The sequence below is a fragment of the Tasmannia lanceolata genome, unplaced genomic scaffold (assembly GCF_043159265.1).
Source record: "Tasmannia lanceolata isolate RefF3 unplaced genomic scaffold, GAP_Taslan_0.1 ptg000005l, whole genome shotgun sequence".
Taxonomy (NCBI): domain Eukaryota; kingdom Viridiplantae; phylum Streptophyta; class Magnoliopsida; order Canellales; family Winteraceae; genus Tasmannia; species Tasmannia lanceolata.
In genome coordinates this window covers 14426138-14478835 of record NW_027518682.1, presented here as the reverse complement: position 1 = coordinate 14478835, position 52698 = coordinate 14426138, and the positions used below count along the sequence as shown (strand labels likewise).

At 38.6% G+C, this 52698-nt stretch overlaps 2 protein-coding genes and 1 long non-coding RNA gene across 3 annotated transcripts in view; 2 read left to right on the top strand and 1 right to left on the bottom strand.

The window, feature by feature from the left end:
• Window positions 1–16587: 16587 nt before the first annotated feature.
• LOC143876687 (uncharacterized) lies at window positions 16588–19187 on the top strand. Its single transcript, XR_013250459.1, has 3 exons — window positions 16588–17220; window positions 17437–17634; window positions 18705–19187. It is a non-coding gene; the product is annotated as an uncharacterized LOC143876687 (long non-coding RNA).
• A 3401-nt stretch (window positions 19188–22588) lies between these two features.
• LOC143877613 (histone deacetylase HDT1-like) lies at window positions 22589–33610 on the bottom strand. The gene is made up of 10 exons (XM_077379761.1): window positions 33463–33610; window positions 28635–28705; window positions 28316–28529; window positions 28169–28186; window positions 28000–28047; window positions 27730–27902; window positions 23647–23724; window positions 23454–23550; window positions 23072–23204; window positions 22589–22918 (listed from the first exon to the last, which is right to left on the bottom strand). Exons 1-10 carry the CDS (start codon window positions 33473–33475, stop codon window positions 22855–22857), a joined length of 909 nt encoding a protein of 302 aa, XP_077235876.1. The 5' UTR covers window positions 33476–33610; the 3' UTR covers window positions 22589–22854.
• A 4835-nt stretch (window positions 33611–38445) lies between these two features.
• The window catches only part of LOC143877612 (26S proteasome regulatory subunit 6B homolog), a 16951-nt gene continuing 2698 nt past the window's right edge, over window positions 38446–52698 (top strand). Inside the window, exons 1-5 of the mRNA XM_077379760.1 lie at window positions 38446–38982; window positions 44645–44875; window positions 44991–45149; window positions 46037–46189; window positions 47288–47371. Coding sequence (XP_077235875.1) covers window positions 38485–38982; window positions 44645–44875; window positions 44991–45149; window positions 46037–46189; window positions 47288–47371 — 1125 coding nt within the window. The 5' untranslated portion in view covers window positions 38446–38484. The remainder of the gene's footprint in view (window positions 38983–44644; window positions 44876–44990; window positions 45150–46036; window positions 46190–47287; window positions 47372–52698) is intronic.

Below are 52698 nucleotides of genomic sequence, written 5' to 3'. Positions count from 1 at the left end.
AATTCTCGAAAAAATGACATAATATCTCCCTTCACACTCTCCCAACAAGCCTGGAAGAAAGCGAGGCAAAAAACATCCGGCCCCGGAGCTTTATCCTGATTCGTCGAAAAAACCTCTCTCTTCACCTCCCCCTCCGAAAAAGGCCTTTCCAACACCGAAATATAATTCTCATCAAGAGTTTTAAAAACCACCTCATCTAGCCTAGGCCTGACTAATTCTTCCAAAGAATGTAACGATCTGAAATAGTCCACAATTTCCTTGGAAATCACATCTTTGCTGAAAGATAAAGTTCCCTGAACCTCCAATGCCTCGATTCTATTGTTCCGCCTCCTAGCACTTGCAATGTTGTGAAAATAAGCAGTGTTTTTATCACCTTCTTTTAACCAATTTACTCTGGACTTCTGCCTCCAAGATATTTCTTCCTGTAATAGAAGAACTCTGTGTTCCTCCTTTACTTTTCCCAGATCTTTCAAATCCTCCTCTGAAGCTAACCTTTCCTCGTCAGCCAAAGAAATGTCCCTGATTCGATTTTGTAACCATAATTTTCACTCATAGATTGCCCCTAACCGAAGGGAATTCCACTCTTTGAGTCTCCTTTTCACAAATCTGAGTTTCTCCCCTATGATAAAATCCGCCGCCCCTTCAACCTTGGGAAAATATATTCTGCAATAAATATTTTTCCTGCAACCCAAATAGGGCATCGGCGGTTTTTGTATTACATTGATATAAATCGAGAGAGATGGATACAACTCGTTTGCACCCTTCATTGCATTTTTTTTTTCTTGAAAAATAAGAAAAAGACCCTAGGAGCGAATAAGATCTTATCTTTAGTAAGCAGATGAAAGGCCCAGATGCATCGAGTCATTGATTGATCGTAAACTGCTGATAGGGCAAACCCTTGTTGAATATTGAAATATAAATCTTCCTTGATAGTATCCAATTATTCGATATTTATATCAAAAGCTTCACTTAGGGGTGCAAGTTTGGCCCTGTCAGCCCGAACAGGGTCTAGGCTGGATTTTCCAACCCTGAGGGCGGGTCAGGGTTCATTTTCTAGGCCCTGAGTCAGGGTCGGGTTTAGGGTTAATACCTCGGGTCGGCCCGACCCTAAGTTTTCTATTATAGTATCGAACCATTTGTGCATGTTTCTTTTGCTAATGTTTTCTATTGTCTTGAATTGATGTTTCTTTAGATTATTATTATTAATTGATTGTCTCTGCTGCCCATCACGTTGATGAATTCATATTGTCTTATTTTGTTTCCTTTCTCATTTTGTTCTATATGATATGTAGTTGCTTTTTTTTTGGGCATTCTTAACAGGTATTTGCACTAGGGTCAATCAAGGCCAGCCTGGCCTGGCCTGGCCCGGCCCAATCAAGGCGGGCCAGGGCTACTCTGAGCCCTATAGGGCGGGCAATGGGTTGAGGTTTTTCGGCCTTGACTCAGGGTCAGGGCCGAGATAATGGGACCAGGGTTGGACTAGGGTTTGAAAAACTCAACCCTGTTGCAGCCCTACGCCTTCACTCAATAGATCGATATTTCCCTTTTGATATCATGAAATAATGATTGAAAGATCGTAATGACCACAAAAATGACTGTATGTTGGGGTATTTGTAGAGTATGATAATGCCTAATGAAAAGGAAGATACGCGGATTTTAGAATCTTGGATTTCCTCAAAATCGTAGGTGGGAGACGAGAGAAGCAGACCATTCGACGTTTGCGTGGCTTTGCTTTCGAATCTTGGATTTTAAGTAAGAAATCCAGAATAGCTGGGGATTCCTTCTCCCTCAAAGCCTATTCTGATTGACTTTTGCCCTCGGGATTCTTTTTGGCATCAAGCCTACCCTCACATGCAGGGGATTCGATAGCAGTAGCAGCCTAGCCTATTCATTCTAATGTCAGAAATCTCTCCCCCATCCAGAGATTTTTAAGACCTGGAAATATGGCATGATCTCCTACTCTCTTGCTCACGGAAAGAAGGGCAAGAAAATTAGAAAACGGTGGCTGGTCTCCTTCTCTCTTCTTCCACCTACAATTTTGAGGAAATCCAAGATTCTAAAATCTGTGTATCCAAACGGCCCCTAAAATTCTACATTATCCCAACATGTACGCCTAGAAAGCAAAGGAGATCAAAGAGAAATTACATCCTGGAAAAAGGTGGGAGGCTGATTTGTGAAGATAGCTCCTGAGCTTTTCTATTAATTGAATCAAGTTGGAACTTTTCTAAGAGAGCTCCACAGTTAAAGGTTTGGTTTCTCAACCTAAAGGTCGCAGGTTCAATCCCAAGTTCCCAACTTACCTATGAAAAAAATTGTATACTACATTGGGCTTACATTTGGCCACAACAGGCGGGTTGGGGTTGATAACTTCAATTTTAGTTTTCGGAGAATTCTATTTGAAAGCTAGGTTCTCTAGACTATTTTGTGGGTCATTTTGAAATGGATTTTATTTTGAAGATTAAGATAATTGCTTTGAAGGTGAGATGATTTCAAAGTCACAGTTACTCCTTTGACTTAATCTCTACTTTTGAGATAATTCTTGCAGAGGGCTGCTAACAAAATAGGATTTCCTTTGGAAAATAAAGGCGAAATTCTATGTTGTGATACAAGCGCAAGTAGATAAGGAAGTGAGTTTGAATCCAAACGAAATGCAAAAAATAACACAGGAAAATGACCAAATCGTTGGTCAATTTCACTTTTGTCTTTATTTTCCATACGAAATCCCGTTTTGAAAGTCTTTTCTATTCTTGTATTTAGAGATGCAAATTCATCATTGAAGCACCTGCTAATATCGGGACTGTCTGAAACAAAAGGTACCTACATTATATTAGAGAAACTTATATGGATTGAAGGGAGAAATTGAAAGGTTCAGATCTATTGTGTGGGAAAATTATAGTTAAGCATAGAAGAGAGAATAATATAATCCAAAGATTCATCCCTATTGTAGGCACTGAAAGATATTTTCATGTGGTTTCTAATTGGTTAAAGAAGCTATTATTGTGTGACAATCTGTTTGACCCAGCTCAAAACACTCATCCATACAGGACCCAACTTTAAACGTTTCTATTTTCGTCTCCCACTGCGAATGTCTCAAATATTATTACAAATATCAAATTACTTTTCTATAGACAAAGAGTTATAATGATTATTTTAAAACTTCGGTGGTGAGATGTTAGAGAAGATGAATATGATTGGATATTAGAATTGGATAAGTGAGATGTTGGAGAAAACTGAGGTAAATATTTTGAGATTAGTATAAATTTGTATGTATATACATGCTTGTGAATACTAAAATCGACTATATTTTAATAATTGCACAAACCCAGCTTGTCTTTTCTTTTTAAAGCAATTGTAAAATGCTATTACAGTTTCCAAAAGGTTGAGTTTGTGCAATTATTAAATGGTAACGCCAATAGCCTAACTTCGCATACTAATTCCATTAACTTGTCGTGAAATGTTTCAACTGTTGGGTGTGCTCAATTTATGTTTTGGGGAATTGAAATAGAAGTAACCTTTCTTTATTCGCAAAACATTCTTCTAGGATGGAAATTTACAAGAGTCTTCACATTTGAGCGAATTTTGCAAATCCTGTCATGCCATCAATTTAGGATCAAAATGTCCATGGGAGGATTTTTTTTAAATCATAAAAAGACAAAAATGCCCGTAAATGTGAAAAGATGAAAATTATCTTGTAAAAATGCCATAATACCCATGATGGTCAGTGATATGGTTTGGTAGTATTAGGGGTGCAAGTTTGGCCCTGTCAGCCCTGAGCCCGAACAGGGTCAGGGTTGGATTTTCCAACCCTGAGGGCAGGTCAGGGTTCATTTTTTTAGACCCTGACTTAGGTAGGGTCGGGTTCTGAGTTAATGCCTCGTGTACCGTGACCCAGCCCGACCCTAAGTTTTCTATTATAGAATTGAACCATCTGTGCATGTTTCTTTTGCTAATGTTTTCTATTATATTGGATTGATGTTTCTTTCGATTATTATTATTAATTGTCTCTGTTGCCCGTCATGTTGTTGAATTCATATTGTCTTATTTTGTTCCCTTTCTCTGTTTATTGATCATTTTGTTATATATGATAAGTGGTTGCTTTATTTTTGGCACTCTTAACAGGTATTTGCACTAAGGTCAATCAGGGCCAATCAGGGCCGGCCTGCCCAATCAGGGCCAATCAGGGCAAGCCAGGGCTAGCACTGAGTTGAGGTTTTTCGGCCCTGATAATGGGTTCCAGGGTTGGGCAAGGGTTTTGAAAAACCCGACCCTGTTGCAGCCCTAGGTAGTATACATCTCCCACCAACTCAAATCAAACCGGTGGGGCTCGCTAATTCACCTCATGTTTTGATGGGGCCATGGAAATAGATTCCCCTCCTTTTCAGCATCGATAAAGGCCTGCGCGCGTTCACATCCTGGAAAATTACTCGCCTTTGGAGAGAGGGCAATGTTGTTGCTGATCCTGTCCAAATGGTCCTGCCCCATCAAAGGTGAATGCCTCATCTGCGACGATCTCCTCTCTGACCTTGTCCATCTTATCGCTCTGGACTCGGCAGGGACGTTATACAATCGTCTTTAATGTACCAGGGAACTATTGTTCTCGGCATCCTCTTGAGGTAGTTTCTGTCTCGGCTCAGGATCGTGAGAGGAGCCCTCCCCGGTTATAGCATCTGCATCTTATTCAGATCTGGTCATAGGGCCCCCCTATTATAAAGGCCCCCGTTGTATTTTTCTCTTTTTGGCCATAGGCCCTTGTGTTGGCTGCTAACCTGTTGGGAGCTTGGTCCGCCTAACCCCAGCTTACCAATCAAAAAAAAAAAATTGTTTTGATGGGGGCTGGGGGCAGGTCCCAATGTCCCATGATCTCCACTCGAGCTAATGTGTAGAGTACGGCCCACACTATTTACGCATCATGTTTTATGGGTTGGCCCCATTTTATTACACCCATTCATACCATGGGCCAAGAATGCTAGTATACGAAGAAATGATATTCCCACACCCCTTGATTCAAAGCATATCAATGAGCGTCATGGGCATTTTGGACTTTTTACAAGGTAATTTTCGACTTTTCATTTCACATATAAGGATTTTTTGGTTTTTAATGAGTCAAAAAATCCAACATGGGCATTTTGGTCACAAATCTATGGCATGACATGATTTGCAAAATTCACTCAGACGTGATGACCGATGACTATTTGTAAAGTATCAAACTAGAATACTGGTTTTATAAAGGGATTAGGGATTTGCTAGGTCCATCGCTGCTTTTCAACAAATTTTGTCTTATTCATTTAATTCATCTGAGGTGGCCGTTCTCTATGCAACAGTTGTCTGCAAAATGCCTTCTGTGATGGACCCTAGCAAACCCCTTTTATAATTAAAGCGAGTAGAAGACTTCTTTTGCAGAATCCTTTTTGTTTTTTTGTTTTGAATGTGATTTTCATGCGGAGCCCACCAGAAGGATTGAATAGCGACTTTCATTTTGATTAAAGCTGTAAATAGTGGGGGAAGTAATGTCTAGTTAGACTTTTTAATGTGCTCTTTATTTCATAATACAAGATCGGATTGTGACCTCATGTTGGAAAATAATAATATTTAGAATATGGATCTGATCTATAGTTTATTCGAAGCCAAAAAATCTGCAATTTGAAATTAAAAAATATCTTTCTGTTTGGAAATCAGAAATAAAATAGAACTTATCTGTTTGATTGAAAAATCCTCTGGAAATCGGATTGAAAAGAATAAGGCCGAGTCGTGCCACTGGTCACTCTCCTTAAGAATCGTATCCGCCCCCTACCGGTGCAACCGGGATTTGCGAACCAACGCTTCAAGATAAAACAGCCGAAATTGGCCCCAGGCCACATGCACTCGCTGACTGGTCCACCCAAAATCACCAATGGAACTGTGAGGAGGAAGAAGAACAGAACAGAAAGTGCAAAAACGTCTGTTGGGGAGAGCCACCATTAAAACACACCCTCAAACCCAAACCCGGACCTCGGACCACAAGCCCATGTGTGTTTTTTACACATGGGCTTGTACTCTTCTAAAAGCCTAAGACTCAACAAATTCTAAAGCCCCTTGAAGGCTCAAGCCTTTCTCCAACTCTCCATCTTATATGGATGAGAAAAATTCTCTCAAGCTCCTATTTGGTACTATTTGTTTTGCCTTGGTTTAGAGAGCACAATGTTCACACACATCAAGGTCTTGGGTTCAAGTCCCCATTCATTCAATTGATTCTAGTTTTCAAAGAAAGAGGGGGAGAACTTTAATTTGAATCTTCCCTCTAAATTTTAAACACAAAACAAAAGCATCTTTGACTTTTCTATTTAAGTTATTTGAAATTGTCCAACACCTCATAATCGGACGGCGATGCAAAGAGAAATGGGTCGATTTTCTGGCGAATAGATTAATTAGCCATATTCATTCTCTGAAAGCGAAGTTGGCTTTGCTCTATAAATTATTCATCACATCAGATATGAGAGCAATAAGAGTTTATGAGGGATAGACAGGGATGGAATGATCTAAAGGGGTGTCTCTCTTTGATGAATGTGGTACAGAACCCGTCTCTCTTTGATGAATGTGGTATCGAGGTTCGGTTCACTTGGAACTTCATCGAAGTAAGTTTACGAAGGATAGAGCAATAAGAGTTTATGAGGGATGGTTACTTCATCGAGAATTAGTAATAGTTTCTTCCCTACTGTACTACACAAATTTGTTATCCGACCTTCAAATGGCTTGTGGGATTTCTATAAGAATGGTTAATGGTTTATACAAGAGATTAGGTTAAAATGGCTATTTAAAGTGGTGGGATTAAGAAAGTGATAATGAAGAACTTGACGAAAACAGGTGACAAAACATTTTCTTATAATCATTGGAATGTGGTTTTAAATTTCAGTTTCGGCCACCACTGAAATCGTGATGTGCAATATAAACTAGCATAAAGAAGTGCTGAAACATTTGAATTTTGGATTATTGAATTGAGTTCTTATGTTTATCTTGAGATTGCTTTTTGGTTTTTTTTTTACGTATAATAATTGGAATGCGCAATGCATCTTGGTTGGAGTCTGTGACAAACTTGCATAAAGGGACAGGATGAAATGCTTCCCACACTTGTCTCCAAGCCCGATCTTTACCAATAAGTAATCAAGGAATCCTCAATAGCACACTAATAAGCTTTCTCCATGTTGATCTTACAAAAATACTTTCTTTACCCCTGTCTTGAACCTTAACACTCATTGCCTATTAGAATGCCATCCAAAATTTGTCAATAAGACAGAAGAGCACCTTGAAACAGGGAATAACCATCTCAAATGCACTTCCAAGTCTTAACTAAGCTCGTCTTGGCAATAATCCTCTAGAAACAGTGAATGAGGCTAATGGGTTGGAAATCCTTGGTCTATCAATCACTCCATCTTTCTTGGGGATTAAGGTAATTAAGCTGATGTTAGTTTCTTTATTAAGTCACCCTCTTTCAAATAACTCATTCATCACATGCAAAACATCATCTTTACTTTAACCACGGCCTCAAATCTTGATAGAACACCATGGAAAATTAGTCCGGACCCATTGCCCTATCTATTTCCATACCGAAGAGGACTTCTTTAAATTCATCTCCGTATATTCTTTTTCTAACCATGTCTTTTGTGCGGCTGTGAGGAGTCAATTTCAAGGATTATTTATACTCCCCTGAGTCGAGTGCCTTGTAGAAGTTTAAAATGGAAGTCTCAACTCTCAACTTTTCCTTTTCTTCCCAAGTTCTCTCAATCATTAACCCCTTGAGTTAATTTTTTCTTCTTTTTTGCATTTGCGATTCAATTGAAGAAATCCATGCTTTTGTACCCTCTTTTAGACAATGAGCTCCTTCAAAATTCTTTTTGAGAGTGTCCATCCTTTCTTTGCATTAAAAAACCTTGGTATTTCTTCTACTTCCGTAAGCCATTTAATTCCCTTATTGTTAATTTCTTTTTCAAATCTAGAGAGACCAGACATTTTTTTCTCCTTCAGATGATCCTTTTCTTCATCTCTTTAAGATTTTCATAAACTTGGAGCCCTCCTACCCAACACGTATAATTTCCTTCCACCACGCCTCCAACTGCTTGGTGCTTGAAAACTCCCATCTAAAACTTTTCAAATTTAAACGAGGATGGGCCAATGTCACCAGCTATGAATTGTTTACAACTGCAAAGCGATTCAACGTATTTACTGACAACTCCTTGATCATATTGATGGAAACCACCTCTAATTTTGATTGATGAATCAGCACGATGTCAACTTAATTTCCTCCTAATTTGGTCCTTGTCAATGTCTACTTTCCCTAGACCCCTTGTGCTAATGTGATCTTCGTGTTGGAGTCCCCACTACTCCACCCCCCGACCCCGCTACCCCCACTCTTCCCTCCCCTTTCTGTCATGGTTCACTAAAGATGACAAATTTTTTGCTTCCCTTGCTAGTTTATTTTTTGTGGTTTCTATTGATTAGTTCCCCGTGCCATTCATCTCCCACACATCCAATTGAAAAGCAACTTTAGGGATGCCTGTTCACATTCATCTCCCAGAAATTCCCCTTGCCATCTGCAGTGAAAATGTCTTCCCTACCAATGTTACATCTTTTTGCCTTTTCATTAGAAAACGCAAAATTGGTTGAAAAATGGGAGCTGTGCTTCCTTTGTGACAGATATATAATGAAAAGGGAAAACATATTTACACGAATATGAACTGTTAAGAAAGGAGATGTTATATGCTGTGCTTCCAAATATATTGAAGGGTTAGGATCATCCTATGCTGAAGATTTTTAGATCAGGTTCAATCTACGGCTGGGACAAAAGAATGTATGGTTAAGATTTTCCAAAATGGGCAGTACAGACTGCTTTTTATTGTACATGAGCCTGTTTTTCTGTTCAAGTACTTGAGCGGGCAAAGGTACAGCCGTACAGGAGGGCGTGTTGATTTGAACGGTCCAAATCATTCATATTGATTTGTTTGATACTGTGTTGATGAATGTGGACCATTGCTTTATGCCCATCTAGAGGGTGCAAATTGAAGGGTTAGGATCATTCTCAGGGCGAGGTCTCTTATCTTCTGTAACCGGATCCAAAAGGCTAGATTTGAGTTATTATATGGGTGCGAAGATAGTGGCTGGCCTTCTGAGTCGTTACTGTCGAAATCCACCGAAAGCGTTTGGTAATCGAAGCTTGATAGGACTTCAAATCTTATTCCACCTCACTTGGTGCTTTTTAGTATGGGATACTATTAGACCTGGCAAAGGGGTGGGTCGGGCTGGGTCAACCCGCGGGTGATGCGGGTGCGGGTCCACGGGTCAGGTGAGAAAATGACCCGCATTTTGGCGGGTCAAAATTTAGCAATATTTGGATGCTCGCATCTTTGCATGCACAAAGGCCACTTGCCGAGAAATTGCCAAAGGAGAAGCTTGATAGCAAATTCTAATAAAATAAAAACCACATTTAAATGTTATCAACACTACTGGGCACTCTCACTTTATGTATGGCCCACACCATAGGATGATCCAAACCGTCCATTAGTTGGGCCATAGCCTAAATAGGTTATGCTCCAAAAATCATTTCCATAGGATGATCCTATCCCTCCAATCTGAATGTTAGAGGGTTGATCCTAACCCTCTATAAATCGGAGGGTTAGAATCAACCGATGGAAATAATTTTGGGGCATAACCTATTTAGGGTATGGCCCATCTAATGGACGGTTTGGAACTTTGGATAATCCTACGGTGCAGGACATACCGTACTTTTTATAAAGTGAGGAGTTACTCATAAAAAACAAACAGCAGTGATGATAACATTCTCAAAAAGATTAAAAATACTGTAAAAATGCGGGTGTCCCGCGGGTTGACCCGACCCGACCCGTGTTTTTGCTGGTTGGGTCACCCGCGGGTTGGTTTTTGACGGGTCACGGAAACTTAGACCCGTGCCCGCAAATTTGCGGGTGGGCCGGGTCAACCCGCGGGCACGGGTCACTTTTGCCAGGTCTAGATACTATGATGAACCATACAGATTCTTCTTGAACCATACAGCTATTGTTAGAAGTTCAATCTTCTTCATCTGCGAGATTCTCTTAGTTTAGAAGAAATTCTTCAAATGGAAGTTATGATCTAGGCTTCTACACTCATTCCTTTTTCTATCAGATATTAGAGAAATGTTGGCCCTTGTATGTTTCTTTGGTTTTTTCTTTATTCCATGGGTGGAACATGGGTGGTTGAGCTTTTGCGAAATAATGAGTAGGAATCAACCCAAACCTGACCCGATTTTAAGGTAAAAGCTCAACCCGAATTCCCAAAAAATCAGCCCGAGTTGCACCCTTATTTCCTTCAGGCCCTGTTCTTTTCAGATTTTGAGAATTGATTTGAGTCCAAAACTAATCATTGGGTTGTGAACTCAAAATCAATTCTCAAAATCCAAAATAAACAGGGCCTTAAATCATCTTGCGGACAGTGGTTGCACAGGAAGAAGACATAGGACCAAAACTACCGTTAGGCCCTCTCTGTTGCACTTTCTTTATCTTTTAATTTGTTTCTTCGACTTGGCATAAGTTCTTTCATCACTTTTGAGTCAAAAACTCATTATGCTACACGAGAACAAGCCAGCCACTTGTCATAATCTCGGAAAGTGATGATATTGATGGATTGGGATGACAAAGCATATCTAGATATATCCATCGATACCTAACATCACCGTCATGTCACCCATCGTACAAGCTCTAGTGCTTGGGGTAACTCAACAATGGCTAGTTTTCGTTTTTAAATTCACCGGTCGTTCATGAAGGGTCGTCAATTGTGATTGCATTTGATGTAGAATTCAAACCCATACTTTATTTTTAGTGTATATGAAACTTTCATCAATTAGTGCGTGATTTTTGTCTTTAGCAGTCTTCCAGAGTGTGATTGATCATCCTATGGTATGAACAATACTTAGGACTATCAGTTTTGTTTGTTTCTACTGGCCTCTTAGACTCTCGAAGTTAAAAGTGCCCCATATCTAAAAATTCTCAAAAAATAAAATAAAAAGTGTGATGCAATACTTTCAATTTAAGTCGTATCTTTGAGCCTTCTGATCCTTGAACACCAGAATTCAAAAGTTTGATGTCGATTGAACCATTAATCTATTTTCTTTTCTCCTACTCTTTGAAGGCGTCGTGATTTTTGCTGGGATGTTACTTGTAATTGTGTATGGAGTGGTTACAACCATCTTTTCTTCTTTCCACTTAATTGAAGCACTGAAATTTGCTGTATATCCTAAGTTTGATCAACAGTTTCCTAACTCATAGCAGGGGTGGAGGCACATATAGCAGGGTTGTTTATCCATTCCAAATTTGCAATGGAGTAGGATGGTAGCTTGTTGTACCATGCAATGCATTTGTGCCACTAGACTGGTCATGCTCTTGGTAATTGGCATTGTGGTAACAAATGGCTTAAAATCTGTAGAATTATATCACTTCAATTCATCCTTTCACTCTTAATCCTTGAAATACAAAAAATTTCTTGGGAAAATATATTCTGCAACTAATATTTTTCCTGCAATCCAAATAGGGCCTCAGGGGTTTTTGTATTTCAATGGGGTTTTTATATTACATTGATATAAATCGAGAGAGATGTGTACAACTTGTTTGCACCCTTCATTACATTTTTTTTTTTTTTGAAAAGAAAGAAAAGACCCTAGGAGCGAATAAGATCATATCTTTAGTAAAGAGGTGAAAGACCGGGCACATCGGCTGGCGTCGTGCGTTTGCTCACCATAGACACGAGTTTGAATCCCCCCGGGCTTACCTGATGCATGTGGTTTACGGGTGATTGTGTGCATCCGTAGGGATTAGTCCTGCCTTAAATGCGTGGGGATACCCTATGACTATGTCATAAAAAAAAACGAAAGAAAGAGAGAGAAAGAAATAGAAGGAGGTGGAAGACCCAGATGCATTGATCTTAAACTGCTGATAGGGGCGGACCCATGTTAAATATTGAAAGGATACAAATTTTCCTCGATAGTATCCAATTATTTGATATTTATATCAAACCACGGTAATCACCACAAAAACGACTGTATATGGGGGTATTTGTAGAGTATGAGAATGCATGATGAAAAAGAAGACATTTCTTTCAAAAAAATTATTTTCTACACTCAGAATTTTGAAGATTTTATTTATAATTTGAAATCAAAAGGGACTTAAATGAGCAACTAGATCAACCATTCAAAAACAAGAATGAGCAACTAGATCTACATGAGCAGATCTATAAACGAGTACAGAATTGTATTGAACTACTAAATCTACATTTCTATTGATTTAAAAACTATCTTAGGAAGTGTCAAAAGCAAGAAAACTCCTGCAAAAAGGAAGGAGGCTGATTTTTGAAGATGGGTCCTCAGCTTTTCTTTTCCAAAGCTTAGTAATTGAATCAAGTTGAACATTTCTTGGACTTTGGACTCTAAAATTTCTCAATTTTGGGAATTCCCAAGAGTTCTCTCAACGGGTAGCTCATTGGTTGATGCTTTGTTTCTCAACCTAGAGGTCGTAGGTTCGATCCCAAAATTGTGTACTATTGAATGCTTGAGATGATCACCTTACATTGGGGTTACATACCACCCAAAAAAAAGATGTTTCTGATCGATATGGACTATAAATGCAAGAAAACCACTTGAAACTTCAATCCAATTTTTTTTTTAAAAAATGAGATTTGATTTGAAAGTCAGACTATAATACTCAAGTTCCCTACTACTGAGCTTGACTTTTCATAGATAACGTCAATTTTAGTTTTCTAGAGGATTCTATTTGAAAGCCAGGTTCTATAATATAGCCTAGGAAAAATTATTAAAAAAATGCAAAGGTTTGTCTAAATTGTGAATAAAGGGTAGTGATTTGAAAATTATAAAAAATGTGTTGTCAGGTGAGAAAAGATGGTTTTTAGGACAAATATACCCCTCCTACCTCTTATACCCCTCCTGCCTCTTTTTTCCCTCCACCTTTTTCACCTATCTCTATACACTTATTACCTTCTCACCTACCACATTCTTCCTCAAGGCTTTTCTAACGTGGAAAACTCCATGAGAGGGTTTTGAAGGTTGCCATTTACCTACCACCTTCTTCTTCCTCAAGGCTTCATGGAAAGTTTTTGAAGCTTGCCATTGCCATTGTAGTTTTGGAAAAAAACTCCATTGCCAACGTTTCCAAGCTCCATTGCCAACGTTTCCAAGCTCCATTACCATTGTAGTGTTGAAAAAAAAAAATCCATTTGCAACGTGATAAAGCTCCATTGCCATTGTAGTTTGGAAAAAAATCTCCATTGCATATTTGGGTGATAAACATAGCTTCGGTTAGGTTTAACATCTTATCTTCATGTTTTCATGTTTTTTGTGCTTTAGTTTTTTCACCCTATTTATGAGACTCTTTGTTTGGTTGCCATGTTTATCTTGACCTCTCTTTAACTCTCTCTATATATACAATCATGTTTGGTTACATGTTAGAACCTAGTTGTTCCGGGGTATAAAATGTGGTTCCGTAGTGGTTCCGGGGTAGAAATGTGGTTCCCTAGTGGTTCTGAGGTATAAAATGTGGTTCCGTAGTGGTTCCGGGGTATAAAATGTGGTTCTGTAGTGGTTCCAGGGTATAAAATGTGGTTCCTTAGTGGATCCGGGGTAGAAAATGTGGTTCCCTAGTGGTTCTGAGGTATAAAATGTGGTTCCATAGTGGTTTCATGGTATAAAATGTGGTTCCCTGGTTGTTCTGAGGTATAAAATGTGGTTCCCTAATGGTTCCGGCGTATAAAATGTGGTTCGGTAGTGGTTCTGGGGTATAAAATGTGGTTCCCTAGTAGTTCCGGCGTATAAAAATGTGGTTCCATAATGGTTCTGAGGTATAAAATGTGGTTCCCAACTGGTTCCGGCGTATAAAATGTGGTTCCCTACTGGTTCCGGGGTATAAAATGTGGTTCCCTAGTTGTTCCGTGGTATAAAATGTGGTTCCCTAGTGGTTCCAGGGTATAGAATGTGGTTCCCTAGTTGTTTCGGGGCATAAGATGTGGTTCCCTAGTGGTTCCGGGGTATAAAATGTGGTTCCCTAGTAGTTCCGGGGTATAAAATGTGGTTCCTTAGTGGTTCCGGGGAATAAAATGTGGTTCGGTGGTGGTTTCGAGGTATAAAATGTGGTTTCCTAGTGGTTCCGGCGTATAAAATGTGGTTCAGTAGTGGTTCCGGGGTATAAAATGTGGTTCCCTAGTGATTCTGAGGTATAAAATGTGGTTCCCTAATGGTTTCGAGGTATAAAATGTTGTTCCATAATGGTTCCGGAGTATAAAATGTGGTTCCCTAGTGGTTCTGGCATATAAAATGTGGTTCAGTAGTGGTTCCGGGGTATAAAATGTGGTTCCCTAGTGGTTCCGAGGTATAAAATGTCGTTCCCTAGTGGTTCCGGGGTATAAAATGTTGTTCCCTAGTGGTTCCGGGGTATAAAATGTTGTTCCCTAGTGGTTCCGGGGTATAAAATATGGTTCAGTAGTTGTTCTGGGGTATAAAATGTGGTTCCCTAGTAATTCTGAGGTATAAACTGTGGTTCCCTAGTGGTTCTGAGGTATAAAATGTTGTTCTCTAGTGGTTCCGGAGTATAAAATGTGGTTCCCTAGTGGTTCCGGCGTATAAAATGTGGTTCGGTAGTGGTTCCGGGGTATAAAATGTGGTTCGGTAGTGGTTCCGGGGTATAAAATGTCGTTCCCTTGTGGTTCCGGGGTATAAAATGTGGTTCCCTAGTGGTTCCGGAGTATAGAATGTGGTTCCCTAGTGGTTCCGAGGTAGAAAATGTGGTTCCATAGTGGTTCCGAGGTATAAAATGTGGTTCCGTAATGGTTCTGGGGTATAAAATGTGGTTCCGTAGTGTTTACGAGGTATAAAATGTGGTTCCCTAGTGGTTCTGACGTATAAAATGTGGTTCCCTACTGGTTCCGGGGTATAAAATGTGGTTCCCTAGTGGTTCCGGGGTAGAAAATGTGGTTCCCTAGCGGTTCCAAGGTATAAAATGTGGTTACCTAGTGATTCCGGGGTAGAAAATGTGGTTCCCAGGTCGGGTCGACCCGCGGGTCACCCGGATTTTTGCCGTATTTTTTAAGATTGTTTTGGGAAATGTTATACGCACTACCGTATTTTGATGAGGACACTCTCACTTTATTAAAAGTACGGTATGGCCCGCACCATAGGATGATCCAAAGCGTCCATTAGATGGGCCACAGCCTAAATAGGTTGTGCCCCAAAAAGCATTTCCGTAGGTTGATCCTAACCCTCCGATCAGAATGTTAGAGGGTTGGTCCTAACCCTCTATAGATCGGAGGGTTAGGACCAACTTAGAGGGTTGGTCCTAATCCATATATTAGGGAAACTTATATGGATTGAAGGGAGGATTTGAAAGGCTCGGATCTATTGTGTGGGAAAATTAAATTTAAGCATAGAGAAGAATAATGTGATCCAAAGAGTCATCCCTATTGTGAGGCACGGAGAGATATTTTCATGTGGTTTCTAATTAGTTGTGAAACTGTTATTGTGTGACAATCTGTTAGACAAAAGCTCAGCCCTAATGAGGAAAAAATATATTTTGTGTGACTAATAGTATTACAAATATTAAACCACTGTTCTATACAGGACCCAACTTAGACGAATGGTATTACAAATAGTCTTTCCGGGTTAAAAAAAATAGTATTACAAATATCAAATTAATTTTCTATAGTCGAAAGGTTATAATGATTTTTCAATCATATTTTTAGACTTTGGTGGTGAGATGTTAGATAAGATAAATATGATTGGAGATTACAATTCAATAACTGAGATGTTGGAGAAAACTGAGGTAAATACTTTTGAGATTACCATAAATTTGTATGTATATACAGTAACTTGAGGTTACTAATGTTTGAACGACTATATTTTAATAATTGCACAAACCATGATGGTCGGTGATATGGCTTGGTAGTATGCATCTCTCACCGACTCAAATCACCCATGCATCAGGTCGGGCCCACCAATTCACCTCATGTTTTGATGGGTAGGTCCCATAATCTCCACCGAGCTCATGCATAGGGTAAGGCCCACACTATTTACACCTCATGTTTTATGGCGTGGGTACCATTTTTTTACACCCATGCATTATGCATACCATGGGCTAAGAATGCTAGTATATAAAGAAATGATATTCCACACCCTTGATTCAAAACACATCATTGGGTGTCAGTGTAATTTGGTCTTTTTACAAGGTAATTTTCGTCTTTTCACTTCGTATAGAAGGATATTTTGGTTTCTTTATGAGTCAAAAAAAAAAACCCTAACATAGGCATATTGGGTCACAAATCGATGGCATGACCTAATTTGTAAAATTCACTTAGATGTGATGACGCTATTTGTAAAATATCAAACTAGCTGTTTTTATAAAGGGATTTGCTAGCGTCTATCAAAGAAGGCATTTGGCAGATGGGCTGTTGGATGTGAGAGCAGCCACATCATATAATATATATGTAAAACGGAATCCTGGACGACGTGAGAGCGCCATGTGTCACCTCTTCTATTCCTTGAGATTTTTCCAAGGCCAATAAAATAATTCTATCTATATTTCAGCAGAAAATATGTGAGAAAAATATCTCTTCTTTATCAAATCTTTTCAAGCAATATCTCTCAAACTTCCCACAACAGTTTGGCAACTTCCTTTTATATTAAAATATCTTTTCCGTTATAATGTTTCTATTTTCCTTCCACCTCTCTCCATTAGCGGAGGAATTTCTTCCAAATTTTTGGGCATCTCTCTCCTTTTAGCCTAGGGACCAAAAATCTAGGCAAAAAATAGAGGGCAGATTAAAGGAGTATGCCAAAACAAATCAAATTTCCATAAGAATAGGAAAAGATTTGCTTAAACTAACAATTTGCTTTAATTAATGGCAGATTCTCCCTGCGTAAAGGGAAGCCCAAATATTGTGGTTATCAAAAACATTTGCTCCTTCTAATTCCCTATTTACAGTTTACCTCTAGAACCACAATAAACCATCGTCTCCCTAATATAGACAAAAAACCGCCCAAATATTGTGGTTATCAAAAACATTATCCCCTTCTAATTCCCTATTTACAGTTTCCCTCTAGAGCCACAATAAACCATCGTCTCTCTAATATAGACAAAAAACCTCTACTCATAAACTCACTCATCTACTCACTCCCACCCATCACAACCGTCTTTCTCATTGCAGGTATTACCACTCTTTCTTTTTCAGTTTTTTTATTTTTTTTCTTTCTATTTTTGTTCTCAACCAAAGCCATACCCTCTGATTTTTTATTAAATTTTAAAAAAATCAGATTTCTTCTCTATCATCAAATTTACAACACTTTTTACATTTGTGTAATTCCAATTTAAAAAATTGGTTAGTCTAAGGAAATCTGACAAGTCCGTGGATTATGCTCGCCAGTTATCAGATCAATTCTCTTAGGAATGAATGTTGAATGATTGCCACAAGGACACTGCCAGCAACCGTTGCTTTAAAGGAGGGGCTGGTAGTTCTAATCTTCGAAAAGATTACAAAAAATCGCCATATTTTAAGGAGAAAAATCGAGTGATCTACAGAGAAGTTCCCGTGAAAGAAACAACATGCCTTAGGGAGAGACAGGTAAAACACATTGGACACATTGCTACATAATTTCATGTTTTGAACTCATTTTGTGTGTTATAATATTGTTCAATAAGAAGGAATTGTGCACTTCTTTTAGAATTCCGCATATAAATATTGACAATTTTTGTCAGTATTATTTGTTGGGGGAAGGTTATGTCTTTTAGTAATTTGAATTGTTGTCAATATAATGGATCTATAAATTTAATATTTTTGCTCTACTTTGACGCTGCTGACTATTATGGCATTCATCTTCATGTAATGTTTATGTCAATGAGTGATACCTGGATGTTTTCTTTTTCAAAGCATGCTAATGTGAAGAAGATGATCAATGAATTTGTTCGGGAATGTAAGATAGGTTGTGGAAGCTACGGAAAAGTGGAAAGGATTCAATATGATATTCACTTATGGTACACTTCCTTGAAAGTAAGAAAGGCATTAGATCTGCTTAGGCTCCATGAAAATCTTAACTTGGTTTCCAAACATAGTTGACTTCAAAAAAATGAATTCAAACCTTATGTCCATTTTATGAATGCATTTTATTTCATTTTTGAAGATTTCATCTCATCTTTCCGTTAATCATAAAGCCATGTGGCACCCCTTCTATTCTCCGTTTCCTTTCCTCTTAGGATTCTTGAATAGAAATCTTTCAAGTAAAATGGAATCCTACACAACGTGAGTGTGCCAAAATTTCTCTCATCTCTATGAAAAACGAATGTCCAGTGTTCTCTTTCTAAATGCATCCCATATATTTTTCTATCTTAACATCAAAAAGGAACGTGCAGTATTCTTTCTAGACGCATCCCATGTATTTCTCTCTATTAAAAACCAGTGGAATGAGGACTCTGGAATCCTTTCCATATAGAAAAAAATATTAGCTTTGACCGTCTCTTTATCTTCTTCTGTTCTTCGCCTTTAATACCACCTTATCATATCATCTTAGGTTTTTGATCAATCAAGTCCCTTCTAGCACTCTGCTTAGCTAAGCCGTTGATTTTTTATATTTATTTATGGAATGCCTGTTTGACATGAGACCAAGACCATGTGGGTCACCGCATAATGTTTTACAGGATAACCGTTCTTGATTGCATCGATTAAATGGGTCCTACCCACAACGGATGGCCCACGGTCCAACAATGTTGATCATTTGTTTGCTGGGAGGAAGCAATCGGATGGTTGGGATCACACGATCAATGCGGCTTTGTACCCCCTCTAATCACGCTGACGGGCCCATCTAGCTCAAGGGCTATTATTTTCTTCATTTCAAGATTTCCTGATAACACGTATATCCAAACTATTGGAATACTTGAATATATCCAACTCTGAATGGTGTGAGAGGGCAGAGGGACTAAACTATTTTATTGCCCCGTGCACCGCACGGGTGTGCCACTAGTCATGAATGAAGACAAAATCTGCTGAAAAGTGAGCCCATGTGGCTGCTCTCACATGCAAGAGCCCATCAGTGAAATGCCTTCTGCAATGGACATTAGCAAAGCAAAGTAGAAGACTTCTAATGCGAAATCCCTCTTTTCTGTTTTGAATGTAATTTTCATGCCGAGCCCACCAGAAGAATTGTATAGTGACTTTTATTCTGTCTAACAATTACTGGTTTGCAAACTAGAAATAGCTTTATTTAATTTACTTTTAACATTTTTCTAGTCTAACAATTACTGCCGTGTTATTTGAAGCGGCCGCCGGCAGTTTTGGTCCTTCGATGTACCATTGCAAATCGGGGAGCCGGCTCACCCAAAACAATTGGGGAGATGGCTCCAAGGAAGGCGAAGCAATGGGGAGCCGTCTCACCCAAAACAACTGCGGAGAGGGCTTCCAAGGAAGGCGAAGCAGCAGCAACTGAACTGGGGTTCACTTGCCATAATATGCAGCTTCTCTTAGATTGAAATTTTTTTTTAAACATGGGTGGGCCTACCTTGCCCAACGATTTAAATAATTAAATTATTAGGCCACAAACCGTTCAGGTTGGAGTGAGAGGTTTGATTTATGGTAAAAGTGAATTTTTCATGCTGACCATGGATGGCTTGGATCATCCTATGGTGTACCGTACACTTCATTTTGAAAAATATGGGTGGGGCATACAATTAGCCCTTAAATGTTACAAGCGCCCAGAATCAGCTCCATTGGATAATCCTAACCCTTTGATCTAGAGATAAACTACACCATATAGAAGCTTGGATCATGCTATGGTGTGTACCCATTTTGAAAAATATGCGTGGGGCATACAATTGGCCCTTAATGTTACAAGCGCCCAAAATCAGCTCCATTGGATAATCCTAACCCTTTGATCTAGAGATAAACTAAACCATATAGAAATCTCTATAGATTGAAGAGTGAATGGAGATGATTTAAACAATTGTTGGGCCCACCAACTGTTAAGATTGGAGAGAGGGAGAGTTTGTATAGTGTTGTGCCGGCTTCACAACCGGTAGAAGGGGATTTATCCTAGAATGGGTGAAGAAGTTAACGGGATCCGGCCATATTCATTTACATCTTCTTTCTAGAAATTGTGGGGTATTGCATGGTGTCCTAGAATGGGTGAAGAAGTTGGAAGGGGTGGTTTTCTTTCTGGGAATTGTGGGGTATTGCATGGGTGTCCTAGAATGGGTGAAGAAGTTGGAAGGGGTGGTTGTTATCCGAGGTAGGTAAGCTTAGTGACTAAATCCAGGATTATGGAGAATTATGCATTTCATTGTTTAGAAGTGCTTATGACAACTGTGGAATTATGGTAGAATTAGAAAATTTCAGAACCACTACCATACTAATGAAATGTTTGCCAACCATAAAAGTTTTTCCATGGAATATTAGCTTACCCAGAGAGAGGGGAAGGGAGCGGGTGAGGAGAGAATACTACCATACTAATGAAATGTTTGCCAACCATAAAAGTTTTTCCATGGAATATTAGTTTACCCAGAGAGAGGGGAAGGGAGCGGGTGAGGAGACAATTGAGAGGGCATGGATTTTGTTTTGATTGATTTTTATACTTATATTTGTTTTGATGGCAGTGAATTCATTGGTTTTCTATAAAAATGTGATGAAATGAACTGATTTAGGTGCATTTAAATTTATTAATCGGTTCTGCAGATCGGAATGGAGATGCCAGGTCCCCAATGAGAATACATGGTGATTGTAGAAGTGTGTTGGTAGAGCGTAATTCCTTTGCACCGCCGGTGAAGGATCGTCTACTGTCTTTTAACAGTCTCAAATCAAAGTTACCACGCCCCTTGCAGTCAGCTTTTGCAAGGTAATGACGTTCAAAAAAAAAAAAAAAGTGGCAAAGGTAACCATCAGGTTCAATTCACGCTGTCTAAAATAAGTCATATCAGAACTTGTTACGAGAAAACCATTCCCACGATCACATCCCACACGACGTAGAAGTTGCATTTATCTTTTAATATTCTAGAATAGAGGTAAGGTACTGAATCAAGTGTTTCAAAAGTCAAATTCAATCAAGAACTTGCCTAAGAAAAACCTGGGTCAAGCCGTGCAAGTTAAAAATTGATCCAAGAGGTTTTTTACTGACTCAAGTGAGTCAAATGAGTTCTTGATTGACGTAGTAAGACCAGAAATCGGCCGATTCGGATGAAACAATGATTGATCCTGAGAATTTTTGAATCAATGTTTCAGTTGCAGCCCAAACCGGCCAAACCCGGCAGGAGGAGAGGAAACATGCGCTGAGACAGGAATTCGTGTTTTCTACATCACAGAAGTCTTTTGTCCTAACCTTTTTACTTGAGGTTTGGTCTGCGAAGTAGCTGAAAAATAAGGAAAACAAAAACTCTATTTTTGAGTCTTTTCCCTGCTTTACAGCCATTTCTCACCCGCTCGCTCCTCACTCTATCCTCTCAATTCTCTCTTATCCCTTCCATGGAAAAAACTTTCACGGCTGCCAAACATGGCCTAAGGAGAGTGCATATTATGGAAAAAAAATAAGAAGCAAATATGTAGCAGAAAGGAAGATGGGGTTTGAGGGATTCGTAATCTAGCTTCTATGAACCAAGCTTTCTTAACTATGCTAGGTTGGATCCTTCTCGATAACCCTCTTTATCACTCTTTTCACTTTGTTCACAGTTCATGAAAGCAACTGCAGCATTCTTCTTCTTCTGATTCATTTGCGTGAAAGGCAGTTCAAGAAATCTTATTCATTTGCTTGAAAGGCGGTTCATAACTGTTTAGACTAGTAGGTAATGGGCAGAAAACTAATTTGTAGGTGGATACATGGGTTGGTTGCAATTCCCACAGGGGATAGTTTGTAGTTATTATTCATCCCATTATAACAACTGGAATGAGCCCAATGAGGGAAATGCATCTTTAAATTGGAATCTATAAACCGGAAGCAGATTTGGGCCGCCTCATCTTATGGCAGGTTTTGCATGGTAAGATTATAGCAAGGACTACGATTTCATAGCTAGATGAGAACCGATGCAGCCCTATCTCTTAGAAATTAACTCGGGCTCAAGTTATATTTAAAGCTAATATTTCCAAAAAACATAGCTAACCTTTTGTACTTCCTAGAGGGAGTGTCAAAGCCTCAAGTTGAAACTTAATTTTAATGGCAACTCGGTGCAGATCATATGATCCGAGACCATCATGGGAATCTTAAAACTCGTTATAAGATTTTTATTCACAGCCACACTAGTTATAATATGAAATCAATTGCTTTAAAAGAAAGGCTGGTTTTACATGATCTTTATAAGCAGATTAGAGTGAATGGCAATTCAGAAAGAGCAAGAACGAATATCAACCACAAGGGCAACACAACCACCCATCCTTTTAGCATCTGTGGGATGGTATTACCTTTTGTTGCTCCCAGTCTTTTGTTGTTACCTTTTGTTGTTCCCAGTCTCAAAATCTTATAAGAGGCCACAGCCACATTCTAACGATAGCTTTCCCAGCAGCATAGTAGAGAGAGAGAGAGAGAGAGAGACCATATATTAACATCTTAGCAGAAAAGGCAGAAATTCACTATATTATCAGAGAAAAATCTGACAAAAAACCTCCCTCTCAACCCCGATATTAAGGTGCCATATGTTTTTCAACAAACATCACAACTTTACCAAAATAACACTTGAGCAAACATCAAATAGTCACTGTAAACAGAATAAGTCCACAGGACCTAGCGGGACGAACTACTTCTTATAAGGAGCCACTTACTAATCCATAACTTCAAAGAACAGCCTGCAAAACTTGAAAGAAACGAAAATTCCATCACTTGCCAGCACTGTGCTTAGCCTTGTTATGGGATTGTAAGGCACCATCAGAGTTGAAACTCCTGTATGACAAATATAACCGTATTTGGAGGTTTTAGAAACTTGAACAACAACACCTATCTCTATTGTTAATGTGGATACACTAATCATAACAAGGTACAAAACGAAACAAAGTACAAAAACAAGTGCAAAAGGAATAGAACACGAGAACGTACTTGTTACAAGGCTTGCAAGAGAATTGGCCACCAGATTTTGGGGTTTGGGGCTTAGACTTGTCGCTATTTGGAGGTGTCTTAGCAGCCGGCTTCGAAGGGTAAGGAGTAGCTGTGTGCCCACCTTTCTTGCCACCTACAGTTTACTAGACCATTAATAACATGTATGTAGTATTCGAACTCAAATTATAGAAACCCAATATCAGATCTCTACGTGAGATCTCAAAATTTAATACCCAGAGATTGCGAGGACCAAAGATGCTCTAACATTCACATACATAGATTTCAGAGTTGCACTCCTCGCATAGAGGAATTTGACATTTTTTCACATTGTTTAAAATAAATAGCTTGTTAAATAGTCACATACAAGGTAATGTAGCCATACCTGTCTTCTGGCCTGCGGGGGTAACCAGTTTGGCCTTCTTGTCAGGAACAGGAGTCTTAGCAGATGGCTCTGCAGGTCTCTTCTTGCTTGGTCCGGCCTTCACAAAATGGAAAACAGGCATATGGCAAAAGAAGGTTTAACCATATCCACAAATTCAATAAGGAGCTTAACTAGGGAGGCATTGTCAACATACCTTCTTAGGTGTAGCTTCATCTTCCTCCTCGGAGCTTTCATCCTCATCATCACTTGGGTCTTCTACTCCAAGAATGTCCTGTAACAGAATCCATCATAAAAATGAGGGTTGTCAGCACATGATGAAAAAATGAGGGTTGTCAGCACATACACCACTAAAGTTCTACAAAATAGCAACTAGAAACATTAAAAAAAGGCATTTTAATAAGACAAAAAGGGTGTTTGAGAAATTAAAATAGCAGAGTGATATCGGCACAAACATGTTTTGACAAAGGGGATAAGAACTTCCATATCCATGCAATATTTTACAGCGCTGGTGAATGGGGCCGGTATGTTTCTATGAGAGTTTAAGAAAGCAGAAGACAAGGAGATCCTCTTTCTCCTTTTTTATTCATTTTAATTATGGCAGCTCTAAGTCTACTAATTTCTAAAACAGAAGGGGCTATATCAAGCCATTCAAAAAAAAAAAGGAAGGGGGATTTATCAAAGGTCTAGAACCTTGTAAAAATCCCAGGCCAATGTCTCACCTTCAGTTTGCCGACAACTATTATATTTCTGGAAAAGAGTAGTAACGGAGAAAATGTTTGAAAAGACTTTTCAGATGGTTTGAGATGCTATCAGGGTTAAGGATTATCCTCTCAAGCATATATCCACACCATGTTTTTCAATGATAGTGAATTGGGCCCGGGTGGGTTTCTTTGGGAGTTTGAGAGCATAAGAAAGGGTGATCCTCTTTCAACTTATTTATTCGTTTTAATAGTGGACGCTCTAAGTCTACTTATTTCCAAGGCAAAAGAATGGGTTTAATCAGGACTAAGGATTAACTTCACAGAAAGCTTGATAGTATGCAGAATTAAGTGTTGGAACACATTTTGGTGTCAGGCCGTAGGAAAGAATAATTGCCCATCACCAACCTTGGACTGCCCTATGATATGGAGTATCTCAAGCAGCATTTTGGCATTCAACAGTGGAAAGAATCAAAAGAAACTAGCCTCTTGGAAAAAGCACTTATCAAATAGGGGCAATATCACTCATTAAGGCGGGCATTGGCAAACCCTCTAGTATACTTTTTGTCCTTATATAAAACCCCTTCATAGTGGCAAAGCAAATAAAGAAGTTACGAAGAGATTTCTTGTGGCAAGGAAAGGGAGGCCAACAAGAAGTTTAAAACACCTTATGAATGGGAAGAAAATCTGCAGATTAAAGAAACAAGGTGGCACTGGAATTGGAAGGATAAGATGCCTTATTGCACAAAATTATAGGGGAAACAAGGTGGCACTGGAATTGGAAGGATAAGATGCCTTATTGCACAAAATTATAGGGGAAACAAGGTGGCATTGGAATTCGAAGGATAAGATGCCTTATTGCACAAAATTATTGGGGATAAATACGGGTGGGGGTGGGGATTGGGAGAGAAGGAAACAATCATTGGGAAAAGGTTCGGGCGTATAGAAATCCAATGGTAGCTTTAGATCTTTGTTTAGTCCTTCATTAGATTTAGAGTGGAGAGGAGATAGGGGGGAAGGTTCTTGGTAGATCTGTGGCTAGGCGAGTATCCAATATGCCACACATTTCCGAAGGGTTTGAAAATTATCTGAAGGATCCTCTAGTCATAAAAGGCGACTAGGCAAACGTCATAGCTTTGGCCAAGAGCAAAGCAGCGGGTCCTTAGAAATTAGCAAGTATATATATGTGAAATTAGAGACTTATGCTTAAAAATATCTCCAGAAATTCATTATGAGTTGAGGCCAGTGACAAAACAAGATAAATTGAATAAAAAGGAGCGAAGCAGAATGTGAGGGTGATTGTCAACTCAATTATATCAGACGAAGTGAGGTTAGTCATAGTGGGAGGGAGTTTGGGGAAGTCGACCCCCCTTGGGGACGCCTTGTGCCTTTTGTGTTTTATGTAGAAACATTTTTCTTTTAAAAAATTGTTATTTTTGAAAAAAATAAAATAAAAGGGATGAATCACCTTGTATTCCACCATTTAACCAGCTGCCAAAAGCTTTTTTTTAAAAAAAAACACTCAGCAACCAATTAGAAAAGTGTAAAACAAGAAGACTCATCCCATCATCAAAAGATGGTCGGGCATATATCAGGACCCTGAAAAACATAATCTGTTAACCACATAATGAAAAATGAAAATACAATTATTCAAAAAATGCCAAGATGATGTCCCACAAGGCACATCCAAATAAAATCAAAACATTTTGTAGACGAACACTTGATATTTTCAACCTGTAACCTGGACACTTGAGATTTGACACAGGTGTCCAAGGTGTCCATTATAGGAACCTCAAAAAATCCTAATATGGGAGCACTTCTGTCCGTACAAAGAATTAAAATATGAAAAAAGTAAACAAATTTAAAAATAAAATATTAAAGAAATTTTTAAAATGCATATGAAAAATGCATATGAACTATTGAGTAATGACTTTGGAATTGTCAAACAATTTCAGCTTATAATTCGATGATTGGAATGTTTGAGTAATTTCTAAAATAAAAAACTAAACTAACTAAGTACCAAGGAGTAACTATTTATTAACAATTATTCTAAGCAACTAAATTACTAAACAGTCAACAGTCAGAACTCAATGGTGTTGGTAATACTAATACCTGCGCATTCACAGTTCAATATATTAGATAAAATCAATAATTTATAACATATAATAACGATCAAGAAAAGAGATTGCGCTATTGCAGCCTGTATAGTGCATTCATTGGCATTCATTGAATAAATTCGACAATCAACATTTGAATTTTGATTAATATGTAAATACAATACAAATTGCTTGAAATTAAAAGTTTTAAAGCCAACAAGGAAGGAATAGTAAGAGTCATACCCTAAGGTTCCGTTCAGTTGTGTTCCTCGGATCAGGAAACCCGAGGAAACAATGGCAAGAAAAGAAAAGAAACAAACAAGAAAATATGTTGTTCGGTTAAAAGGAAACAGGAAAGGTGATGGCTGCAGACGGCGATATGAGAGAGAGAGAGAGAGAGAGAGAGAGAGAGAGAGAGTGTGTGTGAGTAAGAGAGACGAGTGGCAAAGAGCAGTGGTGGGTAAGGGGCAGATGGCAGAGACAGAGAAACAGAGAACCCATTGCCCACTTGCGGAAAATGGAAATGGAAACAACGCCACGATGGATTTTTTGGAAAGTCAGCGGAAAATAGTGAAAATCCACATTGGCACTCGGACTACAACTGAACGCGTGGTCAATGGATTATGATGGAAAATAAACATATTTTCAGCAAAAAACAAGTCAATTAAACGGTGACTAAATGCACATAGCATGGTAACACTAAACAGTCATGAGCTAAGTAAGACAGACTCTTTTCTTAATTAACTTGAAACCCTCTTCTTAAAGAAAAGTATATGTTATTAAGCTTAGAACATATTAACTTGAAGATAAGTAAGCTAAAACCATATGAATTTACAATTTCGTGTTAAACACCTCACTAAGAGTCCGTTTGGATACCCAGAAGAATTGGATTTCTCGCATTTGGTAGCCCTTTTTGCGTTGAGATTTGGATCTGGATCAAATCCTTAGATTTCCAAATCAGCTACAACAGTGGAAAAAAATTGATTTCCAAATATGTTGTGCAAAACAGTATTTGAAAATCCGTTTATGGGAGAATTTCTTTCACCCTCTCTGCTCCTCGACCTCTCCCCTCCATTAGCAACATGTGCATGAGGATGATCGATTTATTTTGTATCCAAAAGCCAAATTCAAATACAAATACAAAAAATGACGTATCCAAACAGGCCCTAAAGGTGTTGTATACGTGGACTTTGAATTTCAAGTGTCAGAAGTGGGACACCTTTAAATGGAGTGTTAAGTGTCTGATGCTTTTGATTATGTCATCCCGACACTCATCCAGTGTGTTTAAGTAGAAAATTTCAACTGGCATTATAATAAATTAATAAACCAGTTAAGTTTCTTTTCGTATGATATCAACTCATGATTAAAGAAACTATCAATCATTTACAAGAGGATGATTGGTGATTAGATGATTAAACTAATAAGAAGAAGTTTGTGAGCAGATAGGTTTCCTTTCTTCTTTAGAGGAAAAAAGTAGTATACCTCATCATCTGATTCATCTTCCTCAGATTCTTCTTCTTCTTCTTCAACCTCATCATCCTCGTCAGCTTTTTTCGGTTCCACAAGTTTCACCTTCTTAGCAGCTGATGATTCGGGTTTTGCAGCATTAGCTTTATCCATGGTAGGTTTAGCCTGCTCCTTGGCCTCGGGCTTGCCTAAATGGTGAAAGAGAAACCAGATGTGTTTATCACAAAAAAGTAGTGCTGATATACGTTTTAATGAATTTAATGGATACAGGAAGCAATTGGATACCATTTTCCTTAGCCATAATCGGAATATCCTCCTCTTCAGAATCAGATTCTGGAATTTGAAATTGAATCAGAAATTATATGTTGGTATCGTGAAAAGTAGTACTTGGACAGGATCCATAATTTTAAAACTATAACAGAAAACGGAAAGCTATTTAAACTTCAAGACTTACCGGTGAAGGCATCAGACTTGACGAAGAGAAGAAACCACGGTCAAGGAAACCAATCAACTAAGAAAAATTTATGCAATATCCAAGTGAAACAGAAGTACTTAATACACCTAAAACTAGCAACTGGAAGTAAACAATGTAAAGGATATTCTTCCTGAATTATAGTTTTGTAACCACAGAAATGGACACTCCCATTCTTCCAACTGTGAGATAGTTCAAAGTCTTTCTCAAAGACCAGATCAAATGAAATTTGAGCACAGGTTTCTGATGAAAGCGTTCCAAGAACCAATTTCTGATCCCCAACCTTCACATAAAGGCGAATAGGCTCACTTGTTCTCTCCTTTTTGGAGTCCCCTAGTGATGCCTACATAATGGCAGTATAACATTTAATTGGAGATCAGATATTTAGTGAAGGCAATGAAAACTGAGTTACAGAATCAAAGAAAAAAATGTTGGACTTGATAACTACCTGTGAGAGATGCAGATATTTATCAAAACCAGGCTCGCACTTAAGGGGCTCCCCGGCTTTAACTTCAACACCTAGAAATCATAACAAGATTATCAGATAAATAGCTTCACCAACAAAACCCGTATCATAGACGACAAATTTTAAAAAAAAATCAAAACATTAATATGTTCCTGCGTATAACATCAATTCATAAAATTATACAGCACGGGACATCAGTACATTAAGCCCTCTAGTTTCTTCTTTTCATTTAAAAAAAATCATACAGCAGAGTTTAAAAAAACTCAAACTCAACGGGACAGCTTTGGTACCCATACACATAGATACATGTAGGGTATTCCTGAAGACCATACACATGTAGCTGAGCATCAGGGGTTAAAGCAACTCAGACAAGTAGGGAAACATATATAATTATCTATGGATATACTTAGAATAGGCATCAACTTTTCTTGACTGCTCAGAAAAAAGATTGAAAGAGTAAGAATATTATTATATAATCTCAAACCACTACAGTTTGAAAGAGAGTGTCACTATGTGATCTCCTAGCAGTTTTAGGTATAAACTGTTTAAAAAAGTTTGATTAAAAAAGTGTGAACCAAGACAAGAGCACAGCTAATGTAAAACCAATTTGGCTGGCAAGTCAATGACTGACACATCAAGTTAATGAAACTACAAGAGCACAGCTAAGGTAAAACCAATTTGGCTGGCAAGTCAATGACTGACACATCAAGTTAATGAAACTCAGGCCATTCAAAGGTTTGTTTATTGATTCAAATGGCAAAAGTTTGACTTGGATGAGAATCCAGACAAGGTAAATCTGAGTCCGCTTGAGAAAGTCAATGACTGACTAAGACTCTAAGAGAGTTTTTAAACAATGGTACAACTTAGAGTACAATAGTGACAAGGATTCACAAAGTGAAAGCCACTTAGCATAAGAACCTCAATGTCAACGAAAAGAGCAAGATTATAGGAATCCATGTCATGTTACCACGTCATTCTTCCGAAGTATAGGCAACGTCTTACCACATGAACTATATATAAAGCAGAAAAAATCCTAATCTAGATGCACATATTTTTCCCATTTAAAAACCAAAAGAATCGCAAGGTAAACAAAATATCTTGCAAGGCCGAAGGAAGAGTATATGGATCATTTGTTTGTTGATAGCAATATGGCGAGTGATCTTTAGAGTTATTTCGCCGCCTACTTAGAGGTTCCTTTGATTGAGAACTAGTCCATCACTGCCAGGCTAGTTTAATGGTTTTAATAGTTTGATCTGTCAAGGAGAAAAAGAAAAAACATGTTTTGGCTTTGCTTTGAAACTTGTCCCTTTTCTCATTAAATGGGAGATACGGAAGGAGAGATGCACTTGGCGCACGAAGATAAGTTTAATACTCTAGTTGTATTATTGGAGTATTAATGATGTGATGTAAGGTCATTTAAAAAAAATGATGTGAGGTAAGGTGCTCTCTAGCTCCTTCACTCCTGCATCTAATTGCACACTCTATAAAGACTGGGCTCTTCGTGAAATCGACATTAGTACTAATCCGATGAATAGGCAGCATGCTTTCCAAGTGAAACGGATCAGGAGAGATGAAGGCAAGATGAATACAAATGTCGCTTCCAAGGGCAATCCTGGTATTTCTAGCAGGGCGGAGTCATTAGAAACCACAAAAGTAAGTTAATGTTTGCTTTTTCCCATTACTATAATGTTGACACTAACTTGCAGGCAGAGACTAGAAGCATGTTAGGTCTTGCGTACTGCACAGCCATTGGACTTTCTAAATTTGGTTGAAATCATATAAAAAAATTTTGGCTTATGTGATTATGGATAAGAAGGAACCTCCTAGTCTATAAAATACCATCAGTAGAAACTTCACTCTCTTATTTCAGAGCTAAAACAGAGATCGTCTCACCAAATTAGAGAGGCTGACCAGGTAGCCAATTCTCTTGCTAATTTCGTCCGTAAGGACATAGATAATCATACATACTTGCACTGGAAAGATCTACCTAGAATAGGTGAATAACTAGGGGTGCTATAACATGTGATTTTTTGGGTATTCCTAGCATACATTGTAAATAATTGCCTTATTGCATTGGGTTTGAGGTGAGGTGGTATTCCTCCCTCTTGTAATTCTTTTTTCCAATTAATGGAACTTCTAGAGCCGTCTCGGGTCCCTAGATAAATTACTTAAGTTAAAAAATATCTTGTTTCATGCATTTTGGCAAAAAAAACGAATACGATATTCCGATTCATATTCAAGTAGCCAGTTCAATGTTTATAACTCCAATAAAAGAGAAGCATTTCTACCGATGTTTCAAAAGACAGATGTAGGTCAAAACACGGCTCAACCAAATCCTAGTCAACTCGGAGTTTTGATTGACTTTGTTGGGCAAAATGCGGACTTGGACAATGACGCGGCCAAGGTAAAAAGGAATCGACTCAGTCGAGTCAACGATGATACCGGGGGGGGGGGGGGAGTTTTGAAACTATGATTTCTACAACTGAAATACATGGAATCCAATTTTCATTTTCACAGTGATTTGAGAAGGAAAATCATTTATCACATCTGAAATAAATAATGGCCCAAAAAATCACATCAGAAGCATATGATGTTGGATAGTCACTTGACTCAAATATACAACTTAACCCTTTGAGAGGCTAGATAATATGTAAAACACCAAATGAAGTAGTGAAATGAATAACAATGAAAACTTCTACCAGTGCTTGAGGCCTAAGTTTGAGAAATGAACAACAACATTATCACAAGTATGCACAAAATGAAGCTAAACAACAAAGTGGCATCTAGTCGAGCCAAGTTCAAAAATGCATACTCCTAGGGATGAGGCTCAAGTGACGACAAACAAAAGCCTGATCACAGAACTACATAAACTACCAAAATAGTGGATAGCTTACAAAGAATATATACTTCATTGCACGGATTCAAGAGGAACAATGACCAAAACAAAGATCAAAGAGTAACATAAACAATGTCAACAGAGAATACCATATGAAAGTGAAATAAGGTAAAAGTAAAAAAGAACCCCTATGAAAGATGGGAAAACAATGCTCCTGCGTATGTTCAGTGTGAAAAATAATCACAAGTAGAGCCTGGCCCATAAAGGAGAATAGGAGCAAAAAATGATACATAGGGTATCGGTTGGAAGTGTACGATGATCCAAGAATCTTCTTTGAGGAAAGGCAGAAAATTAAATAAAAAAATCCAAATTTTAAGTCTACAATAAGGGAAGTAACAGACCAGAAAATAGGGGGGAAATGCCAACAATGGACGCTGGATGAAGTGAAAGTGATAAAATAGTTCAAAACAAAATGTTAGAAATGCTAACAAAATCAAAATCCAGATAAAATATTTGTAGAAACTGCAAATAAAGCAAAGAGGAAAAACCAAACCCCCGTTACAAAAACACAATAAAAATCCATGGCTCATTAATCAAGCTTATATGCACCAAGATAGGAAAGAGACACCAAAAAAGAACCACTACCACGGAGAAACAATGGGAGTTCCATAACAAGCAGTACGCAACGCGCGCGTACACATTTAAGTATATAAATCTCAGCTCAGATTGAGTATCAGTGACAAAAATTTGCATCAGTCGCACACAGGCATAGAGGCAAGCAGGCAAACTACAAATAAATGAAGCATATGAAGTGAAAGTCGCAATTAACATGGCACAAAGCCATTTGTGTGAGGAAGGGCAAAAACCAGGTAAGAATGAGAGAAGAGCATAGAGTGCAAGTCGATGAAAGGCTTAAATGTACCTAGGATGTTTAAAGTTAAAACAATTGCCCAAAGGATACAAGATTGAAATGACATAAAGAAAAAAGCTAAATTTTCTAGAAATAAAGCATATCCAATACTTGTATCCTTCAGGCAATTGTTTTAACTTTAAATAATGGTGAAACCAATAAAGAAAGAAATAGGTGAAACCAATACAGAAAGAAATAGGCTAAACCAATACAGAAAGAAATACAATTATAATATATACAAATGCCTGCCCGAAGTACCGGATGTAAGAAGAAAGACACAGACTGCCCAAAAAGCTATTAGGTAATAAAAATGCCTACAAACTGGATAAAAGCTCAGTTCCGTAAAATCCAGATTTTCTAAGAGAAGGTCCTGATGATCAGTGTAAACTACACATAGAACATAGAATAACGCAAACGCCTAAAAGTTATATGACATAAAGTAAAACCCAATTAAAAAACCACATTCCCGTCAGTTGACACACAGTATAACCAGGTTGAAGAAATACAGTAGCAACCAAAAAGGAATTGCAACATAGAATAAGCAATAAACTAGAAGCAACAAGCATCCATCAACTACTATAAAGGCATAAACACTCTCAAACAACAACAGGAGCAATGAAGGAAACACAAGGCATGAAAATACCATACGCAATAAACTAAACAAGTAGTCATATTATTAATAATTATCAAGCATAAGTAAGAAAATGGAGTCAAAGGAGAAAAGGAACAATCGAACAATCAAAGAACAAAATCATCCGATAGAACTAGATTGAAAACCATACTGACAATATATAGACAGATAATAGAGGATAAAAGAAGAAAATAAGGAAGGTAAAACAAATCCCCTGACGGAAATAAATAACAAAAATAGCCCAGCCCTGTCAAATACAAAAGAAACAGCATGTAAATACTCTGAGGAACGAAGATAAACCCATAAAGTCCACTGATCTGGAAAAAATGGGCATAAGTGAACTAGTTTAGAGATTGAAACCACGATGATTAAGAAAAAAATCGATAAGGAATACGTTCAGGGGAAAAATGCGATGGATTGATGAGATGATTACCCCAAAACTCCATCGATTGAAACTAAGAAGAGAGGAGAGAGGGTTAGGGTTTCCTGAGAGAGAAGGGTTTTGAAATGCCGCAGCTAGTGAGGAAATGTGCTAGGGTTTAGACGAGCCTTTTAAAGCCCCTCTCTCTCTCTCTCTCTCTCTCTCTCACACACACACACACACACAAAAGAGCGGGTCGAGGAACAAGTGGGGACCACTTTTTGTACGATCTAAACCATTCATTTGTTAATCACTGGTATAAAATAGCTTCGACCATTCAAATTCTATTTAAAATGAAGGCTTTTGAAAGTAGAAAAGTCGTACAAATCGGACTTTCGAATTGTCTGATGCGTGAGATTTACGATCTATGGCCCAAACATTGTACGGCCTGACAGATGAATGGTTTTGGATCATCAAAGTGATGGGGCCCAGTTGTACATTTTTTCTAACAATGTGCCTAGACCTGACAAAAACGACCCGTGCCCGCGGGTCGACCCGACCCACCCGCAAATTTGCGGGCACGGATCTGAGTTTTAGTGACCCGTCAAAACTAACCCGCGGGTGACCCAACCCGCAAAAACACGGGTCGGGTCAGGTCAACCCGCGGGCACCTGCAAGTCACTTGGCTTTTTAAAGGGTGGTGATTTTGTTATGCTAATCTAGTTAGATGGCTTTTTAAAGGGTGGTGATTTTGTCATGCTAATCTATTTTTTAAGGGTTTGATGCCTAAATAGGTTATGGCTGGCACCATAGAATATAAATAGGTTGTGGCTAGCACCATAGGTTGATCCCAACCCTCCGATTTGAATGTTAGAGGGTTGATCACTTGATCCTAACCCTCTATAGATCGGAGGGTTAGGATCAACCTATTGAAATGATTTTTGGGGCACAACCTATTTAGGCTGTGGGCCATCTAATGGACGGTTTGGATCATCCCACGGTGCCGGCCATACCCCCCTCATCAAAATCCAGTGATAATATTTTCCAAAATAAACTACTGTTTGAATTTGCGGGTTGACCCGGCCCACCCGCGGGCCGCGTGGATCACCAAAATTCTGACCAGCAAAAATGCGGGTCATCTCCTGACCTGACCCGTGTGACCCGCACCCACATCACCAGCGGATTGACCCGGCCTGACCCACCCGTTTGCCAGGTCTAAATGTGCCTACTTGGAAAAATGTGTGTGAATACCTCATTATTTGGTGGGCAACACTTCAAAAAACAAGTCTTCTCGATGAGACGATCCCAACCAATATTATAATTGAAGGGTTGGGATTATTCGATGAATGAGATTTGGGAAATGAGATCTTCACACCCCCCCCCCCCCCCCCCACCCTCTGGTGGATTTATGACCACGGGTGACTCAAAGGAGAAATGAGGGTTATAGTATCATTTCCCATTAGAATTTTCGCATGTGACCCCTATTATTGTACGGCCCAATCCAATCGACTAGTATTTTCCGGACAGTTTTTCTGTACTCGAAAATAGCTAAGGATTTGTTCGTTTTGGATTTTGACAACTGATTCCATTTCCAAACCTGATTATTGGACTCAAAATATTTTTTTATGACTCAGGGTGCCCCCACTCCCTTCGAGAGTAGGACTATAATTTTGAGTCCAATAACCAGTTTTGGATTCACAATCCAGGGCCTCAGACATCATAGAAACAACTCAATTATCCGATGCGAGCATGGTATGACTAAAGATGAAAGTCTAGTAGCCTGCCCTAATCTTGGCCTTATGTCGTATATCGGAACTTGTGTCTTGACCAATGAGGCATTCTTTTGTATGGCCCACAGTGATCCATTTTCAAGAGAGCTGGTGTTCAAAACCGATATATAAATACTCGTCCATCGAGTCTTGAGTCACTTCTAGCCCATTGAGGCTATGATCTATTGTGATCCGTCGGATTTGAAGTCATCCTCGCGATACATCAACAAGCAGTGTCTTCTTCATCAATAAGTATCAGCCACAAGCATCATTTTTCAGCATCGGTGGGCATTTGTCATTAGCCTTCAATGGTGTGCATCAATTGGCGGATTCAAGTTACGTTTCTTAATTGGGATATCTGTGAAACTACCAGTTTACTCCAAAAGCTTCAGCTGTTAGAGAAAGGCGTTTTTAATCTTTTACACTTTAACACTCCCCCTCAAGTGTGGCCCTCTTTCTTGGGTTGGCCTACATGTGGCACATGTGGCCCTCTTTTTTTGGGTTTGGCCACTGCATGTGGAATTTTCCTTTCTAGGAGGTTTGAAATCAGGACCTTTGCTCTAATGCCATGTGAAACTACCAGTTTACTCCAAAAGCTTAGAGAAAGGCGTTTTTAATCTTTTACAATTTAACAATATCTTAATTGAGGATACTTCTATTGTAATCAAACACATGTCGATTTTAAATCCGTGTTTGCGAGGCATATTAGAGAATAAAACCATGTCCCACATAATGTTAGATTGATTAGTCCTAGTTTAAGCAACCCGTTTTGATTAGGTAACCAAGATGATAAGAAGGAAATTGATATCGAGAGTAAAACCAATGGGAGTGCCCAATGATGAGAATGCACCATGTGTAAAAAAAATCTACTTTTTACTAAATTACTTAAACCTAAGGGCTGACTCAGTCTCTTTGATGTTGTGGCTAGAACCCATTTGTTCGATTCCATGCCTGGTCTTGTTCTCCGTCCCCCTAGAATTATTCTAAGATGAATATCATCCGCGATAAAGCTAATAAGAACAACTTCCAATTTTTCTTTCCCCAAACTTTTTTTATAGGTAAGCTGGGGTTTGGCTGGGACCCCTACCGGTCTATTAGAAAGTGAAAGATAATACAATCAGCATACAAAACATTAATCCTATCATAGGAGTGGGGATATATACAAGAGAACAAACATAGGACCTATCCTTAGAAGAAATATCTAAGGAAAAGTCAAAGCACACGGTATCTTAAGAACCACTAACAATCATGGTCGTCTATCATCCTCTGACTTGACTTCCCTGCTCTTCCGCAACTTCTTGTAGTTCTTTCTACTCACCTCCTACCTCGCTTCATTTCCATGAGGTTGGTGAGTTTGATGTTCCTTTCCACAAGATAACGTTATCTGAGATGGGTTTCCTTAATTGATATAATGTCTTTTTTTTGAGAGGTTGAGGTTTATGGGTTCTGGTCTCTTCTTGCTTAAATTCACATGTTTCCCCTGTTTCGGACCATTACTGTCCTGGCTCTTCTATATCGCAATCTTCTGTCGCGGACCTATACTATCCCCAAACACGAGGCACAATAACATAGACATATTAGCTAAAAAACCTGTTGTTCTTCAGTTTAGGAAAGCTCATGCGCAACATCATCTCAACTTCCTCCATCTCTGACATAAACCATTCTCTCCTCAAATTATACAAGTCAGGAATCAAACTTCTCCATTTCTCCACGCCACTCGCATGTTAGAGTGTGATTTTCTGTCGGGTCTGGTTAAGCTTTTACCCTAAAAACTAACCTGATTTTATGGTAAAAGCTCAACCCGAATTCCCAAAGAAAGATCCAAGTTGCACCCCTACTCTCATGTATGAGATTAGTGGCCAAAGATGCTCGTTCCACTTTCAAAATCATATGATCTTGAGATATGCTTGGAATACATGGCCGTGTCAAAATCCGGGCCTTGATTCCGAGTCCAATAATCGGTTTTGGACTCAACATCAGTTATAAAAATCCAAAACAAATTGGGCCTCAATATTTTCCCAATATCTCCCCCGAGGGATTGGATACGCAGGGTGACTTCTCCGACTTAATTTTAATCAAAGGTTATTCTTTGTATCTCTCAATCCTGCCAATGAGATCTCCGAGTAATTGGTAGATCTCTCTCTAAAGAGGGGAATTCTAACTCCTACATTGATTGATCTGAACCGTCCACTTAACATAATTTTCTATTATTTTACAATAGGGAAAATTACAATTACGCCCCCTCTAGTTTCTGACACATCCACTTCTACCCCTATAGTTTAAAACGTGACAACTACACCCCTTGTAGTTTCAATTTGTATAAGGTAGGCCCCCTCGGTTGACAGTTCGTCCACAGATTGAAGTGTTAGGATGATCTGATGGAGCTGATTTTTTGGGCACACCCTATCTATGTTAGGGCCCATCAAATGAACTCTTTGGATCATCCAAACAATGTGGGCCCATACTCGAATCCAACACTACCAAAAACACAGTGGGCCCACATTGTTTGGATGATCCAAAGCGTTCATTTGATGGACCCTAACATAGATAGGGTGTGCCCAAAAAAATCAGCTCCATCGGATCATCCTAACCCTTCATTATGTGGATAAACCATTAACTGAGGGGGCCTACCTTGTACAAATTGAAACTACAGGGGGTGTAGTTGTCACGTTTTAAACTATAGGGCTAGAAGTGGATGTGTCAGAAACTAGAGGGGGTGTAAATGTAATTTTTCCTTTACAATATGCATGGAAGACATGGCCGTGTCAAAATCCAAGCTTGATTCTGAGTCCAATAATCGGTTTTGGACTCAACATCAATTATAAAAATCCAAAACAAATAGGGCCTTAATATTTTCCCAATATCTCTCCCGGGGAATTGGATAGGCAGGGTGACTTCTCCTACTTAAGTTTGATCAAAGGTTATTCTTTGTATCTCTCAATCCCGCCGATGAGATCTCCAAGTAATTGGTAGATCTCTCTCTAAAGAGGGGAATTCTAACTCCCACCTTGATTGATCTGAACCGTCCACTTAATATAGTTATTTTTTATTATTGAACTTGTATGGTCAAAAATTACACATAGATCGTTGGCGTGATTTTTGAGCGATTAAGACCCAAGCAAAAGGCCCTCAAAACGACGGTTCAGATCAAGCAAATGTGGGGCCCAAGTTGTAAAATAAGATCGCACCCTACGAAACCGTTCCTATTTCTATATATAAAAAGGAATTTGTTAGTGTCCATCGCAGAAGGCATTTCGCGGCTGGTCTAGCAATTTCCATTTAAAAAACCACCTCTCTCTTTCTGCGAAAGGGAAAAGAAGAAAAAATGGCAGCGGCCATGGTTATGGACCCAAACCCTTCATCGGACCCACGGCCGTTCTTCCCATCTACCCGGCCGGACCAAAACCCTGCTGCCGACCACTCTCCGGCTGGCGATGAAGATGATCTATACGGCCGCCTAAAATCTCTCCAGAGGCAGATCGAATTGATCGATCTTCAGGAAGAGTACGTGAAGGACGAACAGAAAAACCTAAAGCGGGAGCTCCTCCGTGCTCAGGAAGAAGTAAAGCGGATCCAATCCGTACCGCTCGTTATCGGCCAATTCATGGAGATGGTTGATCAGAACAATGGCATTGTCGGATCTACCACCGGATCCAATTACTATGTCCGAATTTTGAGCACTATAAACCGAGAACTGTTGAAACCCTCGGCGTCTGTTGCGCTTCACCGGCACTCCAATGCCCTAGTTGATGTGCTGCCGCCAGAGGCGGATTCGAGTATTTCGCTTCTTAGCCAGTCTGAGAAGCCCGATGTTACCTACAATGTAAGAGGAATTTTCTCTTTGTTGGTATTAGGGTTTATGGTGTGTGTTTTTGGGGAGCATTTGAAAGATGGAAATTAGGGTTTTGGATTTGTTTCTTTTTGTGCGTGTGGATGTAATGGGATTTTGTGTCTAAGATTTAGTTAGGTTTAGGAAAGTTTTTTCTTTCTTTAAATATTTTATGATCTTTCACTCTTTTTTAGGTTTGCTGAGTTAGGGGTTTTGTTCTAGGTTGGCTGGTTTTGGGGAAATGGAATTAGGTCTGATGATTGCAGTTATGGATTTTTGTTTGTTTGTAAAATTTGAGAGAATTATATTAATCTTGGATGATTTACATTAAGCACAAGGAGTGTTTTTATAGAACACTCAAATGATAAACATAGCAAGAGAATAAGATAATTATGGAAAGACACCGTGCTAATCTAATTCACTTGCCTAATCTAACCCAACCAACCCATATAGCCTAATTAAATCAAATCTTCTAATCTCAGAATATTTGATCTCGATTTGATTTCATTTTCTAATATGCCCCCTCAAACGTATATGGATTGAAAATTGATATACGTTTGATTACAATAGATATCTCCAAAAAGAAATTCCGTTTGATGTATGTCGCCGATATTGACGAAGATGATTGTCGCATGTTGTTGAAAAATGTGCCGCATGAAAGATGAGCCGCGAAGAGCTTCAATGAACTGGATTTGACTCAAGCCTGAATGAGTGAGTCATATTTAGGCCGATTTTGAATACCGAACCTTCTGGAAACGGGTCACTATGGACCAATGCTGGAATGGGCAAGAAAAGGGTCACTATGGACCAATGCCGGAATGGGCAAGAAATGGGTCCCTATGGACTAATGCCGGAATGGGCAATAAATGTGTCACAATGGCCTAATGCCGGAATAGGCAACAAAGAAGAAAAAAAAGCAAAGAGATGGGAGACAATGATAGGCCGAGCAAAATAATTATTGACGAACATCAAGATCATAAGAAACACTGGATAGTGTAAAAAGGAGCGGTGTAAATATTAATAGTGGGGGACAAAAATACTTGTTTCGAGGAGAATGATAAGATCTGAATATAAGAGGAAACACATGAAAATCATAATGTATCGCTGCCTTTATCAAATCTTGGGGTGGGGCTAGACTTATGGTTTAACAAGTAGAGCTATTAAGAGAGAGCGGAAGAAGGCGAAGAGATTTGGGTTGGGCGGACGGCTACATCGGCCATCCGCCAGAGGAAGACAATACTCTTTGTTGTTCTCAGGGCAGATGATCGTTATGCTCTGATACCATGTAAAATTTGAGAGAATTATATTAATCTTGGATGATTTACATTAAGCACAAGGAGTGTTTTTATAGAACACTCAAATGATAAACATAGCAAGAGAATAAGATAATTATGGAAAGACACCGTGCTAATCTAATTCACTTGCCTAATCTAACCCAACCAACCCATATAGCCTAATCAAATCAAATCTTCTAATCTCAGAATATTTGATCTCGATTTGATTTCATTTTCTAATATGCCCCCTCAAACGTATATGGATTGAAAATTGATATACGTTTGATTACAATAGATATCCCCAAAAAGAAATTCCGTTTGATGTATGTCGCCGATATTGACGAAGATGATTGTCGCATGTTGTTGAAAAATGTGCCGCATGAAAGATGAGCCGCGAAGAGCTTCAATGAACTGGATTTGACTCAAGCCTGAATGAGTGAGTCATATTTAGGCCGATTTTGAATACCGAACCTTCTGGAAACGGGTCACTATGGACCAATGCTGGAATGGGCAAGAAAAGGGTCACTATGGACCAATGCCGGAATGTGCAAGAAATGGGTCCCTATGGACTAATGCCGGAATGGGCAATAAATGGGTCACAATGGACCAATGCCGGAATAGGCAACAAAGAAGAAAAAAAAAGCAAAGAGATGGGAGACGATGATAGGCCGAGCAAAATAATTATTGACGAACATCAAGATCATAAGAAACACTGGATAGTGTAAAAAGGAGCGGTGTAAATATTAATAGTGGGGGACAAAAATACTTGTTTCGAGGAGAATGATAAGATCTGAATATAAGAGGAAACACATGAAAATCATAATGTATCGCTGCCTTTATCAAATCTTGGGGTGGGGCTAGACTTATGGTTTAACAAGTAGAGCTATTAAGAGAGAGCGGAAGAAGGCGCAGAGATTTGGGCTGGGCGGACGGCTACATCGGCCATCCGCCAGAGGAAGACAATACTCTTTGTTGTGCTCAGGGCTAAGGGTGTCAATTTTGGCTCGGGCTCGGCTCGAATCCTTAACGAGCCAAGCCGAGCCGACTCGTTAAGCTTAACGAGCTGAGCCCGAGTTAGGCCAGGCTCGGCTCGGCTCGGCTCGTTAAGGCTTGTCATGTCAACATCATGTGCAAAAACGTAACGAGGGTGCGTATGTCATGTCAACATCATATGCAAAAACGTACTTGTATCAAACGGTTGTGAAAAATCGGATTAATTTTTTCCCGTAATTGTTATAACTTTGAACCTTTTTTGGTATTTTTTTCTTAATTGTCATAACTTACTGCCTTTTCTTGGTAATTTTTCATTTTAAACTTTATAAATTCAGCTAATTTACTTTTTTGTTTGTAATGATTACTTTTTTTCCTTATTTGCTTTTGCTAGCAACCTTTGCTGTGCGAAACTTTATAACCCAAGCTTGATAAGCCCAAGCTCGATAAAGCTCGCGAGCGGCTCGCGAGCCTGGCCGAGCCCGACCGAGCCGAGCCCGAGCCTGGTTCGAGCCCGAGCCGAGCCGAGCCTGGCCAAGCTCGGCTCGGCTCGGCTCGTTTACACCCCTACTCAGGGCAGATGATCGTTATGCTCTGATACCATGTAAAATTTGAGAGAATTATATTAATCTTGGATGATTTACATTAAGCACAAGGAGTGTTTTTATAGAACACTCAAATGATAAACATAGCAAGAGAATAAGATAATTATGGAAAGACACTATCCTAATCTAATTCACTTGCCTAATCTAACCCAACCAACCCATATAGCCTAATCACATCAAATCTTCTAATCTCAGAATATTTGATCTTGATTTGATTTCATTCTCTAATATGAGGTTGGTGGATTAGGATTTATGGTGTGTGTTTTGAGGATTATTTAAAAGATGGAAATTAGGGTTTGGTATTTGTTTCTTTTTGCGTGTGCGGTTGCTTTGGGATTTTGGTTATAAGATTTAGTAAGGTTTAGGAAAGCTTCTTCTTCTTCTTCCTTTTTTTTTAATATTTCATGACCTTTCACTTTTTTTAATGTTCTGTATGCAGAGTTAAATGCATCCTTTATGTTATTTATTTAGTTGTTTATCGGTTGATTTAGCGGGAATTTGGATCTAGGGTTCTTCCTGAATGCCTAAACATCAGACAAACTTTCAATCTATCCACTATGCTGGGCAACTTTTTTCGTGATGTTAACTCAGAGAAAATAAAATAGATATGTTGGACATATTTTCTTCTAGGGAAGTAAGTCTACCTAGAAAGGCACTGAGCTCAGTCATTCCATGTTTGTGCCTGTTACAAGTCTTCTGAGAACTAGGCAAAGGTATGTTAGGTGAAGAACTCGCCATGCCAGTGATGTCAATTGCCAATTTCGGGACACAAAACTGCCATTGGCCACCCTTCTAAGGAAGCTCTTAAGCTGGACTTTCTTGCCCATATTCCATCTGGAATAGCTTGATAAGAAATCTCAAAGCTTTATTTGACTCAACAATGCATCCATGAAGCCCCAAATGTGAAAGCAAGAGCATATCCCATTTGCACCTACCCACTACAACATTCTCCTATCCCAACTGCCCTTCATTCATCATCCCCACAATTGTTGATCTATGCAAGTTAATTCTTTGGCTGGTTGCAACTTCAAAACATCTGGCACTTCTTTCAAATAAAAAGCCTAGTCCAAGAGGCGTCACTGAATTCGTGGACACGGACTCGGGTGTTGCGTGTCGACACTGACACAGAGTGTCGGACACGGCAAACCTCCAAAATTTAGAAACGGGGACACGGGTAAAATAGTAAGTATATATAATCATAATTTGTCGATACGGATTCGTGTGTCGTTTCGACACGGATATGAGTTGTCTGACATGGTAACATAAAAAAATCTAGAAATGGTGAGATCTACATACTCAAAATTATTGATTATTACACAAATAAGTGTCCACACGCCCATATTAACTCTAACACTCCTAGCAATACATTTAAAAGTGTCCAAAGGAGTGTCAACATGAGTGGACATGCGTGTCGTGTCGGACACATCAGGACACGTGTGTCAACAATAAATTCAAAGTGTCAGCCAAATCATAGCTGGAAAGCCAAGTGCTTTTAGAAAATTGAAGGTAGCCTAAAAATCAGAATCATCCACATTAAAACTTTTGACCACCCCCCCCGGGAACCACACACCCACCACCCACCCACCCCCCCCCCCCCCCCCCCCCCCCCCCCCCCCACCACCCCCCCCGCGAACCACACACCCACCACCACCACCCCCACCAATCTATAAAGCGCCTCAACAAAAAATTGACAAAAGAAAAGGGGATTGCTGATCATGCTGTCTTAAATGGTTAAACCTCTCAAGCTCTTAAAAAGGACTATAGGGGAACCATTGATGAGAATAAAAAACCACGTCTTTTCAAAAAAATAAAATAAAAAACCAAGTCTTTTCAAAAAAATAAAATAAAAAACCAAGTCTTTTGAAAAAAAAAAAAAAAAAAACCAAGCATACCTATACACTCCATCATTGCTTTTTTTACCTCTTCCATCCACCTTGTCCCTATAGTTTTCTTTTTCTTTTCTTTATTTTATTTTTGTGATCTATCTTGTAAGCACTTGCACTATCCCACAATTTATAATTCCATTCGAATCCCATGAAAAATGGTTCATGATTCAACTTGAATCCTATTTTAAAAGATACATACATGAGTTGTACAATTCACTCAAAAAGTGGGAAGCCATGGAGTTCCATCATTGTTGATTTGACATAGGGAAATGCAAGCGAAAGCAGTAGAAAATTGTTATTCCTAAATTGAAACAATTTAAGAGGAGAATTATAGAGGTTATGTCATGAAGCAAGCTTCAATGCTGAAGACAAAAATTTATTAACATAATCATCCATTAAAGGTAAAAGGTTTACTTTTCTGTGTAAGCCTCCAAATCTTATTCTTTAAGCAACCCTAACTTGTTATTTTAGTCAACTAGTGACTCCCAAAGGCGCCTTAAAGTCAACCTTCCTAAACCTACTAGGATTTCAAGTTAAAAAAAATGAAATGTATAATTTATAATTTTGAGAAGAAATATATTACCCAAATATACTATCAATGTTTCGGTAGAGGAGATCACCATAAAACCAACAGCTTAAACTCACTCTAACTTCAACCAGAAATTTACTGGAATAGTTTGCAGTTTTTTAATTTACTCTCATAATTGTTCACTGATTCCTGGCGAGATTCCTTCGTGTTAACATTAAATTTGGTGTTCAATAGTTGTGTGTTCGTGCTTCATCATTCTACAATATTAGAACATGTGTACTATACTCCATTTGCTTCAGTTCTGCCTCTTCTGGATTTGATTTATCTTCTCTTTTCCTCCTAACCTCCTAACTCTTTCTTTGCTTGGGTCAGGATATCGGAGGGTGTGACATTCAAAAGCAGGAAATTCGGGAAGCCGTGGAGTTACCCTTGACGCACCATGAGCTATACAAACAGATTGGTATAGATCCTCCTCGAGGTGTACTGCTCTATGGCCCACCTGGTACAGGTAAAACCATGCTAGCAAAAGCTGTGGCTAATCATACAACTGCAGCTTTTATACGTGTGGTTGGTTCAGAATTTGTTCAGAAGTATTTGGGTGAGGTATGTTGGCGTATTTCCTTTTGCTAATGTTTTGTTTTCTACAGTACATTTTTTTTTCTGTTTTCTTCTTCCATCAACACTTGTTATGTGGTAGTGAATTTATTCTTCTGTCTAGGGTCCAAGAATGGTCCGTGATGTCTTCCGTCTTGCAAAAGAGAATGCTCCTGCAATTATATTTATTGATGAGGTGGATGCTATTGCTACTGCACGTTTCGATGCTCAAACTGGAGCAGACAGAGAAGTTCAGCGAATCCTCATGGAACTCTTGAACCAGGTAATTTTAGAAAGAGAATGAAAATTGGAGTAAATCGTTAATCAACTCAAGTGAGACACCTTTTGTTTGACTTATCGGGAAAAAGACAAATATAAGGGGTTGGAAATGCTGGAAAACAGGGTGGAAATATCATTTATATATATATATATATATATATATATAGAGGAAAGTGTTTCTAGTCGGTAGACTAGATAAGCTTATCTACTCCGCCTTTTAAAAAAATACAGTGGGCCCACGCTTCTTGGATGATCCAAACCATTCATAGGATAGGTCTTAACATAGATAGGGTGTGCCCAAAAAATCAGCACCAAAGGGTCATCCTAGCCCTTCATTTTGTTGGGCATTGTGGTTCCCAGAATGGACACATATAAACGTCCACGTTTATATGCGTCCATTTTGGACACGGTGTGCCCAACAAAATGAAGGGCTAGGATGACCCTTTGGTGCTGATTTTTTGGGCACACCCTATCTATGTTAGGACCTATCCTATGAATGGTTTGGATCATCCAAGAAGCGTGGGCTCACTGTATTTTTTTAAAAGGCGGAGTAGATAAGCTTATCTAGGGGGTAGACTAGAAACACTTTCCTCATATATATATGGATAATTCTCAAAAATATTTATCTGGATTTATGTTCCAATATCACACTTTTATGAACTAATATATGTATATCAAATAACATGCATTATCATCATAATATATCTGGATGGGCATATTAGCTTGTTGCTTTTCCAGTATCAGTATGTCTTATGTCTCTTTTTCAGTGTCTGATTCTGATGCATGTGTTTGCCTCCAAGTTTCCCCGGGAGTGACATGCATCTCTACTCACATTCTTGCCATATGATGCTTTTGTGGTTAATTTTGAGTTTGCTCCTAATGCTTTTCCAGATGGACGGGTTTGATCAAACAGTGAATGTGAAAGTTATAATGGCAACTAATCGGGCAGACACTCTGGACCCTGCACTTCTTCGTCCAGGCAGACTTGACCGGAAGATTGAATTCCCTTTACCGGATAGGAGGCAGAAGAGGCTCGTTTTTCAGGTGAAATCCTACGTACACTTCAATCTAAAGTCTCTAATCTACAACATCTTTAAGTGGGAATACCTAATCTTCCCTTTACTTTGAGATTAGTAAGATGAGCCCTGGATCTGACATGAACAAATAGCGGTCTTTGTGGCTTATTTTTCAACCTCCGTGACTATGTATAATATACAGATAAACATTGGCTCTTTTATAGTGTTTGTTGGTTACTGTTTACTGGGTTCCACTTGAGAGCTCAAAAAAAAATAAAATCGTTTTCATTACAGAATCACTTTATTTTGAGCTCCTAGCGTAAAACTCAGATTGACTTCCAGTTTTTCATATGCAGTCAAGTATCACTTGATACAGAACATACTTTTTTTTCTCAATGTTGGTGTATTTGAGATGGTGGATGAATCTGCAAGCTGCAATAAGTTGGTCTCTCTTTAACTTTTTTCAGTCATAATCTCTCATATAATAGCAATTCTACGAGGAAAAATGTTTTTTGATTTTATGATGCTGCTAATAACTTTTTAGTCTTTGTACTGAAAAACCTTTCAACCACAGCCTCTTAATTTGATACCTCATTTTGTTGTACAAACTGAGCTAGAAGCTTGTTATGACCCACCTCAAACTTTCACCAGATTACGGGAATTGCCGTTATGAGTTGAAATAAAGATATGCTTCTGCTTTTTTTTTATTGCAATTAACTTTTTAGTTTTAGCACGCCTTCATGGCATTGCAACTTTTTGTTACTTTTTTTTATATTTTTAATATTCTTCATCTGTCATTGTGATATAACCGTAGTTACAAGTGTGTCTGACAACTGACTTTTCCATACAAAAAGCTGATGTATTGTTGGACTTGTGAATGATCTGATGTTCGGAAACCGTGAAACTTCAGAAACTTTAGGAGATTCCTTAGGCACGTGCCTTCTTTTAGTTACTTTGAAAAACAATCACTCATGATTCTCTCTCTCTCTCAAGTTCTCGTTATTGTGTCCTTGATGCGACCCTTCCTTCCACTGGATGTTTACCATTTGGTGGTGGACATTGCATGAAGTCATCATTGGTCACATATTGGTCACATTTTATTTATGGTGTGGTTGTCCTTGTGCAGGTCTGCACAGCAAAAATGAACTTAGGCGACGGAGTTGACTTGGAAGACTATGTTTCTCGACCAGATAAAATCAGTGCTGCAGAGGTAAGTGGATTTCATATTTAAACTTTGCCGCTTTGAATAACAAATTAGTAATTCTGATGTTGCCATTTGTTGTTTTATTGTTCCCACCATTTAAATAATAGATCTCTGACCTGCAAATGATTGATTGCTCATTGATCCATATAATGCAATTCTATTTTTATTTCCCAATGTTCCAGATAGTTGTGGTTGCTCGTTTGTTCACTATTGATCCTCTCGGTACAAATATTTATCAGTGGCTTGAATTTATAAAAAAGGAAAAACTCAGTTACACTGGGAACTTGTCCTTCACCCAAACCAATTGGCAGGGGTGATGGAACTTCTCAGACATGAAATAGGGTACTCCCTTGTATTGTCGTAGGTCCTATTAATCCCACAAATGTTCCATTTAGTTGAGATTGTTAATTTGTTCACTATTGATCATCTACGTTGGATGTGCATAAGATGAGTGTAGCGGAGATGCGAATGCTTAGATGGATGTGCGGCCACACAAGGTTAGATCGAATTAAAAATGAAGACATCCGTAAAAAGGCGGGGGGGGGGGGGGGGGGGGGCACCAATTGGGGAGAAGTTGAGAGAGCACCGTAGGCCTTTGGATGCTCTAGTGAGAAGAAGTGACTCGTGCCAAGTTGATGGAGTAAAAAGAGGTAGGGGTAGACCGAAAACAACTTGGGTAGAAACAGTGAGGAAAGACTTGAGGGCTAGGAACATAGCATAGAACATGACCTTGGATAGGATAGAATGGAGTGCTTAAAAAGTCGGACTCGGCAAAGGTAAAAGGGTGTTGACTTGTGCGAGTCAATGATTAATGTGGTCAATTTCCATAATGGTGGGTGAGTCAAAGGAGAAAATCTCGGACTTCAAAGAGAGCTCGGCTAGGGTAAAAGGGTCAACAATTGACTCAGTGAGTTTTTAAACAGTGGTTGCAAGTCCAATTGATTCCCACAAATGGGCACTAGCAAAGAACACCAAATTATCCTTCAGTGGAAGACTGATGTGGTAGGGGATAGGATCATTTAGAGGTTTGGATTTTTACTATACAAATTTGTTTATGGAATATGTTTCACATCTTTAACTATGAGTAGCATGGAGAGGATTTGTATGAGTAATGGTGGGGGATTTTTGGTTGTAGCTGTAGCTCTTTGTATCAAAAGGATGTTTGTACCTTTGGGACCTGTCACTTTAATATAGGATACTTTGCTTAGTATCAGCTAATGAATCATTGTGTGCTTGATTTCTAAAGAACCATGCTTGAAAACCCTTCCACTTATCCAGGACTTATACTTTGCTTAGTTACTTTCAGCTAATGAATCATTATTTGCATGATTTCTAGAGAACCATGCTTGAAAACCCTTCCACACTTTGCTCAAATCATTGTAAAAAAAAACTCACAGCGAAAACACCACACCCTTTTTTGGGAAGAGGGTAAAAAGTTTCAGTCCAAGGGTTTGTTGGTCGCCCTTTGTATAATGGTATCAAATAGGTGTTTTGTATGGTGGGGGCCCTATTGGATGTTTTACAATCGACTGTGCTTGAAAATCCTTACATTTAGCTTGGAGTTTGCCCAATCAATCTAAAGTACTTTTTGGGAAGAGTACGAGAAGGCCAGCCAAGGCCTTATCGATTGTCATTGGCATGACCTACATGACCTACTCGAGCCAATTATTAAGGATGGAAAAGCAAACATCTTATTCCTTGCAAAAGATCAATGAAGCAACATTTCTCCTTCACCAACCATTAAACATATGACTATATGAGGGAGTTTTAGATCCCTGTGTTTTCAGATTATTATTCTTTCATCTACCCACCCTTTTGTTGGAAAAAATACAATGGAAATGATTTTGACTCATTGAAATGTGACAATTATGGGCTGTAGATTGAAGGAATAATACCACAACAATTATTGAAATAATTATAGCACTACAGATGCAATTGGTTTTTTGATATATATATATATATATATATATATATATATATATATAGAGAGAGAGAGAGAGAGAGAGAGAGAGAGAGAGAGAGAGAGAGAGAGAGAGAGAGAGAGAGAGAGAGAGAGGTTCCTACACATATGTGTAGATAAGTTATCTACACACTAGCTTAAAATACAGTGGGGGCCACATTATTTGGGTGATCCAAACCATTCATTTTTAAGGCCCTCACATAGATAGGGTGTCCACAAAAAATAAGATCCATAGGATCATCCTAACCATTCGAACTGTGGAGGCAAAAAATGGACTAATTTGTGAAGGTTTAAAGACATCCATTTTACCTCCACAAATCGTAGGGTTGGGATGATCCTATGGATCTGATTTTTTGTAGACACCCTATCTATGTAAGGGCCTTTAAAATGGATGGCTTGGATCACCCAAACAATGTGGGCCCCCATTGTATTTTAAGCTAGTGTGTAGAGAACTCTCTACAGATATGTGTAGGAACCGTTTTCTCATATATATATATATATATATATATATATAGAGGAAAAGGATTGTACGCTCGAGTGTACCTAACCTTAGGTACGCTCGAGTGCCAAATCACATGGGTCCCAATTTTTTTTTGGTCATCTAAACCATTCATTTGCAAGGCCCCATCATAGATAGGGTGTGTACCAAAAATCAGCACCATTGAATCATCCTAACCCCTCCAAAACTGGAGTGCAAAATGGGCAGATTTGTGGACAAACAGTGTCTGTCCATTTTGACCTCCACAAATGGATGGGTTAGGATGATCCTATGGAGCTGATTTTTGGTATGCACCCTATCTATGATGGGGCCTTGCAAATGAATGGTTTAGATGACCAAAAAAAATATGGGACCCATGTGATTTGGCACTCGAGCGTACCTAAGGTTAGGTACACTCGAGCGTACAATCCTTTTCCTCATATATATATATATATATTAGTGATATAGTGATATATCGCAATTTTTTTATTTTCATTATTAGTATTTTTTTTGGAAAATCTCATTTTTTTGTAAATACGTTTTCTAATTTTAGATTTTGTGTAACAAAATTATATTTTTTCCTTGTATTAGTTTAAATTCTAGACATGAACAAAAGTTGTTAACTTACCAATTAGGTGGTTACTTAATGGTAAATAACTTAAGTTAGTTTTAGAAACTTATGCTAAAGTAACTTGCCTAGTTTAATATAATGTGTATGTAATGGGCATATAACTAATTATGTGTGTGTGTGTTTTATTTTTAAATTTATTCTAAGTATTTATTTTCTGCAATAATTTCTTGATAATATTCTTGTGAAGGCCCTTTCATTGGTTGGAGAAGATTCCTCCAATGCTATTAGATGGATGATAATGGGTGGAAATTATCTTTGGTGTAAAACCAGGGAAATTGAGGAAACTATGGTCTTGTTACACGTGTCGTCTAGTCATGTTAGGAGAGACGCTAATTCAGAAGCAGATTCTCTTACGTGAAGTGGTGTGAACTGCCCAATAATTGTCTCTAATTAGTATTTGATGCTTTAATGCAGTTATATAAATTTATTAATAAAAAGGAGCAACAACTACATGACCAAGATGGCCAAGCTACACCAAACAAAGAAAGGGAAACACAACAAGAGACTGTCAAGGGAGGAGATGATCAAACTTCTCAAGCATCACTCTCTCCACTCCTGAATGAGTGAGATGATCTGCCTCCCAAACGAGCGCGACCAGTATGAACCCAAACTAAAGAAAGAAAGAGACGTGCGCTTATAAAAATGTCAAATAGCTAATTATCACCTTCACTATATGAAGTTCCTATTTATCCATTGTGTGATTCTGCAATGGTTATGGCATTTCTTTCTCAAGCTTTTTGGGGTTGTATTGTATCTTTCATGAGAAGGTTGAAGGAGTTGTGTAGATGTTGATAGAGTGGACCATATGAAATTGGAGATCCTCTGGTCAGAATTATTATGTTCACTATGCTTTGGGGATTTGGACCAAGGGAGATGGTGTAATGTACAAAATAGAGTATACATTAATAAGAAGGGTAGAATATGATGATTCAATGGTTGTTAGTTAGAAAGAAATGTTGAGGAATTATGTTCCAATATCTAGAAAGCAATTGGAAGAAAGTGATAGTGGGGGGTTTGAGTAAGTAAATGTCTATCGACTAGAGGGATTGAGCCTTCTATCAAGCTCAATTTTTACAAGTTTTATGGGCAGTCACGATTCTGCAAGTACTGGAGTAGTTTTTATGAATTTTTTATAATTAAATTTCCAATGTTACCATTTCCACAAAAAAAAAAATTTCCAATGTTTTCTCAGGTTGTTTAGGAGTAAAATTTTCAAACGAGATGTAGGCCAGAGCTACGTTCAAAAGATTCAAGTGTAATGGAGTGTAGAACTTATTTGGAAGGCTAACAATCTTCATTTCTAGATTTAAAGGGAATTTCATTGGTAGAAGGGGGTTATTCTAATGCATTAAGGTGGGTGTTGGGTAGTGCTATAGCCTATAGGTTGATGGAGGTTAGGATACATCATCTATAAAAATAGCGATACTGGTGTGGCTTTGACGTTTCTTTTTGCCACATATTCTAAACCCAAGGGGCAATCTTTACCTTTTATACTTTTGTTCTGTTATTTCTTTTAATAAAATTTTGCTTAGGAAAAATAGATTTCCTCACTCAGTTGCATCTGCAGGTAAATCTCTTTTCAACCTAGGACACCAAGCTGCCTTTCCCTCCTCTGTCCTACAATAATCTAATCCCCACATGATTATTTTTCTCAATCCCCGCTAGGCTAACCTAGCAAACATATCTGCTAAGGGAGTCTAATGACATCATACATTGCCTTAGGACATGGAATTTATTACCAATCTGAACCTATGTCTAGTATCTTTCCTAAACTCCCACCACTACTGTTTTAAATGCCCTTTATGCCGCAGACCCTATGCCCCTATTATCTGGTCTAGAATCCCATCCCCCTTCTAGAAAATTGTAATTTTCCTTCGTAACTCTTCTTTAGAGACTGTTGATCCTCCCCAAATCTCGAATGCCTTTAGCCCCACTTCACCTTATCATCTATACTAAGACTCTACTTCACAAGCCCTGTCTTTGAAAGTGAGTACTTTCTTCTGCCTAATCAAACGAAATTTGTGCTCTTCTATTTCCTCCATCCAAATAATTCTTACTACCTAATGCAGATTAGAGGCCCAATAAGAGGCATATTTTCCCATTAGGACTTTTAGAAATTTATTTCCACGGTATAGTTTCTAGGATTTATATTTCCATTTTTTTAGTTTTTAGGGCTTTTATTTTCCATGTTATTTAGAATTAGGGATTTATTTATTTTCCATGGAATTTTATTTCCATTGCCTATATATAGGCCTCATGCACTA

What these genes read in the sequence shown, in the direction of transcription:
- LOC143877613 (XM_077379761.1), bottom strand. An exon ending in GATTATGGCTAAGGAAAATG is followed by an intron (nt 27,903 to 27,999) that starts GTATCCAATTGC and finishes TTCACCATTTAG; the next exon opens with GCAAGCCCGAGGCCAAGGAG. An exon ending in ATGAAGCTACACCTAAGAAG is followed by an intron (nt 23,551 to 23,646) that starts GTATGTTGACAA and finishes CATTTTGTGAAG; the next exon opens with GCCGGACCAAGCAAGAAGAG.